The sequence below is a fragment of the Meriones unguiculatus genome (assembly GCF_030254825.1).
Source record: "Meriones unguiculatus strain TT.TT164.6M chromosome 13 unlocalized genomic scaffold, Bangor_MerUng_6.1 Chr13_unordered_Scaffold_28, whole genome shotgun sequence".
NCBI lineage: Eukaryota > Metazoa > Chordata > Mammalia > Rodentia > Muridae > Meriones > Meriones unguiculatus.
The window spans coordinates 3562593-3634681 of NW_026843644.1; the positions used below are offsets into that span (position 1 = coordinate 3562593).

Consider the following 72089-nt stretch of genomic DNA (forward strand, 5'->3'; position numbering starts at 1 on the left):
TAGCAATTTTAATATCTAACAAAACAAACTTCAAAAACAACTAATCAAAAGATGGCAAAGGACATGGCATATTAAAAAAAAAACATCCAGCAGTATAACATTTCAATACTTAACATCGATGTCCCAAACATAAGAGCACCCAAGTTATAAAAGAAACTCTTCTGTAGGTTGCATCACAGCCTAGTCCTCTTAAACTGACAGGTGAAGACTTCAATATATCACTCTCACCAATGAACAGATTCTCCTGACCAAACTGAACAGAGAAATGCTCCAGTTAACTAACATCAAAAAACTAAATATACCCAAATGATGTTTACAGAACATCCACCAAAGCACAAAAGATTGTTCCCTCTTCTCAGCAACTCATATATTGTTCTCAAAAATTGATGATATGCTTGAACAGTGGAAATCTCAAAAGATATAAGAAACTTGCAATAACCTCCTGCATCCTATCAGACCACTAAGGTTTAAAGCAGCACATCACCAATAACAAAAACAATAGAAAACTTACAAACTCATAGGAATTGAACAACTCTCTACTGAATAAAAAAAATGGATCAAAACTGAAATAAAGAAATAAATTAAAGACTTTCTAGAAGTCAATGAAATGAATATACAACATATTAAAACTCATAATACACAATGGAAGTGTTGACCAGAAGACAGTTCATAGCACTAAGTACATTCAGAAAAAATAATCAGAAAGATCTCTTAGTAGCAACTTAACATCATATCTAAATACTCTAGAACAAAAAGAAGTAAACAAAACTAAAAGGAGTAGACAGTGAGAAACTACTGAACTGTGTCTTCACTGGTAAAACAGAATGTTTCCACAGGAAAAGAAAGGTGGATCCTAACAAAATTGATAATGATTAGATTTTAATAGTGGAGATCTCCTGAATAAGTAGAGGTAACTTTTCATCAGACAGTGTGGTCATTCACTCCAAACTAACTTAATAAAGCCTAAAGTTTTTTTTTTTTTTTTTAAATAGAAAAGATACTTTTCCGCCTTCCACCTTCCCGATGGTGAGTGCTCTCTGTCATGAACAATTCCACATTTGGCTAAGGCTGAGGATCTGGCTTGCTTCCATGTATGTGGACCTATCTGCATTGCCCCCGTGGCACGCCTGGGTTGGCTACCCAGAGGCTATTTAAGCTGTGGGCTGGCTTTCCCCAGGGTCCGAGGATTGTTCAAGGTTCCTGAATAAACTGCATTGAAAAAAAAAAAAAAGAAAAGATACTTTTGTTGTTTCATATTAAAAACAGTTAAGAGGTTTAAAATGTTTGAAGTAAATTCAAAGGTATAAACTTGTTTGTGTTGGAATAACTTGGAGTGAATATAACATACTTGAGCAGTGTGGTGATAGACCATGCATTTAATCCCAGCAGAGACAGGCAGTTCTGTATTAATTAGTTGTTTTCTAAATTCAAGAGTTACAACGACAGGGTGTTGGTGGTTCATAGCCTTAATCCCAGCATTTAGGAGGCACATGCCTTTTACATACCACCTGGGAGGTAGAGGCAGGCACATAGGATTTACAGTGATTTTATTTAAAAGCTTCTTGTAAAAGGCAGGGAGAAAATCAAAGTGAATGCCCTTTATTATCTAAAAATAAATACACTTTAAGGTATATTTGTAAACTTTCAAAGATTTTTAACTTTAATTGAGATACTATATTTTTTCCATTTCCAAAAAAACATTTTGCCCTATAAAAGATATAACATGCCTAAAAAGGTACAACCCTCAACCTTATTTAGGGATGGGGCAAGGTTTTGATTTAATCTATTCAGGAGAATAAAATCATCCAGCTAAAGAATATGGAGACCACTGGACACATGAAACTTATGAAGAAAATGACAGATCACCAAAAGAAAATGTCAACAGAGAAGGAGTAAACTGGCCAACTGGTATCACTCACCTTCATGTTATCTCTTCTGCCTTCTACAGACATAAGTGCAAATTGTCTTTATGTGATTGCTAAAGAACAATCCAAAGTCTCTACTTCATTTCAGAAAAGCCACCTGCCAAGAAACAGAGGAAAGTAGAAAAATAAGGGATTATTCTATTGTCACGAATCTCATAATCTTCTGGCATGATGTGACTTCTGTACTTACCACAAACTTCAACAATCAAGAATGTGTACAGTGTTTGTGAAAGAATGAGGGGGTGGGAGAAAAAGCCAAAAACACAAGCCTAAAATATAGTCAAGTTTACATGAAAAGACATAAGGAAACTCTAGCATGAAAAATGTGCATTGGACCAGAGATTCGTTTGATTTCTAATTAATACAAATTAAATGAACACAGATTTCACAACTGCTACAAGGAAAACACAAAGTGATACCTAAACTGTTATATTTCTGACCCTCCAGCTACTACTAACCTCCTTTACAGAGAGTCCTCTTGCTCTGGAAGTCTTTTGGAAAATGGAGGTGATCATAAAGCTGGGCTATGGCTTGCAGTCCCTCATGTCCCCTTGTGGGTTCAGGCACAGGCCAGCCCTTGCGGACACTCACACACAAAAAATGTTGGAGAATAATTTAGTATCTGTTTCCTGCTGCATGAATTATGTCACAAGAAGTGAAATCTGCCCTATTCACTTATTTAAAACCAGGCACACTTGACAAAATTCTGCATCTCAGAAATTCCTTTTGTACCCTGGAATTGAATTTCCCTAAATCACGCCATTGTGACTGGTGGTAATTGAAAGGTTAAAAAAATGTAATCAAGTATTGCTTAAAGATGACCACCACCACCTCTTTTCTTCCAGTTTCAAAATGATATGTAAAATTTGTTACGCAAAGCTGTATGTGAAATACAACATTCATCATTTCTTGAAATGAGACCTTCAGTTTTCCAATCTGTCCACTGCAAAACCAATGCCTGTGTGTGCACACTAGACAGTGATATTATAAGCACCACAACTTTCTACTGCCCAGGCGACAAAATCCTGACTTCTCTGGACAATCAACACTCAGGAAGGGTTGGAGGCCAAGGGTCTCTGCTGAGATTACCACATGGAGAGCAACAGAAACACAGCCTGAACCACAGTCTGAACCACAGTCCATCTCGTTCAAAGCAGATCAGGTTGTGATAGTTCAGCAGCCTGCTCTTCCTGGCCTGGGGACAATGGTCCCACACTCAGTATGACATGGCCTCTGGTCTCACTCACAGCTCTTTAAAGCTACATCAGAGGAAAATCCCAGAACAAACCCATAAACTACCTCCCACTGTTGCTACTGACTGCCAGATAGGTCTTCCCAGAGTCCCTCATTAGCTTGAAAAATAGAGCTGAGTCTCAGGACAGTAGTAGCTCCTCTACCAGTGGATCAATGATCAAATGATGCAGAGTGCAGAGGCATTCCAGCTTTTCCCTAACCCCTATGGGCACACAGAATCCTAGTGTTGTTATAAAAGAATGAAAATCCCAATTATACAATTTTAAAACCTTCTAGCTCAGAGAGGCAGAAAAAGCACCCATCTGACCCTGCTACTCACCTCATTTCCAAGAGAAAAAAGCCCCAAAATCTCACCAGCTCAGATGACAGCTCACGGGGGATAGGCCAAAGGAACCCAATGCCAAAGGCTTTCTAGCTCAAAGCTCAAAAAGCCTCAAATCTACCAAGCTAAAACTTCCACTTTTACACTCTGTCTTAAATACATTTCAGCTGAAAGTTCCACTTACTCTTTAATTCCTGTCAGCTGGTTTCTCACTTTGCCTCTTGACCTAGGGTTAACATTATTAAATCCTCTTCACAGAGGGCTTTTTAATTAAAGGTATGTTCTAGGGCTGACAGATCTATACCATTATTACCTGTTTACAATAAACAGAAAGTTCTCAGAATTAAGGTTTGTGTTAGGGCTCACCCACACCAAACAAAGGACAGGTTTTTACAGTTCACAATCTGAGGAATCACACTTGGATCAAATATCCTGCAACATTCTCATCTTGGAAATGTTTTAAAATACAATCTTCCACTGTACCAGGGCACCTGTTCATCTTCCCAGATACAAGCCATTTATGTTGCACATTCCATTACACGATCAGTGTCCAGTGCAGTCACCTCTACCTCATAGTTGGGAAGTCCTTCAGACAAACTTCAGTCAAAGCCAAATAATTACACCCATTAAAGAAACAAATGGCCATGAATTTGAAAGCAAGGAGTAGTTAATGGGAACTCAATGAAAATGAGAAATAAAACAAGAAGGATTTGGCTGTACCTAGGAATGTTGGAGTAGAAAGTTTATTATCGACAGATGAGAGAACATAGTCAGACACAGGGACATCTGGGACAGTCTAAAGTTGACATGACCCTGAGCTATGTGAGATAAGAGGAGAGAGGGAAGTGAGAGAACAAAGGAAGAGCCAGAACAAAGGGCCAGGAGGATAAATGATAAATGAAAAAATACCAGGTAAACAAAATGTTTGGAATACATAAGGAAGGACAGCTGGGAGGAAGGCAGCTCAACTCCTGGGCTAGAGAATTGTGATTGACACCCATACCTTGTAACAGGTAAGGACTGAGGGATGCCGGGAGAACCTGACAGCCAAATCTGCTTTGATTGTTAAGTAGCCACCTTAACAATTTATCCCATCATTTGAGACGTAAGAGTAGAGAAGAATGAGAAGATTGAAATTATTTCATTATAATCTTAAAAATTATTTTTAAAAGTTGAAAATGGCTTTATGGTCCAATATTCTTCAGGGAATTCAAGTATATATTAGAGCACACAAAGTTTTACTCACACCTTTTCTCTCTCAGGTTGTGCATTTTCAAATGGGGGGAGGGGAAAGCATTCCTGTTAGGCACTACCACCCCACTTTGTCCAGATCTTCTGTGTGTTTGAACTAGTGTAACTGTAAAAACTTGCTTTCCAGAAACAAGTTCAGCAACTAATCCATATTCTTGATTCTCTTTGTGTATAACTCCCATCCCTAAGCATACACTTTTCACATTTACTGACCATCTAAAATTGATTACCATTATCATTGCCATCTTCCCTCTTCCCCCTCCCTTTCTGTGTTGTGACAACACCAGCTTCAAAGTAGGTCAGTGAACTCAATTCTTACACAGGTCTCTCTTTATTTGTAATCACCCACCCCCAAACAAACAAACAAACAAACAAACAAAACCCAGGGAGGTCAGTAGACACTCATTTGCTGATCTCTTTTACCTCACACTGACCAGTCAGGGCCCACCTGAAAAGAGTTGCAGGACTATGTTCTAGGCCCTGAGCAGTAGAGGTAGCATTCAGTGTTTAAATAAAGTGTAAGCTACATAACATGATCTGCAGGAGACATTGCTTTAAACAAAAACAAAAATCAAAGCACTAGAGAAAAAGGAATGGAATTCTTAATGACTGGGGATTATCAGAGAATATTAACGAATAAGAGAGTAGAGCAGTGATGCATCAACAAAATAAATTTAATAATACCAACAACTGAGTGACTTATTTATTTATTTAATTATTTATTTATTTATTATGTATACAGTGTTCTGCATGCATGTACACTTGCACACCAGAAGAGAACACCAGATCTCATTATAGATGTTGTGAGCCACCATGTGGTTGGTGGGAATTGAACTTCTGACCTCTGGAAGAGCACCCAGTGCTCTTAACCTCAGAGTTGAAAAAGAAAATACATAGGCATAAAGACTTTGAAAAACACAGGCTATTCTCTTGTAGAGGGAAATCCATTAATAAGATACTGTTCGATGTTGTCCCTGTGTACAATATAAGCTGCTGAGACCTGTAACCTGACAAAGCATTAGTCAATAGCCTGTTTCTCAAATTTGAACTGGCAGAACTGTGTCAATAAGGATTGTACATATGGGCATAATACAGTCCCGTAATTCAAAATTCAATATTCACTGGATCAAGTTACCTGACATAAACTGTACACCCATCAATCTGGTCTGTTTTCATTTGCATTCATAAATTAATAAATATATGTTGGGAAGTTACAAATTAAAAATCTCACCCTGCCACATTTCTAGATAATCCTGGTGAGCAAACATGAGTTTCCCGGAATCCTAATCTCTAACAGGCCTGGTTAGCATATTACTTATCTGTGGAGTATTTTACAGACATTCTTCCCTCAGCTAAATTCTATCTGGGACCACTAGTTTCTAAGCAATAGTAAATCCTTTATATCATTGGTTCTACTCTTCTATATCACAGCTTAATATTGGAGTACTCCCTGACATAGGACATACCATTTACAACCCCCACAAAATTCAAATGTATCTTTTAGAACTGAGAGAACCTATCTGTCACCCCCAAGGTCACTAGGAACTAGGCCTAAAAAAGGTCACCTCAAGGTCACCAGACTAGTGAGTCTGCCCCATGGTCACCAGGAATTGGGCCATGGGTCACCAATTCCAAAAACAATGTCGTAAGATTCCCTATCCAAGGAACAGCCTGAGGATAACTACAAGAATGGGAAATATCTTATAGCAAAATGGGGCATTTGTGCTGAGCAGCCTACCAACCTTGTAGTAGAACATTAATGACACAGAAAATACCTAACATTCCTGAGGCCTAGAGATAGCTCACTCAATGTTAATTATCTTAGCTAGCCAATCACTTTGTAAAAAGCTTGCCCTTGCTGAATGTCACCCAATCTTGTAACTGTTAAACTGGAACTTCCTGGTCCTTCCTGAAACCCCAATCAAAACCCTGCCATGCAGCTGCTCAGGGCTCTCCTCTCTGATCCACTGTGTTGGTAATGATGGAGAGACCCAGCTTAAGCCCAAATAAAACTCTTTGCTCTTGCATATATGGTCCAGCTCCTGATGGTCTTTGGTGACCCTAAGTGCTGGCCATAAGATATGGGTTCTCATATTGGATCCCCAAGTCTCCCACACACCCTGGGCACATGGAGCTGAACAACAGCCAGTAAGTGAGCACTCTGTCAGTATCTGTCTGTTTCTGTCTCTTTGTTTCTGTAGTTTCATTTTTCAGGGCTCGAGGCAAAATGTGTAATCTGTGTGGTCAGAAAGGTTAGAGCTGATGCTTTGGACAGCTGTGGGCCAGAAGGGGCCTGCAAGACTTTCCAGACCCCCCTCAATTGGGTACATTTGTAAAGGTAATTGAGCACCGAGTTTTCTGTGATCTCTGGACCTCAGAGAGGATGACTGTGCTCCTATTTGTAAAGGGTGGTAGAGTACCCAATTTTCTGTGATATCTGGATTGTTGGAAAAGGACAATGCAGGTATCTCCTGCAGCAGAGATTCTCTGATATCCTACTTTCATTTTCTCCACTGCAGGAGTGGTGGAATCTTCTGTCTGGCTCTGTGTATTTTTCTGCTGCACAAACAACGGGATCTAGCTGTTTGTGTCTTGTTTAACTGTTTTGTCCCTTGTTGCCATTTTTTTTTGTCTTTGGGACTGACTGAGGACATGGGACAGAATCTTTCTATCCCTCTAGACTTGATTCTTTCCCATTTCAGAGAAGCTTGAGCCATGCTCCACAAGTTCCAGTGAGAGTGGCGAGGAGGTGCCAAGGGATGGATACAGTATGTGCAGCTCCAGGCTTGGCACCTCTGCCAATGTTCTCTGGTTTCTGGTTTGGCAGAGCTTAGCCATTACTCTGGCCTGGGGTCTGGCAGAGCTTGGCCACTGCTCTGGACTCTGATCTGGCCAAGATTTGCTGCTGCTGTGGTCTCTGGTCTGGCAGAGTTTGGCTGGTGTTTAGACTCTGGTCTGGTAGAGATCAACAGATATTTTACTGCTTCATTCACTGGTCTGGCTGAATTCAGGACACCATTCCAAACTCTGGTGTAGTTGGGTGGAGCCTGACTTTGGGGTAAGTCACCACTTATGGAACAGGATAGAGGGCCCATAGAGAGACAGGCCACTGTTTTGAGTTTTGTTATTTTCTTCTTCATTTTCTTTGCACGCACTGTACCCAGTACATTTTTTCTTGTGCTGTTCTTTTGTGGTTTTGTTTGCATGTGTTGGTCTCAGTGGGCCGGTGACCAAACAGCTGTGCTCTATGGTGACTTTGCCTGCCCCATCCTACCAGCACTACAAGCTGGGGCACCTCTGGTCTCCAGTGGGAGCACACATTTCCACATGGTTGGCTGGGAAAGCTCAGTTGGAGAGGGGTCTGTGTACAGAAAATCCTGTTGGGCTGGACCTTGTTGCCTCTTTGCTTCTTCTCTGAGGTGACCTGAGGTTAGCTCTGGCTTGGAACAATGATCTCCAAATATGCTCTTAACCAGAACGTATTGTGGTTATTACTATTATTTTTATTTGGTTAGGGTTCCCTGTAGTCCAGCATGGCCTGAAACTAAACAGCTATAAGATAACCTTGAATTTCTGATCCTTCTGCTCCACCACTTATCAACTGTGCTACATCTCTAATCCCTCAAACTTCTTTTTGAGCCATAGGTGACTTCAACTAGGAAGTGGACAGAACTCAAAAGAAGACTTGGCTCCACCGAGTTCCCTGGGTCTTTGCCAGTGTACTGGCACCGTGCCAAGAGTACCCATCTGAGCACCTTGGCACATGACTTATTAGCCTGGCTGCACTTATGAGATTGTTGCTTGAGAACCAAGCCAATTCTTTTGTAGGTTAAGTCTCAATCTGGCAACTGGAATAATTTTGTTAGAAAATCTTAGAAAGCACATGTATGATTGTGGTTTGCATGGGTGGGAAACCTTTGTCAGTGTGCTCCCCAAAGTGCTACAGGACATAAGCCAGGGTAGGAGGGAGGGATAGATGAGGAATTCACCATGTCTGTGTGTCTACTCCCCCCAAAAAAATCACTAGTGCAAGAAAAAAAATAGCTAGAATGCATTTTGTATTCAAGGTCTAGAAGTGAGGTAGCAGGGGGCCTTTGGGCAATGCTTTCACAGAACTGCATCCATTCAAGTGCAATGTTTGTAAATTCACACTGAGCAAGGAAGGAACTAGGAAATGAAGGGGAGGGGAGGGAAGGAACATATTCAAAATCTCCCTTGCAAGAAAACAGAAAGGAAAAAATCCTGCTTAATGATGTTCCACCTTTTGTGTGTGTGCCCAAGAATTCTTTAAGTTGTGTTTATGCATGCATCCTTTCATCTTTTTTACACACACACACACACACACACACACACACACACACATGTATATACTCTAAAAGCTTGCTGAATAATGGTGTTTCAATGTCTTCCTCACATTTCAACTGAATTATTTTTGGGCCATAAATCTAAACCTAATTCTTATCAATATTTAGAGGTTTTGCTTGTTTTGAATGTGTGGTTTTATTGTCTTAGTTAACAGTGTGTGCACAGTCCCTTACACCAGGGTCATCATGCTTGGATCTCTAGAAAAGTAATGAAAAACAACAAACAGTACTAATAATGTTAGTGAATAAATTAAAGTTACTGAGTGCATTGTACAATGAACTCAGATGCTCTTTTCAGACAGGACATTTTATGATGATTTTTTTTTCATGAGGCACAAAATGCCTCTTAAGCTCAAGCCATGTTTACAACATTTTGTTGAAAACAAGGTTCAAGATGAATCCTGAAATCATAACATCAAATGCTGTACAAAGAGGAGATAATCAGCTTTCCAGATATGGTCTCCTAGGGATAAGTATGATAGGATGCAAAGCCCAGGACATTTTCTGAGGATGTGATCTCTCATAAAACCTAATGAAAATATAGATTCTTCCCAGAAAATGAACATGTACAGAAAACCAACTACATATAAAGCACTTGCAGAGTGAATATTAGGAGAGTGACTGGGTTAAAAACTAGCACCAAATAAGTAGCATTGTTGCTGTATCTGAAATTTCTATAATGTTTTGATGTCAGAAACAGGAAGACTGCTAACCCCTGTATTTAAGGAAGGGCATCTGTATAAAGAAAATCAATGCTTTGCTTCTCCTGTTCCTTTTTTCTCCTCCCCTTCTTCCTCCTTCCTTATCTCCTATATGTGAAGCAAATGTTCTACCTCTGAGCTGTATTCCTAGCTTCTGTACAAAACAGGCAGATACAGATAGTCTTTGAGTATAATAAAGACAGATGCTAAAGCTCACTAAAGCTTAAAGGAAGTAACTTGTTATGGGATAAATGAAAGAGAACACAGAGAAGGCATCAGGCATAGAGGAGGCTGTCCTATTAACAGCAGTAACAGAACAAGATAAAAAGACTTCAAGAGAAGTTTATTACAGAAAGCACAATGGCTGACATTAAATAAAATGCTACATGCTCCCATCTTCTAGGTGAGAATTTTTTATTTTTTATTACTATCAGATTATGAAGACTTTGTTAAAGGTATTTACTGTTTAAAAGGTTATTTGTCCTTCCACAGATAGTTACTGTTTGTGAATTAGGTACCCAATACCGTGCTAAGTCCTGAACACACAAAAATGATTGATGCAAAAGAATGACACATCATTCTTTCTCTAGAAGCTTACACTCTTGTGGGGTTATCCACCATAAACAAACTTATAGACCACGCATAGAAATGTATACATCACTATAAAATCCACTATGAAACCTAAAGAAAACCAAGAGGGACCTAACACCCCAGAAGGGATAAAGAATATATGTATTCAAGGGCCCAGAGGTGAGAACATTTTAGTTCAGTAGGGGAAATGAAAGAAGGTGAATTTGTTTGGAATATAATAGGGAGGAAGAAATAAATAATAATAATAATAATAATAATAATGATGATGATTAAAAAGGAAGTCAGAGGGGCTGAAGATATGACTTAGTGATGAAAAATAATTTCTGTGGGGCTGGAGAGATGGCTTAGAGGTTAAGAGCACTAGCTGCTCTTCCAGAGGTTATGAGTGCAATTCCCAGGAACCACATGGTGGCTCACAACCTTCTATATATAATGAAATCTGATGCCCTCTTCTGTCATGCAGGTGTACTTGCAAACACAACATTATATACGTAATAAATCTTAAAACAAAACATTCTGTTATTTTTATTTTTTTTGCCAAGTTCCTACCATATAAGGTACACATGTGGTACACTTATATTCATACAAGTAAAATACTCTTATCACTCATCTACGTAAAAGATAAAAATACTCCCATCAAAAAAAAGAGGTCAGCTGGCTTAGTGGCACACACTGGATCTCTGTGAGTTCAAGTCCATCCTGGTCTGCAGACCTAGTCCAGTCCAAACAAAGCTGCAGGAAATGCTCTCTTGAAAAGCAAAGCAAAACAACAACAAAACAAAACAAACAAAAAAGTTCATAAATCAAGTGTTGTGACACATGCCTGTAAATGGAGCATCAGGAAGGTCAGGAATGAAGGTCAACCTGGACTATAAGAAACTCTGTCTCAGAAATAAAACAGCAGCAGCAACAACAAAACAGCACAAGAATCTGAGTGTCTAGGATGCTTTGGGACATTCAAGTTCTTTATCTTAATTCTTGGCTACATAGGAAGCTATTGAGGAGTGTATTTGTTTGAATGAAAATCACCCCTATAATCTCATATGTTTGAAAATATGGTTCCCCGTTGGTGGAACTGTTTTAGAAAAATTGGGAAGTGTGATCTTGTTGAAGAGGTGTGTCACTATGGGTGGGCTTTGAGATTTTAAAATCCCACAGCATTCTCAGTTAGCTCTCTGCCTCATACTTGTAGATCAGAGTGTAAGCTCTCAGCCACTGTTATCTCTGGTTCTCTGCCTACCATTCCTGTCTGCCACCATGGTCCCTGCCATGATGTTCATGGACTTACCCTCTGAAACTCTAGGTACCCAACCGTTTCTTCTATAAGCAGCGTTGGTCATGATATCTTAGCACAGTGATAGAAAAGTAGCTAAGACAAGAGTTTTGAGAACAGGAGAGAAATTCTTTGATGTACACTCATCTCAAAGATCCTTTTGTCCTGTAAAATTAATAACAAGATTTCAGAAATTTCAGGCCTCAGAGCGACCTGACCCAGAAGGCAGAACCTACTCAGGAGGGGCCGGGGAGGGGCTGGCGTGAGGCGTAGCTCAGGCGCAGTGCATGCCTCCATTGTAAAGCGTGATGGAAGCGCCGTTGCTATGGCTACAGACGCTGAAAGGAAAACGCTGAGCACATCCCGGGCCTGGTGGGCGGCGGCAGTGAGGGCAGCAATGAGAACCCTCTTCCCGGGGGCGGTGGCAGCGGTCGTGGCTTGGCTAGCTGACTACTTCCTCGTGGTAGGCTGAGACCTGAAGAAGCCAGGTAAGGGTGTGGGGCGGGCGCCGCCTGGGCTCCGCCTTCGCCTCAGGCTCCGCCCCCAGGGTCCACCTCCGCACCGGGGCTCTGCCTCCGACCCCCAGGCTCTGCCTCCATCCCCGAGCTCCTCCCCCGCTCCTGGGCTCCGCCTCCACACCCTGGCTCTTCCCCTGTCCACGCCCTGAGCTCCACCTCCTCCCCCGGGCTCCGCCTCCGCTCCCCAGGCTCCGCCCCCCGGCTGGGCTCCTCCCCTGCCTCTGCCTCTGCGCTCCTCCTCCTCCCCCAGCAGCCATCCGGTAGGCTAGGTGGCGCTGGGCCTGGCATCCCGGCTGGGAGGTCGGGAGGAGAGAGGGTTGGGTCCCGTGGTGGAGAAGCTGCGGGTTCACGGGTGTCGGCCATCATGGAGCAGCCGAGCCTAGCTGACTGTGGTGTGTGAGGGACCCGCAGGATGGCGGTCACGGGGCGAGGCTTCAGCATTGCATCCAGGGGCTGGCGGGCTGGGCGGGTCGGGAGAGCCTGTGGGTATTCTGCCAAGAGCTTCTGTGGAGGCTGCTGGTACCCGGGACCGCACCCTAGGGCCGCTGGGGTTGGGAGGGAAGGAGCACACTGAAGAGTGACGCTGGGGCCAGTTCTCCAGGAAAGGACATGCAGAGAGTCCAGTGCTGCGTGGGGTGGGGTGGGGGAGCTTGGTCATCCCAGTCTAACGAATGTACTGGGAAAGGCGACAGGAGCCTTGCACATTTCTCGCAACATTGTTTCAGAATGTATGTGCCGGCGTTCCAGAATGAAATGATGCTTCTTAAATAAAAGACAGCCAGCCAACCACTGCAGGTGCTCTCTATCACTTAACTTTCACATGATTTGATTGCTCCCTTTATTCATCAGAGATTCTTTATAAGGAACAGTTTGGCGGATACGTTGCTGTTTATACTTTGATGGACTTGCACAACCAAGAGTATACAGGGTTCACACAAGCTTATTTTCCTGTTTGTGTCTCTTTGTGTTGCTATGCATAGATAAGCACCATGTAATAACAAAATTACTGTAGAGCTGGGGAAACCTCTTTTATTTCAGGTTAATTCACTTTTACCCTTGCAAGGAATTTTAGGTACCAGCCCTGCAGCCCCTTGTCTCAGGAGGTGCTTAGGTTGTGTTTGGATGATTGTTAGTCGTTGGTAGCCCTAGAGTACCACTGTTCTACTCATATCTTTTTATTATTTATCCATCCCTAAAAATTTGTTTAAGAGAAGGGATCCTTCACATTTTTTTCCTCAATACTACTAATTGAGGTCACTGAAGAGAACCTCTCAAAGGTCAGTCAGATGGCTCAGTGGATAAAGGCTCTTGCTGGGCAAGTGTGGAGACCTGAATTTGATCCCTGAATTCATGAAAAAGTGGAAGACAAGAATGATTGCACAGAGTTGTCTTCTGACCTTCCCATGTGTTCCCTAGTATTCAACCTTCAACCACATCATGAACACCCCCCACACACAAAATAATAAAAAAAAATAATAAGACATTGGGCTGTATTTAGAGAAACTTCTTACTGCTCCAAAATGTCATGTCATTTTACTTTTCAGTCTCTTACAGACATAGTCTTACCCAGACTGCCAGTGTGAAGAATCAGCTTTGTTTTTAATCTTGTTCAGTTTTCAGTTACATTGTTCTTCTCCTTACAACATTTTTATTTAGTTTGTTTTTTGATACAAATTCTCTCTACAGAGCCCTGGCTGTCCTGAGATTCCCTATGTAGACCAGGCTGGCCTTGAGCCTACAGAGATCTGCCTTTCTCTGCCTCCCAAGTGCTGGGGTTAAAGACCATGCCCAGCTTCCCCAATAACAATTTTGAAACAATAACAAATTTGAAAAATGTTCCAAGTATGGTACACAGTTAATTGCTGCTTTACTTTGAACATTTTGAGAGGAAGCTGCTGACCTTATGCCCTGTCACTTGGAATGGTTTATTTACAATTTTATACAAGAATGTTATCCTACATAATGACAGTGCAGTTATCAAAATAGTAAATTCATGCTGACATAGAATTCCATTTAATTTTGGTTTGAATGACTATGTCATTACAAAAATGTCAGAAGAAGTTGGTACATTTAAGTGTTGCATTGTTTCATTATCTCTTTAGTCTCTTTCAATATGGAACAGTTCCCTCATGTTTTTAATGATCTTGTCACTACACATCACTTCATTAATTTATTTGTTTATTTTATATACCACTCAAAACCCCACTTCCTCTTCTCCTCCCAGTCCCACTCTTTCACCCACTTTCCCCATATACCCTTCCCCCCAAAAAACCTACTCTGGCACATCAAGTTACATCAGGATTAAGTACCACCTCTTTCACTGAGGCAAGACAAGGCACCCCTGCTAGGGAAATAGGATCCAGAGGGAGGCAACAGAGTCCCAATATGAGATAGCTCCTGCTCTAGTTGCTAGGGGACCCACTTGAGGAAAAGCAGCCCATCAGTTTCATATGTGTAGAGGGGCTAGGACTAGTCCAGGCATGTTCTTTTGTTAGAGGTTAAGTCTCTATGAGGCCCCATGGTCCCAGGTTACCTGGCTATGTAGGTCTTCTTGTGGTGTCCTATCCCTCCAGCTCCCTCAATCCTTCCTCCTCACTCTTCCACAAGACTCCCCAAATTCTGCCTAATGTTTGTTTGGCTGTGGGTCTCTGCAACTGTTTCCATTTTCTGCTGGATGAAGCCTCTCAGATGACAGTTATGCTAGTCTCCTTCTACCAGCATAGCAGAGTATTATTAATAATGTCAGAAGTTGGGTCTCTCCCATGAGTTGGGTCTCAAGTCATTCATTGGATGACCATTTTCTCAATCTCTTTTCCATCTTTTATCACTGCATATATTGTAGGCAGACAAACTTGGGTCGAGGTTTTGTGAGTTGGTTGGTGTCCTCCTCCCTCCACTGGCTACATGATGTGTCCACTTCAGTCCCAATAATCCTGCTGCTAGGAGTCTCAGCCAGCATCACCCCCATATCTTACCAGTCACCTCCAAAATTCCAGGTCTTCATCTTGTCTCACAGATGCCCCAACACATATTTTCCTTTTCTTCTAGTCCTCTCATCCCCACATTTTCTACACCTGAAACCCCCTCCAGTTTTTTTCTTTATCCCCTTCTCTTACCAATTCCTCTCTCCCTCCACTTCCCATGTCTGTGATGTCTATTTTATTTTCCCTTCTTAGTGGTAGTCAAATATCCTCTTTTGAACCCTTCTTGTTACTTAGTTTATTTGGGTCTGTGGGTTGTACCATGGTTATTCTTTACTATATGGCTAATACCCCAGGTTAGTTATTTTTGTAGAATGTCTTTAAGCTCTCTGTGCTCTCATGGATCATGGATAGATACATACACTTAGACAAGGGTATCACAACAGTGGCACACAGTGTCTTGTCAGGTGGTGCATACTTTCACCTTGATTACTTGTAATAAGTGTCTGCCAGGATTTCCTATTGAAGAGTTAATACCCTGCACCCCCATGAGAACCTTGATATTCTGTGTCTTGGTCCACATCAGAATGTTAATGCACTTGCCATATGCTTACATCAATATGGATTCATGATTTATGTGCCTTCTGTAGTGGACTGTACTGTTATTGTTTGTTTTAGTTTGCTGGGGCAATGTGAGAAATGATTTATAAATAAAGGCTTTACTTTTCACAGTTGCAAACTCTGGAAAATCTAAAGTTAAATTATGAGGTCTAGTTGGGGGCATGCTTATCTACAGTCCTTTTCTCACTTCAAACTCAGTGTTATAAAGGGCCACTTGATTTTATAGGATCTCTTCAGTAAGGTTATGAACCTGTTATAAGGACTTCATTCCCAAGACCTAAGTACCTCCCAAAGATCTCATGCAGTTCTATTACTTTGGGTCTTTGGACTTCAATGTAGGAATTTTGGGAGGACATAGATATGCAGATCATTTTGATGTTTGAATTGTTTTGTCATTTGACCAATGAGAGCTTATATATCTGGCTTCCATGTCTTTTTTAAAAGAATTTTTATTACTTATACAGTGCTCTGCCTGCATATATGCCTGCAGGCCAGAAAGAGGGTAACAGATCTCATTATAGATGGGCTTGTTGTGAGCCACCATGTGGTTGCTGTAAATTGAATTCAGGACCTTTGGAAGAACAGCCAGTCCTCTTAACCTCTGAGTCATTTCTCCAACTCCTTCTTTGTCTTTTTGACATGTTCTATTTCCATCATTCTTTGAGCATCACTACTTTTGAGCCAAGATATTTCTGGCATACATACACACCCATTTGTTCTCCTTTGTGGTATTAAGTCTCTGACATAGGGCCATTTACACACTAAGCAAGTGGGGCCCTGTAATCAGCTATTCCTCTAGGGATCCCTGCTTTCCCTCAGTGGAGGCTAATTTATACTTTCCCTTGCAGCTCAGGCAAACCTCAAATTTATGATATAGTCAAGGATGACCTTGACTTTGAAATTATCATCTTCATGCCTATATCTCCAGTGCTATGATTATAGTCGTGTACACACAAGGCCAGTTTCTGTGATCCTAGAAATGGAATTACTACATGCTAAGCAAGCATTCTTATCAATAGAGCTGCATCTCCAGCCTTAGCAATAACATTCTTAGTTTATATTGAGATGTAAAATACAGTTTGTTCATTCATTCATCAGTTGGTGGATATTTATGTTTCCAGATTTTGGTTATTCGGAATAAAATAAATATTTGACAGGATCTTTGAATATTGGCATGTTTTTATTTTTCTTGGGTTAAAACAGAAAAACTCTTAGATCATGGGCAAGTATCTGCTTAAGTTTATATGAAACTGTCAATGGGTTTGTCCCCTCTTACCCAGGAAGCCTCAGAGTTGATGTTCTGGCTTCAGCTGCCCCTCTGCTCAACAATTTTGTCATTTCAGATCCTGTGCCCCTCAGATCTGGTGTGTGTTGGACGCCAACATCTTGGATTACCCTCCTCTGCACTTTCTTATACTGAATCTTAAAGTCCATGGAGCATTCACTCTGAAATTTCCCAGGGAACAAAAATAGGCCAAAAACCAATCTTCTCATATATAAAGGCAAGCCAATAATCAAGCACTTTATTTGAACAATTTCCCACAATTTTCCTTCTATATCTTGTTCTTTTTATTTTTGTCCTTAATTGAAATAATAAGCAATAACCATTACTTGTGTAAATTTGATGTCTTCATTTCCTGTGCAATAGTAATTGGTCTGTTACTTTTTAATTCATTCTTACACAATTTTTGAAGACAAGAACAGCATGCAGTAGTTCTATAGCAACGTGATATGTATGACAGCTAGATAATCAATGTTCTTTCTGTGCAAACATGACAACATAAATTTGATTCTCATAACTTAAAGAAATGTGAAATATATGTGTTAAACAAGATGGCCTCTGCCTTCTACGTGTGGCTGTCATTACCTTGTGCAAAGACACCATGAGGTTAATTGCTTAAACAAACTTAAGCATGTGTAAATGTACTGTATTATTTATTGTGCTTTCACACAGGAATGCGTCTAGAAGTGCACTAAACTAACAAGTTTAGTGATGTATGAAAACACCTTAAGCAAACTTTGCTAACTGCCTTCAGTTCATGTTATAAAGGAGTTTATTACCTTGTGCAGACACTCCATGTGATAAATTACTTTAAAAAGCTGTGTGATGGTAAACTGAAATCTTAGGAATGGATTTTAAACATGTGGGATAGTGGTGAATGAATCCAGTACCTCTTGAATGAAGGGACTACAAGGTTTCCCTGAAGAAGGAGCCTGACAAATCCCCTAAAAGTTTTACTTTTAGCCTTTCTGCAATCCTTGCCCAGAAGGACCCTACTACCTTTTACAAGAGTAATTTCATCCAAGGGTAAAGGAAAAATCAAACTTTCTTGTATCTATTATATGCTGGGTCTGAATTAATATGGATTCCTGGAGATACCAAGAAATATTGCATCACTTCACATAAAGTAGGGGCCTTTGGAGGTCAGGTGTTTAATAGAGTTTTGGTCAACACCCAAATTACAATTGGTCCAGTGATCCAATGATATTACCCAGTCTGAGAAGGTATAATGGGGGTAGTTTACATAAAAGCTAGCAGAATTTTCACATTGGCACCTGTACCTGTGGAGGTGTTATAGGTTCAGGAATAGCCACACACTAACCGCTCAAACACCAAACTCAGACTGATGGAAGTTATTGAATGCTAAACAAAAATTGACCATTCAGGACCATAATCTGGAATCAGGAGCCAGAATATGATCCTGGTTTGTTTCTAAGTTAGGCTTTTTATTCATAAAAACATAACCAGGTAACCAGGTGTACGAAAAAAGTTTGAGCCACGGACATGGGAAATCTTTCCAGTTCTTCTTCTTTTTTTTTTTTTTTTCATAGACTTAAAGTTCTTGTCATACATGTCTTTCACTTGCTTGGTTAGAGTTACAGCAAGAAATTTTATTTTATTTGGGACTATTGTGAAGGGTGTTGTTTATATAATTTCATTCTCAGCATATTCTTTTGTATACAGGGGGACTACTGATTTTTTTAATTTAATTTTGTGTCAATCACTTTGCTGAACATGTTCATCAGCTGTAGGAAATCTCTAGTAGAATTTTCAGGGGTCACTTTTTTATACTATCATATCATTTGTGATTAGTGATTGTTTGACTTCCTACTTACCAATTTGTATCTCAATAATCTCCTTTAGTTATTTTATTGCTTTGGCTAATTTTGTCTATAGAGCTGTCTTTGTACACATAAACTCTTTTAATAAGTTTTCTACCATAAAAGAAAACTCCTTCATTTTGGTACATACCTTTGCTGACTAAAACATCTTGACTAACAATTACGATGTTTTGGGAGTTAGAGTATATCTTTTGATTTCCTTCTTATGTTAAAGTTAATGTCAAACAGTTTGGTATTATTCTAATAGGCTTGCAGCATGAGTAAGTTACTTGATCTTTGTCAATGCACCTTTTAATAACAGTTTTTAAGATTTTGTGTTTCTAATGTTTTAACTATAATACATTGTTAAGGTTTGCAAGGCAATCCAGGAAACTGACCAGGAAGAATTATTCAAAGGAAAAGAAATAGGGGAGGGAGCCCAGTATTTCTTCTCTAGAATTAGAGACTGGCTACACAGCTGCTAAGGAGGAAAACTAAAACTGACCACTTCTTTTTCCCTTACTAAAAAACAAAACAAAACAAACAAACAAACAAAACAGCATCTAGCCAAAATTTCAAAGGGTTATAAAACAGGGGCCCTTTGTTCTGAGATTAGCTCCTGACATAATTAAAGGAGACCCAAGGACCCCTTCTCCAGCTACCAGGGACTGGGCATTTTAATGTAGTAACAGGAGCAATAAAAACAGCAGCCAAGCGTGTTAACTTATGGGATGGGGGCGAGGAGTAGACGTCACAAAGCTCCTGCCCAATTGTGATGCCAGGGACAGTATGGTGTGAGAGAGAGATTTACAGACACCAGAACCAGGGGAAAGGCTGTGTAAGGTCTGAGGACAAAGATGTGCCACAGCGGCCTTCAGCACCTAGAAGATGCTTCCAGAGCCTTTTTCCAGGGTCCTAGCCAAGGCACCAGGTGAGAAGCTTAGGAACAAAGGCTTATGATGGTGGGAACAGCACGCAGGGGATTCTGGGATTTGTAGGCAACACCTGGGCCACAGTCCAGACAGCCGACAGGGAGAGACGCAGGCTCGCGACTACGAGCAATCCCAGGATGCATCGCGCCGCCTGGACGCCATTTTTGTAGTTCTCAGATACAATTTCAGAAGTCTTAGCTCCGAAGCCTTGTTTGTAGTTCTCAGGCAGGGGGTGGGGGGTTTCTAGCGTGAAGCATCTTGGGATCGTTGGGACTTACGTGACCAGCAAGAGCTCCGAAGTGAGAAACAAAGGGGTAAAGGTCTGTCTGTGACTAGAGGGTTTGCGTTTTCATCCCCGTGGCAGAGGCCAGGGAGATGGTAGGGCGGCCTCCGTGTCTCTGAGCCTGGAAGTCTGCGGGGCGGATACGGAAGCGAAGCCATAAGGGGCGGGACTTCCGCCAGAAATGCCCTGCTACCCGGAATGGTTTTCCCAGGTCAGCAATCATCTTATCCCAAGCAGTTATGAATACATAGTCCTGCTCACACGTGGGGTGCGGGCGGGGAGGAAGGGGAGTAGGAGGGATTTGGGGTTCCCCGCCTTCCTCTCTTGTCCACCCCTCGCCTTCCATCCATCCGCCTGGAGTTCCTGAGCGGCCACGCAGGCAGGGGCATGGCGGGAAGAGAAAAGGCACAGTCCTCTGCTCCCACCAGGCCTGCGTGCTTCCTGGGGGAGATGGTGCACCCAGCCCGGGGTGAGGCTGTGCACGACCTTGTATATGTTGTTCTGGCGTCCTCTGATGAGGAGGAAGAAGAGGAAGGAAGAAAAGAAAGAAAAAGAGAACATAAAGGAAGAAAGAAAAAGACTCCCAACTAATTGAAACTTGGGTACTATTTGCTGAGTTCCCAAGTTTCTGGTGCCCTCTGCTGGGCCCCGCGGGTGCACGAGCGAGGTGGGGGGGGGCTGGGGGTTGAGTAGGTAAGGTGCACTGGGCTTAGTTGATAGGGTGCTGGGGACTCAGTACAGAAGGATCTGGCCACCTCTGCTGGTCTAATGGGCAAAGAGAAAAAGTAAGAGATGGAGGAGGAAGAAGAGGGAAGGAAGGAAGGAGAAGAGAGAGACAGAGAGAGGGAGGGAGGGAGGAAGAAAGAAAGAAAGAAAGAAAGAAAAGAAAGAGAAAGGAAGAAAGAAAGAAAGATCTTTGTGGCTTTGCAGAAAAACAGCCAGCTAATTGAAACTTGGGTACTATTTGGTGTTGATTTGCTGAATTTGAACCAACATACACAGGTAAAAGTGCAGGTATTCTGTACTCACATAAGTAACTGAAGTTTTTCCACATGGTAAATAAATTATTTTCAACCAGAAGGAAGATGTAGAACATGGCAAACCAACACATTTTATTTTGAGTCCCTATCAAATAGTAATGACTTGATGAACTTTTTGAGGAAGCTTCTCGTATTTGAAAACAAGAGTTATCCCTGACTTAATGAGCTATTTCTAGTCTTCTACAGCCTCCCAGTACCCAGGAGATTTTTACTTCCATAAATTCTGGATTGACAGGTTTGATTGCATCTCCTGCTTTACTATGTGAAAATCATGACCCATGCCCAATTTCTATAGAGATTAACAGAAGAAAATGATATGGTGACCCTTTCTGAGCCCAGCTATTCCATATGGAATGCAGTGTCCTGTGCCCTCCATAAAACACTGTTGAACAAATTTGAAATGGGATCTAAAGCATACAGAAACATGGACCGGCTTTTTTCATGCCAAGTAAGCCTCACTGGTAAGCAAGGGTAGTATCATATCTTATATTATTGGTAAGTAATTCACTGTCATCAAGCCAATAAAACATTTTCACCTTATAGTTGAAAGTACAAATTAAAATGGAAAAAGGTTCTGTCAACGTGTATGTGTATATATATGTATCTTAAATGATTTGGAGACTGAAAGCACTCATTTGAAGACATTTAATTTGAATGTCTTTCAACAAATGCTTTCCTAGTGTGAGATGAAATCCTGTAAGATATATGTGTAAATATGTAAAAATATGGCAAGTTCAATAACCAAAATTTTTATGATTTCATGGAATATGTCCAGTGCCATAAGATATATATACAAGAGGACTGTATCCAAAGCAACCATTTCAAATAAAATAGAATCTATATTTATGGCAAAAAAACATAAAAAAAGATTCTTTTGTGGACAATAAATAGCCTGTCTTAGAGTAAAAAAAAAAAATCTGCTCAGTTCCCTCTCTTCATCCACTTCTGCTGTCTATTCCGTTTTCTATTCTGGGTGACATTCTGGCACCCTCCTGTGGACCCTCCTTGTTATTTAGCTTCTTTGGATCTGTGGATTGTAGTACAGTTATCTTGTATTATAGGTCTAATATCCGCTCATAAGTGAGTATATACTATGTGTTTCTGTCTGTGTCTGTGCTACCTCACTCAGGATGATTTTTTCTAGTTCAATCCATTTGCCTGCAGTTTCCATGATTTCTTATTTTTAATAACTGATTAGTATTCCATTGTGTAAATATACCAGAAGTAATTTATCCATTCTTCTAGATTTGAGGGACACCTAGGTTGTTTCCAGTTTCTAGCTATTATGAATAAAAAGCTATAAACATAGTAGAACAAATGTTCTTGTTCTATAATGGAACATCTTTCAGATACATTCCCTGGAGTGGTATAGCTGGGTCTGGAGGTAGAACTATTTCCAATTTTCTGCGAATGCACCAGATTGATTTCCAGAGAAGTTGTACAAATTTGCACTCCCATCAGCAGTGGAGGAATGTTCCCTTTTTACCACATCCTCACCAGCATATGTTGTCACTTGAGTTTTTTATCTTAGCCATTCAAGTGGTGCAAGATGGAATCCTGGAGTCATTTTGATTTCTGTTTGATGACTAAGGACTTTGATGATTTCCTTTAGTGTTTCTCAACCATTCGAGATTCCTCTGTGATGAATTCTCAGTTTAGCTCTGAACCCCATTTTTAAATTGGATTAGTTGATTTGTTGGTGTTTAATTTCTTAAGTTCTTTGTGTATTTTGGATTTTTAATACTCTGTCTGATGTAGGGTTGGTGTTGCTATTTTCCCAATCTATTGGCTGCTGTTTTGTTCTTTTGATAATGTCCTTTGACTTTCAGAAGCTTTTCAGTTTCTTGAGATCCCATTCATTAATCGTTAATCTCAGAGCCTGCACTGATTTGTTCTATTGTCTCCCATGTTACTGAGTTCCAAACATTTTTCTACCTTGTCTTCTAAATGATTTAGAGTCTCTGGTTTTCTGTCAAGGTCTTTGATCCACTTGGACTTGAGTTTCTGCATGGTGATATACAAAAGGATCTATTTGCATTTTCCTACAGGCAGACATCTAGTTAGACCACAACTATTTTTTGAAAATGCTGTCATTTTTCCATTGTATGGTTTTGTCTTTGTTGAAAGTAAAGTTTTAGTAGAAGTGTGGGTTTATTTATGTGTCCTTATTCCAATTGTACAGGATTTGTCTTCTCTCAAGGGTGTTTTTTGGTTCTCTGACCATTATTTCTTACCTTTTTCAGACCCATGAGACTGGGTATTTGTGGGCACTTCTTGCACAAACAGCCAATGTGAAGGTATTTGGGGGAAATCCTAATTAAAAAACCTATTGTTTTCCTGAGCATATCTTAAATGATAATATAGGAACCATATGCTGAGATTTGGTTGACCTCACTGTTTGTCCTTGTGAAATATTGAAGACTCTGGAAATCAAGGCAGGGCCAGCATGGCTCCTGTTATTATGCTTTGCCATACTTGATTCACTTTAAGACACCATCCTAGGGAATTTACTCTTTTCCATCTTCTCTGGAGAGGTGCACCAGCTTCGGTGACCCCATCCAAAAGAAATTCACCAATTCCATTTTGATAACTACGTTTGCTCAGGAGGAAACAAATAGCTGCTGGGTTATAACATTCATTTTGGTTTGAGAAGATATTAGGATTGTAAGAAAGGAACTTTGGGACCTAGAAAATCATAGCTACACTGAGAATTTGCTGTGATGAATGAGAGAGGAAAAAAAGCAACAATACCAAGTTACATTGATGCTTCCTGTTGTGTGTTTTGGAAGATGTCACATTATTTAAACATTTTGTATGATCGTGGTGAAAGCCATGCAGTTACTACTTCCAGGATAATAACAGACATTTTCCTGGCTGGTTCAGTGATGTCAAGCACACATCAGGAAGTGTTCATGTTCTTGGATCTGTTGGAGATGCTTCACTGTCATTTGGAGCTAGCTGGAAGGTAGGGGTGCTGATGGTATTCTGGGTTTAGGCTGAGCACAGTTTGGGAGAATGTGAAGATTGGCAGGAAGAGCTGAGCTTCATGTCTATTTCTGTGGCTGCTGGGAGTGATGCTACCCTCATAAGCACAAGTCACCCTCACTGACTCACCTGGACCGTCTACCATGCAGAGTGATTATTGGGTTAAAGACTATAATTTTATTTGAATTCCACTATAACACTGGTCAGTGGGCATCCTCTCTGTGATGGTCTGTTTCATACTGGCCATTTTGGTAGATGATGATGGTCATTGTATCAAAGGTTCTTATACTTCGTGATAGGTGCATGTGTTCTGGGTGCTAGCTAGTGAGTTTTTGGCAGCATAGGCTCTTCAGAAATTATGATTTTGTCAGACATGGGAAAAGAATAATGCTGTATTTTTTTTGAGTGTGTGAAAGTGGTGCATGTAGGGGAGGGAGAGTTGTTTTAGAAAACCTTCCACATGTTCCTCAGAATATGAATTTTCACCAGAGATGAAATTGAGTAATAGGAATAACATCATCATTTGCTATTTAAACTACACTAAATAATATGATAGTCTTTTAAGAGGCCATGACTGAAGGCATATGCATCCTCAGTTATTCCTCAAGAAATGGAGAACAGTGGGAATTTGGTCTCATGTGATACCAATCAGGAGCCAGAACCAAATCCCTGACCAAATTTTTATCTGTATGTGGGCCATTAAAATGAAAACGAAACAAAACTTGTTCAAAACTACATCTGGACCTGGAACCCTTATTATTTGAGAAGGAATGAAGGGGTCCTCAAATGTGTGTGTGTGTGTGTGTGTGTGTGTGTGTGTGTTTGTCCATTTACACATCCAGGAATGGCTTTTTTTGTCTTTATCCTTTGTATCAAAGTTGCTGCACCTTGCTCCTATATGTACCTGGGTGGCTACACCTGATCACCGTATGTGTCATCATCTGTGGGATCATAACTGCTACAGCACTGCAGAAAACTCAGAAACACAAAACGAGCCCAAAGCACAGCCATCTTTTCCTCCAAGAGTGAAGTAGCGTCATATACAGTATATGCTTTTTGTGTGTGTGAGCAGAGGAGAAGAACTGAAATTGTTGTGCATGTATAATACAGGTCAGTTATTGTTTGTATTAAAATTTGGAATAAATTCTCTCAGGCTTTTTTTTTTTCTAAATTAAGGGAAAACCTGTGTCCTCCATAGCCTGCAGCAACAACTTTTAGAGGTTGGATACAGGTGCAGGGGCCCAGGTAATCGCCTTAGCATCCCCCTCTCCTCCACTCTGTTTAGCTTAATTCTGGCACAGGGTCCCTCTATGCTTAGGGCAGAATAAGGCCTTTATCTTTCAGTGGTTCATCCAACGATGCCACAGGACTAGAGGATGTGGGCTCTCGAGACAGTTCTGCCTTTACTAAATTAAAATATATAGTATTAAAATTATCACATATATAAATCTAGCTATTAGGTGCAGGAGCGCTCTGTCTTCATGGACTCGTGCGCATCACCGGAGGGAACCAGACATTTGTGCACCACCCTGTTGTCCCTGGGGATCCAACCTGGCAACTGGGAAAGAAATAGCGATTCTGTGTCCCTCTCTGTCCTGGACTCGCTTTCTGGAGCACGCTGGTCTGGGACACACTGATACCCGCCTGCCCCTGCCTCCCCAGTGCTGGGATCCCAGGTGTATGCCACTGCGCCGCCTTTTGTTGTTGTTGTTTAATCTTTAAAAATATTTATCAGGGTGAGCACATTTCTGCCTTCCCGAGAGAGCTGCGCTGCTTTGACTGGGAGGGCCGCGATTACAAAAAAAAGGGGGGGCAAGACCCCAGGATTCCTTTCCCATAGACCAGCTGTGCGGCCTCTGAGCAGGAGAATGCAAACTGCACTTTCTGCCTCTACACAAGCGACTTCCAGTGGGCGGGGCGATGACGTCACGGAGATGCTCCTAGAAAGGTCTTGATTCCTAAGAAGGCGAGGGGCAAAGCGAGGGGACATTTCCAGAACCTTGGGACCCGGGGAAACGCTGTGTGCCCTGGTCGGTTGGTGACTTCCCAGACCAGGGCCTCTGCAGCGGTGGAAAAGAGCTTCAGGGCGACTTCTGGTCCAGGCTACCCTACCATTGAGGGAAAACGACCCAGGCAAGCTTGTGAAGGCATAAACAGTGCCCGTAGCATTCTGGGAATTGTATTTCTGCGCCTGCACCACATTACAGCTTGGCTATAAGCTGAGATGACTGCAAACAATCCCAGAAGTCTTTGCTCTGCAGCCCGCCATGTTTGTAGTTCTCATTGAGGAGCCATGCTTGTAGTTCTCACAGAAGCTTGCTGTGGCCACAATGCACTCTGGGATTGTTTGTAGTTCCCTGACTTTGGTGCACTCTGTATTGATCAATGAAAGGGGTAAATGGCTCCTGTTTTTTCCAGGTTTGTGTTTACAGTTCAGAAATGTGGTGCGTATCCGCTGTTGGGCCCGGGAGATAGTGGGGAGGCCGCTGAGCCAATGTCCTAACTGCTGAGTCATCTTCCCAACTTTTTGTTTATGTCTCAGGAATGCTTCGCAGTGAATATTCTCATAGTTTAAAAACCATTAACAATGGAAAATGCATCACCTACCCAATTTCTCATCTGCACTCATTCAATTTAAAGCCGAACAGTACACACCATGAGCATTTAAAAATTCGCATGTTATTTATGCGGTGTCCTGTGACAATCCATTGTGTCTGCAGTGCTCCTGTTGCGCAAAATGCGTTCTTCGGGAGACTGAGGACACCTGCACTCATTTGCATAGACCCTTCTGCCTGAGCTTCCCTCTTTGCTAGCTCTTCAGTCTTGCCATTTTCAGTTCAGGGTACATCCACTGACACTTGCGGGGAGACATGAATTAGAGAATGCATTAGCAGGGCTGTGGGTCCCTGTGAGTCAGGATGGCAATTTCACCATTCATACTGAGTTCCAGGGCAACAGAATTTCTTAATCTATAGACAGATTTGGGATTCACAGTGTGACTGTCTTAAGCTAGTGGTATACAAATAACACAGAACTCAGGTTCATTCTGGCCTTTTCAGATGTAGTTTGTTTGTATTGAAGGAACTGAGGATGGCAGGGGTGGCTCCATTTTGTTTCTCAGACTCTGTCTTAAGTTGACTGACCTTGGAATGATTTGATCACCACCTTTGGGTTCCGAAAAGGCCACATGGCCCTCCACCCTGCAGGTTTTGTGGATACCACAAAATGTGTAAATAAATAATTATAGCCAGGCCTCCACCCCACATGTTATCATAAATGCCACAGAATGTGTTAGTGGATCCTCCACTCCACCCAGTTGGCTATCATGTAGATTGCTATCTGTAGGTTTGGCCAGGTGGCTTGGAACAATTAACCAAAAGGTTGCTGAACCCCCTACCCAAAACTTATCCTTCTCTGTAGCTCTAAGGCTTGGAATCCCCCGCTTGCCGTTTTTTCCTTTAAAAAGTCTGCCTCCCTGAGATTCAGGGCCTCACTTTCTAACCTGCTATGTTGGGGAAGATTGGCAGCCTGAGATTTAGCTTGAATAAAGATCCTCGTGTGATTTTCAATGGACTGGACTCCTAGTAGTCTTTTGGTATCTCTCGAATCGGGCACAACATACCTACCTTGTCCTCATAGAAAACTGTTACAGAGAGGGGTGCATCTGTCCCCTCCAAGATCCAAAGATCACAGAAAACTGGGTATTCTGTCACCCTTTTCATATAGGGGCACATCTTTGGTCACTCAGATGGGTAACTGTCTAGGAAAGAAATAGTCTGAGATAATCATTCTGGAAAATTTTGGTAAAGTCTGCCTCTGTAGCAAGAGGTAGGTGAGGTCTGCCCCCACAGCTAGCAAAGAGGTCATTAACAAATTCCACTCCCACCTTTTGGATTGAATGCAGTTATTTTATCTAATGCACTGAGAAGAGGCCTTTGCATTTTTAACATTCCTGGTTTCCCTAGTGATCTGTGGGTACAAGGACCTTTGTGGTTCAACATCTTGTTCATTGAAGAGTGGAATTTTCCTGAAAGTAGGATAATTAGCATCAAACAAGGATGAGCTTCCTAATTGCTTTTCCAATACAATATGGTCAGTCCTGAAACCATATATACACAATCAACAGAAAGGGACTCAGCAAGTTTTATTCAAATATTTGAGCATGCTTATTCACCCATACTTAGCATGGAAGAAATCACCTGGGAAGAATAAGAAGGGATAGAGAAAGGACAAGAAATGGGTAAAGCAATGTAATATATTTTAATCAAAATATATAAAAATACATATTAAATTAGAACATGGCTATACAGATAGTTTAGCAGTTAAGAACAATGGATATTGGTACAGAACATAGAGGTTCCATCTCCAGAAATCACATGGTAGCTAGCCATTTGCTCTAATTCCAGTAAATGTCATCTCCTGCCATCTTCTGGCTTCTGTTGTTACTGAACATAGACACACACAGAAAAACACCCATGTATATAAAATAAAAATAAAGCTTAAAATTGTAGTAATCTCTACAGAGATATCACAGCAGTGAGACAGACAGCAGCCAGGGCTACTTAAAATGAACTCTTTCTACTCCTGTATGAAAGTAGCTGCATAATTCCTCTGAACCAGCCATCTCATAGGCAAAATCAGGCTCATTGTGAGGTTAGACTAGCTCAGCAAAGCTGTTTCTCTAATAATAGTGTCCATGGTGCTGATTGGTGACTTCCTTGATATTTTCTGAATCTGTATTCTCTGTCTTTGTATGTGTGAGAAAATGGCCTTGATACTTCTATCTGTGAAATCATACAACATGATTGACAGGTAGCACTGGCCGCATGCAAACGATATCCACTGTCCCTTATTTTCATCTTAGACCTTGTGGTACAAGATGAACATTCCAGAGGCATTTCTGTCCACTTTTATAATTTACATATGTTTCTGCATGACTTTGAGTTAAGGTGCACTTAAATATATCTCCTTACACACTACCACCATGTTAAGAAAAGGATTTAACTTAGCATGCTCTAACATAGGCAAACCTATAATTGAACTTTTCCAGATTCCCAAAGTAAAACATCAAAGCTTCCTTTGTTGAAGAAAATCATGCTGTGGAAAAGACTCCCATGATCTCCTTTACTGCCACAGGAAAAAAAAAAATCTTTCTCAGCTCTTCTGTTTTCACTGTTATGATGGTTATTCTAGGCAGCCAAATTGACTATATGTCTGGAATTAACTAAAACCGAAACTGTTGGGAAGCGGAAAAACTCTTCAATCTAGATCTAGATTTTTGTTGTGATAAAACCCACCTTTCATCTCATCCACAGTCTCTGATGGTAACATACATACATATATATACACACACACAATACATACATATAATATTGGAGATGGCAGCTCTTTTTCTTTGTCTGCTGGCCCTACCTCTGGATAGCAAGCTCATTAAAAAAAAAAACTGGCATTAAAGCTTATTTCTTAAGAATTATGGTATATACTGAAGACCATCTGAGACATCCAGCTACATTGGCTGAACCAATACTGTATTTTGTTTTTGTTTTTGTTTTTAAGCAAAATCCAAAACATTTGATGTCACCAATAAAGATGCTGGAGTCAGATGCCTAGGTGAAAACTTGCTATCTCAAGGAGGCAGCCTACCTTCCTACTCAGCCAAAGGCTCAGAAAACAAAACAAAACAAAAACTACTTCTCCTTCCATGCTTTTTTAAAATCCTCTCAAACTGAATGTCCCTACATTCCACTTCATGTGAATCTCTCCCAACTGGTTGCTTGCTTGGCCTCTTGACCTATGGTTGAGTTTATCCAAGCCTGTTTTAACAGAGAACTTGTGGTGTATGCTTACACTAAACCACTCCACAACTAGAGACAGATTTTTCCAGGATACCATCTCAGGGTTCACAGTATAACTAAATAATTCTGCAACATGGGTTCTTCAACTTTCCATCGGTAGTTAGGCATTGTTGGACCAGTTGGAACACAGCCTGTGAGCCATTCTAATAAACCCACTTTCTACATATGTACATTCATTCCATTTGTTCTGTTCAGCTAGAGAATCTTTACTAATACAGATGTTTTGTTTTGTTTCCCTTCCCATTTTGCTATGGCTGCTAAAAACACTGCTCCATAAAGTTTGTCATCTGTTAACTGTTTTTCTCTCAGGATGTTCACAGGTACCAGGTGAAACGTAGGTGCAGTTATCTTAGCCCAGTATGAAGCCACAAAACACAAATCTTGTTTCTTGAAATTTCTCTGATAGGGAAGGTCCTCCTCCCCTTTCATCTGACCCTAGCCTATCAGGTCTCATCAGGACTGGCTGTAATGTCTTCCTCTATGGCCTGCTCCCCATTCAGGAGGAGGTGATCAAAGAGCTAGCCACTGAGTCATGGTCAGAGACAGTCCCTGTTCCCGTTACTATGGATCCCACATGGATACTGAGCTACCATGGGCTCAGTTCTAGGTTATCTCCATGCATGGTCCTTGGTTGGAGAATCAGTCTCAGAAAAGAGAGATAGAGTGGGGCATGGATGGAAATGAGGGGAAAATAATGAGACTGGGAGGGATTGAGTGAGGGGGCTACAGCTGGGATACAAAGTGAATAAATTTTAATATAAAAAATATAAAATATTCATAACATTAAGAAATGAAATATATAAGGAACACACAGTCCCAACCAAAATTCTGTTATCAGCTTTTATACTTTTTGCCTAGCATGAATTTTGCATTTATTACAAAACACAATTCATATTGTTTTCTGAGAAGACTATATAACTCCTGTGAGAGTCATTTATAAAATCTAATAAATTCCTTTGTGGTACTTGTAAATCACTATAAACTAGACATTCCACCAAAGATGAATATGATTTAGCACAACTTAAGAATCCTGCAATCATTTTGTCAGAATTGTTTGATTGTACTGAATATGTTCTCTAGATATGTTAATCATCTAGGAATGGGTTTCTTGGAGTATGTGATTCAAACGTTTTATATTTACATTATATATGTGTATATTACTGCTAAAGCATTTAAACGCCATGGTAATTTAATAGAGAAGTCACCTAAATTTGTATTTTGTTTTTTAATTATAAAATGTATAAATAATTAAAAATTGTCTTGTTAATATTCTAGGATCCCTTTCATTTGTGGGACAGATGGGTAACTTCACTGCAGTTGAGTAATGGGCTATGGAAGCCTGATCCACCAGGAGGAAGAAGCAGAACTGCCTCCTGAGTGCTGCTGTGTGGGAGCTTAGGCATACCCTGAGATCTTGAGTTGGGGAGCCTAGGGTCCCCTCCCACAGAGGGGAGCAGCAAGTGGCTGAGTGGCCAGGGTGGGAGGGCTGGGCGATCTGGAGGCTGGGTGTGCAGGCAGACATAGGCTATCGGAGGACAGGCATTAGTGCTGCTGAAATGCGAATCTCCGCAGATCTGGAGAAGGCGCAGTCCTGGACTGGAAGTCAGTGTCAGGGACTAAAGAGCTGTGCCCCTTCCGCACACTCTAACCCTAAGGGAGACACCATAGCCCTAAGGGAGGGGCTCCTGTCACTCAAGACTCTCTGGCCAATCAGGGTCTCTGAGCGGACCTGCCAGTCAAGAGAGGGGGCGTGTCCTTCTGGATGCCTTTCTGCTTGTTCAGCTACCACTGCTGAGTAGGCTCGTGTGGTTCCCTTTGAAGTGCTCTGAGCGCCGCTGCTGCCGCTGCTTGGGTGCTGTGAGAGAAACTGAGGCAAGCTCCGAAGTCGCAACATGGTGAGTTCAGGGAGGAGAAGGTGGCTGAGTGGCTGGAGCTGCTGTGCGGGGTCTCTTCTGGAACTGGCTGGTCATCGGCGGCCACTGGGGAGGGAAATTGTGGTCCTGGGCGATCGCTGGACCCAGCGGTTGTATCTGAGTCACTTCACTGAGGGGGCCGCATCCATGCAGAGCGTTTGCATCAGGGGTTTGTGAGCAGAATCATCCTCATGGTGGGACGCCAAACTCGGAGTACTTAATTTGTCTTTGGTGTTCCAGTTTTTCTTGCATCCTCTACAAGTTCTGCTCTTAGCAATTAATCTTTAAGTGTGAGATCCATTCGGAGGTAGTTTTGTGGGGGTTGTAAACGCCATCTTATGTGTTGAGTAGCACTCCAATATTAAGCTGTGATGAGGAAGAGTAGAATTGATGATGTAAAGGATAGCCAATACTTGGGAAATAATAGGTGTCACTAAATAGAATTTAGCCAGGGGGAGGACTGCCTCCAAATCACCCCACAGGTAAATAGTATGCTAACCAGGCCTGTTAGAGATTAGCATCCTAGCATACACATGTTGACCAAGCTTGTCCAGAAATTTGGCCCCAACCCTAGCAAAGGAGAGAGAAAACTATGATTTACAACCACCTACCAGGCCGATCCTCACATCAAACAACAGGCCTCTACCAAGCTGCTCAAGGTGATCCTACAGGGTCACTACCAACATTACAGCCTGTGGTGACATAAAGGTGTTAAAGTAACTTTTATTCCCCTGAAATAATTGTCCTCCAGGCGCTTAGTGCCTTCATCTGCTAACCTAGGCCTAGTCCTGCAAGCCTCTAGCCTCCATACAATGTAATCGAGAATGTTTTCATCCTTTGAGACTTAGTGCTGAATAAGCTCATCCTTTCTAGTTTTTCCTGAATCTTGCTGGCCTGTTCAACTCAGCTGTTCTGGCTCAGACTCCCCTCCAAGGTGACTGAATCAATTTGGCTTTTCTTAGTTTATGACTGAATTGTTCTGCTTGGCCTCATACTAACTTTGGCAATATGTTATAATCTTCTGGATGGTTCTCATTCTCTGGATCTGTCTGTCTTCACCTGTGTCTAGTTTCTGTCTTCAACTTGTGTCTGTAAAAGTCTCCCAGTAAAACTTTTTCTGAATTCTGAAAACTCAACTTGACAGCATTGCCTCTCAACTCACTGACTCAGCTGAACAGCCTGAGCAGAAATGGCTAGAACTCAAACATCTGCATCTCTCTGTTTCCTTAGGGCTAGGATTAAAGGTTTGCACCACCACACCCAGACCTAAACTTTTCCATACCTGAAGCTTGCTCTATACCTGACTGGCCTTGACCACAAAGATCTGCTTATCTCTTTCTCCTGGTATTAAATGTGTGCCTGAATTCCAACTAGATCTTATAGCCTTTGGATGTGATCTCTTGCCAGAACAGCCATGTTCTGAATTAAAATTCATTTACCTAAAGATCCAGTTTTCTTTTTGAGAAAAGAATAATTTTTCCACAGGGGCAAGTCTATACTGGTTGATATCTCTTTGAAAAGGGGAAAAAAAAACAAAGAAACAAAACAAAACAAAACTTGTTTGTGTTCTTGGCTGACCTGGATCAATGAAGGCATTCCGTGAGGCCTTCATATGAGGGAAATGGCATAGTTGTTTCTCAAACCCATTATCATTCTTATCATAGCCAGTAACAGACTGGGGCCTAGGCCTTGAGAGCTTTCACTAAGTTCTCCATGCATTGAGAATAAAATGGAGTTCCCTCTCAAAAGCCAGGAACATGTTTGGGAGTGTAATACTGTCCATTGTAGTTACAGTGAAAGGATTTGCATGTGGAGCATGGTTTCTGCCTTCTGTTCACAACAGTAAGAACAATTCTTTATGTACAATTGCTAGGTGAAACGGGGTAGGCAATAGCTAGATCAAAAACTAAACTTTAAGGCAGTCAGCTGCAGGGATCAGGCTACGAAGAAGGATATGATCCCCACAGAGTTAGTGATTTTTCAATATCTAGCACACATTAACTCTTGCATGTGTGTGAAAACAGACCAGATTGGTGGGTATTCAATTTGGGCAGGTTAGGTTGAACCAGTGAATATTGAATTTGCAAGTAGGTCTATCCTATGCATTTATGTGCCGTCTTCATAGATAGGGCTAAGTCTGCTCAGAAATTTGAGACTCAGCTATTTGCGGTAGCTTTGTATGTCAGGTTACCAATCTCAGCAGCTAACACTGCAGGTAGAATAAAGGTAAATCAGTATCTGATTAATGCTATTAGCTCTACCAGAGAAGGGGCTGCTTTTGTTCAAACTCAGTAAATATACCTATGTAGTTTTTCAATTATATTTCTCTTTCTAAAAAAGTCAATTGTTGGTATTAATTAGTAAGTTTTATTTTCTTTATGCATCACTGCTCTAATCTCTTATTTCTTTCTCTTCTCCAACATTTATCAGTCATTAAGGATTTCATTCTTGGGACTGGAGAGATGGCTCAGTGGTTAAGAGCACTGCCTCCTCTTCTAAAGGACCCAGATTCAATTCCTAGCACCCATGTAACAGCTCACAACTGTCTGTAATGCCAATTCCAAACAATCTGACACCTACACACTAATGCACAGAAAATAAAATTAAATATCTTTTAAAAAGAATTTCATTCCTAATTAAAAATGGATTTTTCATTAGTTTCTGTTTAGAGCAATGTCTTCCAAAACTCAGCCTTCATGCTATATAGTTAAGACTTGCTTTGAACCACCTAATCCTGCCTTTGTGGCCCAGTGTCTTGCAACTCATTTCAGGCTGGACCTTAACCTGCTCAGTGAAATGGAAAAGGGACCAGTGAATGAGGTTCCTCAAACATCTCTGGCTTTCATAGGGTGGGTAATTACAAATAAAGAAGCACCAGTGTATGAATTGAGTTAAGTGACTAAATTTGAAGCTGGTGTCATCATAGCACAGAAAGGGATGGAGAAGAAGGATGGTGAGAGCTTTCCTGCTTGGACAGAAGTGTCAGTTATTCAATTTTAGATGATTAGGAAATGTCCAAACTGGCAATACTTGGAGTTCACAGACCAAGGCAATCAAGATTCTGGAAAAGCAACTAAACTTATTTCTAGAAACCAAATATCTGTAGTTACACTAGTTCAACAAACAAAGAAGAACTGGATAATCTGGTGTGGCCAAGCATAAATGGAATGTTATTATTCTAACAATGGTGCACCCCTAGAGAAAAGGAGTTTATAATTCTTGGTGTGCTCTGCTACGCATGTCTAGTACCAAAATACTATTGGAGCATGAAGCGTGTTTTAACTTTTTACAATTTTTGAGATTATAGTTAAATAATTTCAACCCCCTCATTCTTCCCTACTGTTAAGTCTCAAATGCTGGGACAAATATCTGAGGTACCTATTTAACAAATCAAAGGAGGCCCAGCTTCTGGTTCTCCTAGAATCCCTCTGTTTCTACCTGTGATAGGGTAATGGTTGGCATCCCCAGCCTTCTAGCCCAGGGTCTGAGTTCCCCTTCCCCTGGGTGGTCTTCCTTATGTAATCCAACCATTTTGGTTACCTGGGCTTTTTCATCTATCATTTACTATCCAGGCCTCTTGGTCTAGCTTTCCCCTCTCCCCTCCTACTTTTCCTCATAATGCTCAGTCATGTTTCCTCTGGACTCTCCCAGATGTCCCTGCATCTGGCTATTCTGTCCCTTTTCTCTATAATAAACTCTACCCCACCATACCTAGAATCATTTATGACCTTTCCTTTTTATTTCTTTTTTTTCATTCATTTCCCATTTACCACTCCTTTCATATTCTTCATCAATTTTTGTTTTAATTGTTACTGTTTGACTTTTACTTGTTTGGCTTCAGGATTTCTCAGCTATAATGTAGAGATAGTGACACTGAACAATTATTGTGTGTTGGAATGTGCACACAAAGGACCCTGTGAAGTAGAAGAGGAACTATCTCCTTGTGTCTTGGAGATGGGAAAGTCATACTAAAATACAAATTTCTTAGAGTAGGGCTCTGTGTGTGCCTAAGGTGTGGACCCAGTTGGGAAGGTCTCAGCTCTCTGAGCTATTTGATCTCATCCCCCAGTAGAGTAGCTGTTAGTGTCCTTAAGCCCAGCTGGGTGGTCAAAGGAAATGAGGGACTCTAGGCAGACCTATCAGTCAGCAGCACCAATGGGAGGTAGCTCATATTTTCTTTCCAGGATTCTTTTCTGATGCAGCTGAAGAGAACTGTGAGGGGGACTTCAAAGTATGCAATGGTGAGTGTGTGGGCCACTGTACCAAAACCAGGAGGAAAAGGTCTGCTAAGCTCTCAGAGTCTGATATTGTGATGCTGAGACTGTGGGTTAACTGTCCTTCTGTTGATCTATGTGGTGACTTGGGGATTGGTCCCTGGTCTCTGACTCTTCCTTGAGTGTAGATTCCTTGGGGGCAGTGGGTGGGGGCTGGGAGAATTCCTCTGCATCCCTGGCAGCTTAAAGCTGTGATAGTTAAAATATCACTGTCCAGTGTGCACACACACACACGTTGTTTTTGGTGTGTGGTAAGAAGAGAAATTGGAAAACTGATGGTCTGCTCTCTAGAAGTTCTTAACTTTGCATTCCACATTCAGGTTTGTGTGGCAAATTTTATAAATAGTTTTGAAGCTGGAAAAAGTGGGTGATGTGAATCCTCTATCAATTTTTGTTTGGAATCTTTTTATCTTTTTCTTTCTTTCAGCCATAGTGGTGTGATTCAGGAAAATTTAATTTCAGGACACAATAGGAATTTCTGAGATGCAGAGGTTTTTAAGATGTGCTAGTGATGGGGAGGTGGATAAGGCAGATTCCATATCTTATGGCACAATCCATGTGGGAGTAAGCAAACATGAAAACACTCACCACATTGGTTTGTGTATTGCTTTTAGTGGTGTTGGATTTGCCTGAAACCACAAGAAGGCATGAGGGGCTTTAGAATCGTAGCCCTCTTTTTTGATCACTTTTTTTCCACAGTGAGCTCCAGACCATTGAGCATGTGGTCTCTCCTTTTAGAAGAGTGATCTACAGTAGCTGGTTTGTCAGAAATATACTTTAGGGGTCAGCTTGAGTTGCTTTTGTAAGAGTTTTGCAGTCTGTGCTTATTTAATTTCTATACACATATAAACATAAGTAACCTTGGACAAGTCACATTTTTCCTGGCAGAGTTTCCTTGGGCCTTTTGAGGAAAACTTGAATATATTTTTAGGCTTATGATTTTGGCTTTTTCTCTTTGTCTCCTAATTTGGTCGCAACTGTTGTACACATTCTTGATAGTTGTAGCTCTGAGACATGTTCTGAGGTCACAGCTGCATATGTGTGTACTCTTACTTCATTATCCTATTTGGAATTCTGTGTCGTTTTTCATGGGACATAGCTTTGGAATCAGCTTTCCTCTTAGAAATTCATAGAAATTTTCTTTGGATTCTGGTGAATTCATATTGAAATAGAAAATAGCCAACATCTTTTTTAAAAATACATCATTCCATTGGTTTTGTTTACTCTAGTATAAAAGTGTAAATGATATCCTACATAATCATTTGTTTAGCAAACTATAGTTAGTATATAAAATTGAAAGTAATGAAATAATTTACACAGCCATAGAAAGAAGACTTCAGTATAGAGTTTACTGACACAAAATACACTGCTATGGTCACAAAAGCTATCCCCCCATGTATAATTTAAGAAGAAAAAAAGTGAAAATAAAACATGGTTCTCAATTGAATAATAAATTTGAATGTGGTATGGGATCATGTATTAGCATACAAAATAATCTCTTGATAGCGAATTTAGGAATTCCCACAGATTCGTACTAAAATTAAGGAACATCAGGTTGTGTTCTTATAGTTCATGTAAAACTGCAAGGATTTATTATTTGTAATCTGATGCATTTGTTGGTGTTACCTACACCCACACCTCCTCATTACCCAAACAAAAAACCTACAATAAACCATGTTTTTCACACATTCTCATTGTATCCATGTTTACGTGTGCCTACATTGCACGTAGCTCTCATAAAATGACAAAATGGCTATTGATCCCAGCAGTCTTCTCAGTAAAGTTTCATGTACTTTTGATTAGTTATAAAATGTATCTGAATTCTCATGTTTATTGTGTTTATGTTTGTGGTGGATAACTTTTAAAGTAACCTAATTCCTTATTTGTTGAGGTCATGGTTTGTGACTCAGAAGGACAGTATGATAAATGATGACAACAATAGCAATGGTAAAGGGATTACACACTTATAAAAGACTTTCACAGTCATTGCTTTATTGGTCATGAAACAGTGTATAATTACAGCATAAGCAGTGTCAAATCAACAAACTTCTCTCTCTCTCTCTCTGATTCCAATCTTGCTACATTCCCATTTGTCCATTGGGTAGGAGAGCTTTAGTCAACTTGTCTACCTTATATTTCACAATAGAAAATGAAGGGCAGAAACAACACAACCTAGCAGAAGCAATCACTTTCAAAGAATTTTTTTAATATATTTTTATTTGGTATGTGGAGAAGGAAAATCAAATGTCAGGCTTTTTAGAGCAAATGTTGTTATAGAAATAAAAAGCAAATGTACTTTTACAATATAATATACTATAAAAATGCAGAATGTTGGTTTATTTTGATGGCGTAAGAGTTTTCTGCCAATGAGTCATGCTGCATGAAGTGAAAATGAGTTAAGAAACAGACTGACTTGTTTTGTTTGTATTGAAATAATGACAAATTACAGTTGAATAAAAATGTAATAGTCTTAGACAAGTAACACTTAGTTTTGTTTTGATCAGCTAACCCACCTTAGATGATGACATGTTTATTTTTACTGGGAAAACATGTTTAAACACTTAGCATTTTAAAATATCAGTTTGTATATACTTAATATATTATATAGTTAATGCATAAATAGTGTATAACATTACATGCTTATTTCCATTATTGTGAATATTATTCAAATTATTTTTTTGTTTTTTAAAGACTATATATTTAATTAATGTTCTATTAGCATTTGTACCTGCATGCCAGAAGAGGGCAACATATCTCAGTATAGATGATTGTGAGCCACCATGTGGTTTCTGAGAATTGAACTCAGGACATCTGAAGGAACAGAGGGTGTTCTTATCTGCTGAGCCACCTCTCTAGCTCCAAACTTTAGTTTTTATTATAGAGAAGAAAGAGTACTGTTTTGGAATTAAGTGAGCAGGGACCCCTGTAATTCCACACAACAGCAGAAAATTACCTCATTTTACCTGTGTGATATATATTTCATATTGGTGAGAGCAAAACATCTGATTTCATAGATCTAGATAAGACTAAAGAATAAGCTTGTTAAACTCCTGAATGATGTTTCCCCTCTTTGCACACCGAATAATAACTGTACATCATGATTTTTTTTCCTTGTCTTCACTATTTCACTTCTCTTTGATTGCTTCTCTTCTTTGCATTTTTAGGTAGGAAAATTAAATTAATGCTTTTTAATTGAAAAGGATTCTTCCCTCATACAATATATTCTGACCACTGTTTTCCCTCCCTCCACTTCTCTCACATCCAGCATACCTCCCTTCTTTCCCCATATCTACTTCCTTCCTCTGTATCCATTTCAGAAAAGAACAGGCCTCTAAGATAGGACTGCCAAACAAAATACAAAAAAGATAAGGCCAACAGACCTCACAGTGAGGATGGACAAGGAACCCTAAATAGGGGAAAAAGAGTCTCAAGAGCAGGTGAGAGAGTCAAAGTTATACCTGTTCTTAATGTTAGGAGTCTCACAAAAATATAGAACTAACAGCCAAGACATCTCTGCAGTGGACCTGGAGTGGACACATACAAACACAGTCCTTGCTGTTTATGTCTTGGAGACATTCTTGGCCATCAAGGGAGTGGGTTCCATTTAATGGATTGTGCTGCAAGTTAAACCAAACATTAGCTCACCACTCAAGCAAGTTTGGTATAATCATGCCCCCTTTACATCTTGTAAGCAGTACAGATTTTAGGTGGAGTGGTTTTTATTCTGGGTTTATGTCCAGGTTTCTCTTTTGATAGCCTGTACAGTACTGTCTTACCCCAAAGAGACTAGAACATAGGGGTGAAATCTTTTAACCTGCACTTCGTCCACCTCTCCACTTTCAGTGCACTGTGTATAAGCTTTCCTCCAGAGTGTGGCCCTGCTGTTGTTTTTCAGAGAGCAATGCTCTCTCGTAACATCAGCCCGGGCTTTTGGGCATCCTCATACAACCTCCTGGGACAACAACTCAGTTGTGTGAGAAAATACAATGTTGGCTGTATTTGTTTGACCTCCAACCAGCAATGGAGGAGTGTCCCCCTTCCCCAACACCTTTGTCAGTGTGAGTGAGCTTTCACTTGTCCTGTTAAACTTCACCATCTAACATGTGTAAAATTAAAGCTCAAAGTAGTTTCCATTTGCATTACCTTAAAGGCTAAGGATGCTGAACCTGAACAGTGTTTCTCAGCCATCTGAGATTCTCCTGTTGAGAATTCTACATTGAGATCTGTTCTCTGTTTTTTATTTTATTTATTTTATTTTTTTAATATTAGTTACAGTTTATTAACTTTTTATTCCCTCTGTAGCCCACTCCCTCACTCCCTTCCAATCCCACCCTCTCTCTCTCATTTCCTCCATGCCCCTTTCCAAGGCCACTGATAAGAGAGGTCCACCTCACCTTAGCTTATCAGGTATCTTCAGGACTGACTACAATATCCACCTTTGTGTTCTAGGAAGGCTGCTCCTCCCTGGAGGTGGGGGGTAGATCAAAGAGCCAGCCATTGAATTCATGTCATAAACAGTCCCTGTTCCCATTACTATAGAACACACTTGGCTACTAAGCTACCATGGGTTCCATCCGAGCAGGGGTTCTAGGTTATATCCATGCATGGTCCTTGACTGGAGATACAGTCTCATAAAAGACCCCTGTGCCCAGATATATTTGGTCCTTGTAGAGCTCCTGTCCTCTCCAGATGATACTAAGTCTCTCTTCTTTCATATGATTCCTTGCCCTCAGAGGATCAGACCCACAGTGCAAGTGATGCTCAGCACAGAACTCACTGCCTGGGGAGATGTTTTTCTAATAAAATAAAATAAAATAAAATAAAATAAAATAAAATAAAATAAAATAAAAATTTCTTAGGCATAAGAGTAAAAGCTCTGATCTAAGAAGGTCTGTGAGCATGGCAACAATGTCTGATTTAATGCACACACAGACACATACAGATAATAATAGTCAGAGGTCTCCTCATCCACCTACTCAAAAATCTTAAAAAAATTAGTTAGATAAGAAACCCTCCTTTAAACATATCCTTAAAAGTCTAAGGTCTTGCCAGCCATGCTTGCACAAGCCTTTAATCCAGGCACCTGAAAGGCAGACACAGGCTGTGCTCTGTGAGTTCAGTGTTGGCCTCGTTGACAAAGAGTCCAGCACAAACGGGCCTACATGATGAAACCCGGTCTTTAAAAAAAAATAAAATAAAACAGAAAATCTAAGATGGATTTAGTGGCACAGGGCTTGAATCCCAGCCTTCTGGCAGGAAGAAGCAGGCCAGTCTCAGCGAGTCCAAGGTCAGCCTGGTCTACAGATCTAGTACAAGACAACCAGGGCTAAAAGAAGAGGCCCTGTCTCAAAATACCAAATCGTGTGTGTGTGTGTGTGTGTGTATACATAAATATATATGTATTAGCTGTATACATACACAGAAAAATTTATTCTGTCAGGTCATTTCATGCAGAGAGCCTTCACTAGTGCAGGTTTCTGTGTTCTTCATCTTCCTATTGAGGAAGAAGTTTTACGTGATGATAGTACTCCAAAGTGTCATGTTTTCCCTGCTTTTTTTTCTCCTGGGTCTCTTCCAGGAGCAAAGTGGCTCCAGTTTACCTGAAGTCACAGAACAAAAATCTTTTAAGATTTAAAAATCTTTTAAGATTTTCTTAAATCTCTCTTTAATTCTTAAAATTCTTGGCCTTCTTCCACCTGTTGGACAGAGTGTTCACTCTGCTACAGGTTGAATAATGTTTGTGCAGCTATGCAAGCTGATTCGAGGAGGAAGAGGGTAATTGTATCCTGAGTGCTGAAAGACACAGGGTAGGCTATGGGAGAACAGGCACAAATGATGATGAAATGCAAACATGTCCAGATCTGAAGAAAGTTTGGTCCTAAAAGAGAAGCCTGGACCAGGAATCACTAAGTCTTGTCCCTTCAGTACACTGTAATCCTAAGGGAGGTGCTCATGTCACTTAAGACTCATTGGCCAATCAGATGCTTTCATTCCTGCAGTCAGAGGGAGAGGCGGGTTCTTCCTGGCGCCTTGCTGCAAGTTCGCTCTTTAGCTGAGCAGGGTTGAATGGTTGGTCTGCTCTAGTATAAGCGCTGCTGCTGTGTACTGTGAGGGGATTTCAGCCAAGTTCCGAAGTTGCAACATGGTGTGTGTCCACTGCCCCCAGCCTGGTGGAGCAGGAGGCTGAACAGCAGTAGAAGCTGTTTAGGGTCCTTCCTGAGGCTGGGTGGGAGCTGGCAACCAGAAACAGCAACCAGAGAGGCCCCCTTTCCTAGCCCTGAACATAGCCGGGCATCTGAATATCTTGAGTATATTGACTTTTGGTTCCGAACAGAGAGAACTCACTTCTGGAACAGGAGGTTAGAATGAATGCTTTATTTTCTGAGCTCAGGGAAGTGGCCAGTTCAGATCTGAATGGTGCCCCAGGGTATGCTTTATTGTATATTTAAAGGTTTAAATTCACAAGGTGAGGGCCCCTTGGAGAGAGTCGGGGTCATCCAATCAAATGTGGGTTAAGCAAGGGAGTTTATGTTGGAGGCTATGCTGATCCAGTACACCTGGGCTCAACACTTTTAAATGTTTTCTAAGACATTCGGCCTTGAACCTAAGGCCTCTAATTTTTATCACTTGACATTTGTTCCAGAGCTCAAGGTGATAAGGCAACAGAGAAGTGTGTCCTCTGACTGTTAGTAAGTGAGGGCTTACTTATACAATTTAAGGCACCTGGTTAAAGTAACAGCAAGTTTAACCAGTTAACTGATAATTAGGAAAATGTTTCAATGTGTTCAGTGGAAAACGGCGCTGCAACATTGGGACTTTAAAGTTAGATTTATCTTGCTAATAAAATGGAAGAGCTGTTTGAGGAAGGTTGGGCTCCGGAGGCCACCTCTTACACACTATGTGTATGCATGTTTAGTGGAAGTTGTAGGTAACATATGTATTGAGTAGCACTTCAGTGTAAAGCTGTGATGTAAATTCATAGAACAGTTGATGTACAGAAATTTTCAGTGCTTAGGTGACAGGACATCACACCAAGTAGAATAGCTAAGGGCTGTTTTAAAACAGATAAGTAGCATGCCAACCCAGCCTGTTAGACATTGGGATGCTAGGAAACCCATTTGCTCAAGAGGATAGTCAACAAATTTGTCTCCAGCCATAACCAAGGAGAAAGCCCCTGATTCATACCAACCATTGGCCCATCTCCATGTCAAAAAAGAGACATCTAACAAGCTGCTTAGTGGGCCATTACAGAATCAGAGCCAACATTAAAGCCTGATGTGCCATAAAGTTGCAATTTTCTTCTTAAGAAAAGCATAGTTCAGCCACACGGGCAAGACATCTGATGAAAACAGTTGAACAGAGAAAACACTGTTGTGTTGAGGGCTGCCCTGACCAAACAAAACCTTCCTTGAGGTCCTCATGATGGAGAATAATCTAACTTCTCACACTCCTCAAATATGCTTTGCAGAGCCAGTATATCCTGTGGCCTAGGCCTTGGGAGATTTCCCCAAGATTCTGAGTTATTTAAAATAAAGCACTGTTCCTTTTCTAAAACCAGAAATAGGGTGAGCAGCAGGGTAAGGACATTTGAGGAGTGCTTGCTTCTCATTTTGAGAACCCACCTCTTTCAAACACATGGAGATACCCTCATCAGTTCCAAAGTCACTGTGGTGTTGGTAAATAATGCTATTGAGATCTTGTGTTTCCCTCATGCAGTATTGTTTTTTTAGACTCCTCATGATTTTATCCCATTGTATGAGAATTTCTGATCAATTCATAGACGTTTCCTGTTTCCTTCCATTTCTTTCAAGGAAGTAGTGTACAAGATGCTATTCTTCTCAGGAAACTTAGTTAGGATAAGATGTAGCTTGTGCAAGACCTTCCCACCCTAGCTTTTTGTTGTTGTTGTATTTTTTTAATTTTATTTTTATTAATTTTTATTTTATTAGTTTATTCACTTTCTATCCCAGCTGCATCCCCTTCCCGTTTCCTCTCCTAATCCCACATTCCCTTTCTCCTTCTCTCCCATGCCCCTCCCCCATTCCAATAACAGGGTAGGTCCTTCCCACTTCCATCTAACCCTAGTCCATCAGGTTTCATCAGGACCAGCTTCTCTGTCTTCCTCTGTGGACTGACAAGGCTGTTCCCCCCTCAGGTGGAGGTGATCAAAGAGCCAGTCATTGAGTTCATGTCAGAGACAGTCCCTGTTCCCTCTACCAGGGAACCCCCTTGGACACTGAACTGCCATGGGGCACTTCTATGCAGGAGTTCCAAGTTATCTCCATGCATGATCCTTCCTTGGAGTATCAGTCTCAGAAATGACCCCTGTGCCCAGAGTTCTTGGTTCTGTTGCTCTTGTGGGGCTTTTTTTCCTTCCAGGTCCCTCTATCTCCCCCTTCCTCCCCCAAATTCCCTGCACTCTGCAAAAAGGTGGGCTATGAATCTCAGCATATTTTTTGATATCCTGCTGAGTAAAGTCTTTCAGAAGCCCTCTGTGATAGGCTCCTGTCCTGTTTTCTGTTTTCTCCCTCTTCCGATGTCTGTCTTGTTTGCCTTTCTCAATGAAGATTGAGTATCGTACCAGGGTCCTCCCTCTTGATCAGCTTCCTTAGGTGTACAGATTTTAGTATGATTATCCTATATTATATGTCTAATATCCACTTATAAGTGAGTATATACCATGTGCCTCTTTCTGCTTCTGGGATACCTCACTCAGGATGATCATTTCTAGATCCCACCTTTTGCTTGCTGATTTCATGCTTTCTTTGCTGAGTAGTATTCCATTGTGTAAATGTACCATAATTTCTGTATCCATTTCTCCGTTGAGGGACATCTGGGTTGTTTCCAGCTTCTGACTATTACAAATAAAGCTTCTATGAACATGGTTGAGCAAATGTCCTTGTTGTATACTTGAGTAACTTTTGGATATATGCCTAGGAGTGGTATAGCTGGATCTTGAGTTAGCACTATTCCTAAGTGTCTGAGAAAAGACCAGATTGATTTCCAAGGTGGTTGTACAAGTTTACTTTTCCACCAGCAATGGAGGAGGGTTCCGCTTCACATAATCTCCAGCATGTGTTGTCACTTGAGTTTTTGATGTTAGCCATTCTTATGGGTGTAAGGTGAAATCTCAGGGTTGTGTTGGTTTGCATTTCCATGAGACTAAAGATGTTGGGCCTTTCTTTACGTGTTTCTTTGTGATTTGATGTTCCTTTATTGAGAATTCTATTTAGCTCTGTATCCCATTTTTTAAATTGGATTACTTGATTTGTTGCTTCTTAATTTCTTTATATATTCTAGATATCAGCCCTCTGTCAGATATAGAGTTGGTGAAGATCCTTTCCCAACCTGTAGATCGTCTGTAAACTGTTTTGTTCTGATGACAGTGTCCTTTGTTTTACAGAAGCCTTTCAGTTTCATGAGGTCCCATTTATTGATTGTTGATTTTAGAGCCTGTGCTGTTGGTGTTCTGTTCAGGAAGTTGTCTCCTGTGCCAATGTGTTCTAGGCTCTTCCCCACTTTTTCTTCTAACAGGTTTAGTGTGTCCGTTTTTATATTGAGGTCTTTGATCCATATGTATTTTAGTTTTGTGCAGGGTGATAAGTATTTGTCTGTTTGCATTTTTGTACATGTACACATCCAGTTAGTCCAACACCATTTGTTAAGATGTCTTTTTTTTTCATTGTATGGTTTTGGCACTTTTTCTACCTTCTACTTTTCTTAACATTTGAAACCACTGAGTCCTCTCTCTTCTACCTTGACACTGAATAATGACCTGCTGTATTATGGAAGTGGAGTACTTAAATCATTCAAGGAATATCTTTGCTGTGTAAATCTCCCATTTGTTTCAGTGGCTAGACTTGAAATCTCTGGTCCATATTAAAATTGTTTAATGTATAAACTGAAGCCTAAAATTAAGAGACTTAAGAAAGACTGTGTGTATGGAATACAAAATCAGTTTTAGGCTGACTTCACTTATAGCATTAAGTAGAGCTAGATACGTGCTCCTATTAAAGAGATTATTTTTTAGTTAACCATTTAATTATGTATGGTGTACTTTCACTGTGGGGGTGGATATTAATTCTAGAACAGCTGCATCTTCAGCCTTTTGGAAAAATATTTCTAAGGCAAGCTTTATTGGTACAGGTCTCTTAGATCCCAGTCTATTGCTTCCCAGCAGCATGACTTTGCTTTCCTCTTGGTTAAAATTCCCAAAATTTTAAGGTAAAGCCTGTACCACAGCTGAGTTCTAAAAATTACTCATTTGAGTCATGTAATGAGCTGCCTATTTATGTGTGCGAAGTGGGAAGACAACTTGAAAAAAATGAAGGTCAAATTTCTGGGACTTAAGGAACTCAATTCCAGGGTTAAAAGGAGTTTCTGAGCTGCAGTGGTGTCACAGATGCACATTGTGTTATATAGTTAACTAGGGCAGATTTCACAGCTTGTGACATAATAGATGTGGCAGGAAACAGTTATAAAATTATTATTTAACACTGTTTTGTTTAGGGGCATCAGTGGGACTGGATTTGCCTGCAGTCACTAGGGGGCCATGCAGGGCTACAGTGCCATAGTCTGTCATTTTGGTAACCTCCATTTAGAGAGACAGGTCATGGGGACTCTGTTTGAAAATAAGGTCAGTAGTACCTAGAGCATAATTTGAACAGTGTAGGAGTTACTTTGAGTTATTTTTGTGGGAGTTGTGATGTTTGTGTTTATTTAATTTCTATATGTATATAATCATAGGAAACATTGGTCTACCTTTTTTACTTGGTTGAGTTTCCTTAGGTGTCTTGATGAAAACTTGAGTATATTGTTGGGCTTATGTTTTGGAATTTTTGCTATATTCCTTCACACATATTGTATACAATCTTCATCACTTTTGCTGAACAGTAAGTACAGAAGTCATATTTTTGTGTCCGTAATATATCTTCATAATCCTGCGTTTCATAATACTGTGGGTTTTTTACATGATAAATCAGTTCACAGCATGCCAGCCTAAAATTGTTGGTTGCCACCATTCAAAGAACATGCATGGAATGGACCTAGGCACTTACACATGTCTAGTTGATGGTCAGCTTTGTCTTCATGTTGGTCACCTAGAATCTGAAACAGGGGCTGTCTGTGACATGGACACAGTTGACTGCTTATGAATCATTTTGCCCTAGCTTGGAAGCCTTCTCTGGCCTCAGTGGAAGAAGATGCACTTAGTCTGTATGCAACTTGATGTGCTGAGATTTGTTATGGGGAGTCTCCCCTTTCCTGAGAAGAAGGGGAGGAGGAGTGAAGGATGATGGTGGGGATGATAACAGCAGGAGAGGAGGTACAGAGCTTTGAGCAGGCTATAAGGTGAAAAAGTAAACTAATGAGAAAATGGCTGGTTTCTATGTAAACGAGAGATTGCATTGACTGATGATTTCTATAGAAGGTTCTTCAATTGAGGATGGCAGTATCCCTAATTAAGTGGCCCTGGGCTGCATAAAAAAGCTAGCTGAGCCTGAGACAATGAAGAAACGAGAGCAAGACAGGAAACAATATTTGCCCTGATTTTTGCCTTAGTTTTCTTGAAATTTGAGTTTTTATCCTAGTTTTCAAAATGATGGGCCAAAAAAGTAAACCCATTCATGACCTGAGATGTTGGTGGTTAGGGGATTCAATCACAGCAGCACAGTAGCAGGTTAGAAGAAAAAAAAGTATGCTAAAAGTGACTTTGCTCCTGGACATTAACATTAAAATGTTTAATAAAATGTATGTATGTATATATGTATTGTTTGAAGTTACATACTTCTTTATGTCACATCGTGCTGAAGTTCTGCCTTGTAAGAGAATTTCCTACAGATTCTATATAATGACAGAATAATTAGATTAATTTCAAAAAAGCATGTTATAGATGTATAATATGACTGTGTTCTTAGACTATGACAGATATATGAAGATTTGATGACAGTTTTGGAGGTTTATTTGGACGAATTCTAATTTGATGGGCAAGGTCATGTTGCCAGTTTTCCCTCTGGATATTTCAGAGAATGTATTAATATTATTCTTTTTCATTTTTATTTATTATGCTTATTTCATGTCCCACCTACAGCCCCCTCCGTTATCACCTTTCAATTCCATTGTCTCTCTCTCTGAGTGTATTAAATTTTTTAGAGTGATTAGTTTGTTTTTTGACTTTACATCCAAAGTGTGATCCTTCCTTCCTCTGCTCTCAGTCCACCCTCACCCTTCTTCCTCCCCTCTCACAAAAATAGAGCCTTAGTCTTCCTGTATCACCCCATTGCAGCACATCAAGTCACATCAGGACTGAGCATATCCTCATCCACTAAGGCCATTCAAGGCACACTTGACAGGGGGAGATTTTCTAAAAGCGGGCAGTAGAGTTCCTTTTAGAAACAGTCCCCTCAACTTACCACTCAACCCACATGGACCCAACTACCCTTAGTACAGATAAGTTCAAGAAGCCTAGGTCTAGAACATGCATGCTCCTTAGTTGATGTCTCATTTTCTTAACCCCCCCCCCAGGTCTGGGTTACTTTTCTTTGTTGGTCTTCTTGTGGCTTTCTATCCCCTTCGGGTTCTTCCATGTTTCCCCCAGTACTTCCATAAGACCCCCAGAAATCCTCCCCATGCTTAGTTGCAAGTTCCAGTATCTGTCTCCATTGGCTATTGGGTAGAGCCTCTGAGGTAACAGGCATAATTAGGCTCTTTTCTACAAGCTCAGCAATGCAACATTTACAGTTTCATTGGCTGGCTCTCTAGTGTAGTGTGGGTCTCAGGTTGGCCCAATTATTGGTTGGACATTCCCTCAATCTTTGTTCCATCATTATCCCTAAACTTATTGCAGTCAGGGTAATTTTTGGATAGTGGGTTTTGTTGTCCAGTTGTTGTTCCCTCTCTCCACTAGTCCTGACTGGCTAAGAGGTGGTCACTTCATACTTAATTTTTCATGTCTCTCTTCTCCTGCCCCTCCATTAGGATTCTCAGCTAGAGTCACACCTAGTCACACCCAGGTCCTCTCATGAAACTTCCCTGTCAAATGACTCCAAGGAGAAGCCCCCTCAGTTACCCTTCTTGTTCTCAGGCCTCTCATGTCCTACTACAATTCTCCCCACATCTGCTACCCACATTTGTTTCCCTCCCCATTCTAACTTCTGCACAGTTCCCTCTATTCATCTACTTCTGCTGTCTGTTCTCTTTTTTTATTCTGAGTGATATTCTGCCAACCTCCCATGGACCCTTCTTACTTAGCTTCATTGGGTGTGGATTGTAGAATGCGTATGCTGTACTATAGGTCTAATATCTGCTTATAAGCAATGCGTTTCTTTCTGTGTCTGGGTTACCTCTCTCAGGATGATCTTTTCTAGTTTGATCCATTTGCCTGCAATTTCCATGATTTATTTTTAATAACTGAGGTGTATTCCATTGTGTAAATGTATTAGTAGTTCTTTATCCATTCTTCACTTTCTGGATGTTATGAATAAAACAGCTATGAACATAGTAGAACAAATGTCCTTGTTCTATAATGGAACATCTTTGGGATGTATTCCCTGGAGTGGTATAGATGGGTATTGAGGTAGAAATATGCCCAATTTTCTGAGAATGCACCAGTTTGATTACCAGAGAAGTAGTACAAGTTTGCACTCCCATCAGACCTGGAGGAAAGTTCCCTTTTCTCTACATCCTCACCAGAATGTGTTGTCACTTGAGTTTTTTTATCTTAGCAACTTCATTGGTGTACGATGGAATCTTAGAGTCATTTTGATTTCCATTTGTCTAATGGCTAAGAACTTTGATCTTTTCTTTAAGTGTTTCTCAGCTATTTGACTTTTCTCTCTTATGACTTCTCAGTTTAGCTCTGAACCCCATTTTTAAATTGGTTTATTTTATTTGTTGGTGTTTAATTTCTTAAGTTCTTTGGATATTACTTTTCTGTCTGATGTAGGGTTGGTGTAGATATTTTCCCAATCTGTTGACTGCTGTTTTGTTCTATTGATAGTGTCCTTTGATGTACAGAAGCTTTTCAGTTTGAGATGCCATTTATTGTTGATCTCAGAGCCTGTGCTGATGTTGTTTTCCTGTGTTAATTAGTTCCAGAATTTTCTCCACCTTGTCTTCTATATGATTTAGAGTCTCTGGGTTTATGTGACGGTCTTTGATTCCCTTGGACTTCAGTTTCTGCAGGGTCATACAAAGGGTCTATTTTCATTTTTCTATGTGCGGACATCTACCACAATTTGTTTAAGATGCTGTCTTTTTTCCATTGTATAATTTTGGCTTCTTTGTTGAAAGTAAAGTTCCAATAGGGGTGTGGGTTTATTTCTGTGTCATTCCAATTTTATAGGATTGTACTGTTATCAAGGGTATTTTATTTTTCCACTTAAATTTAATGTTTGCTCTTTCAAGGTCTGTAAAGAACTGTGTTGGAATGTTGTTGGGAAATGGATTGAATCTGTAGACTCCATTTTTAAGAATGCTGCTTTAGAGAAAGGGAATAAAGGGAGCATTTGGGAGGGGAGAAGGAGGACGGATGCAAAGTGAATAAACTGTAATTAATAAAATATTTAAAAAAAGAATGCTGTTTTTCTATGTTAATCCTATATATCCATGAGTTTGGGAGATCTTTCCATCTTTTGATATTTTCTTCAGTTTCTTTCTTTAAAGACTTCAAATTCTAGTCAGAGAGGTCTTTCACTTCATCTTGTTTGTGGCTACTGTTCAGGGTGTTGTTTCCCAAATTTTATTCTCAGCCCATTTTTTATTTGTATACAGAAGGAATAATGAAAATTTTAGTTGTGCTCCCAGCCACTTTGTGGAAAGTGTATTTCAACTGTAGGAATTCCCTGGTAGGATTTCTTGGGTCACCTAGGTATACTAAGAAATCATCTACGAATAGTGATAGTTTGAATTCTTCCTTTCAAATTTGTATCTCCTTTATAACCTTCAGTTGTCTTATTGTTTTGGCTAGGACTTAAGGAGTATATTGAAGAGATATGGAGATATGTACCTCATATGAGTGGAATTTCTTTAAGTTTCTCTCCAAATAATTTGATGTTGGCCCTCAGTTCGCTTTTTACTACCTTTATTATGTTAAGTGTGTGCCTGAATCCTTGTATGCTTGATTTCTCCAAGTCTTTTAACATGAAGGGTTGTTGAATTTTGTCAAAGCCTTTTTTTTCATCTAATGAGATGAACATGTGATCTTGGTCTTTCAGTCAGTTTATATGGTGAATTACAGATGGATTTTCATATACTGAACTCTCCCTGTATTCCCAAGATTAAGCCAATTTTTTCATCGTATATATCTTTGATGTATTCTTGCATATGTTTTACGAGTATTTTATTGAATATATTTGTGTTACAGACAGCTATTAGCTGTCATATGTGTGCTGGGAATTTAACCCATGTCCTCTGGAAGAACAGACAGTGTTCTTAACTACTGAGCCATACCTCCATACCCATGTTGCTTATTTATGATCAACATTTACATTGCTAATATTTTCATCTCTCCTTTTGTAATTGTTCAAACATACATTTCATTTTTAAAAAGATCATATTAATATTACAGTTTAAAATGAGGTACTTCAGGTTTCTAGACATGTATGCAGAACTGGAGTGAATGTGTAACTCTTTATAAAAAGTTGAGAAAGATCTTTAATGTTTTTTATCTTGTTTGTTTGATTAATTTTTGCATATTGTTCAGGATCTTATTATGTACCCCTGAGTGTCCTGGAATTTATTGCAAAGAGCTGTCTACCGTCCACCTCTGTGAAATACACCAGCCTCTGTTTCCTGAGTGATTTTGGAATTAAAGTCATCAGATAATACACCCAGCCTGCCCATTCTATAAGAGTCAGGAATCATTTATACTATTTTTCTCATGTGGGCTCTGTACTGTTTTTCTCTTTACTCTCTCTCTCTCTCTTTATCTGTTAATTGACATTTCTCTTGTAAGCCTATATCCTACTAAAAGGATGCAGAAATTAGAGGGGTGAACCTCACTCTTGAGTTTACTCCGAAAAAGAGTTGGTGATCACATTACAACTTGTGTGTCAGAAACTAAGTAGAAGAACCACCAGAATACATTGAAAATATTGTAAAAGAAGGATACATTTCCAGTATTCTAAGTATCATACTTTCTGTTGTACATGTGTGTGGATATTTTAGACTGCATTGACCTACAATGATGTGCATGTGAACTTCACTCAAGAAGAGTGGGCTTTGCTGGATCCTTCCCAAAGGAATCTCTACAAAGATGTGATGCTAGAGACCTACAGGAACCTCACTGCAATAGGCAGGGCAATGAATTTTCTTTACTTCTTAAAATATGGGGAAACACTATTCATTATTGATGTGCTTCTGTAATTTCTCTTGAGGATGAGGAAGAATTAGATGAATCGATCTTTGATTGACCATAGATCACGACTTAAACTTTGTATTATTTCCAATAATAAAGCATACATTTTCTGTTACTGTATTTTAGGCTACAATTGGGAAAGTCATAATATAGAAGAGCATTGTCAAAATTCTAGAAGACATACAAGGTAATTTTCATTGTAAGCTGATATGAATATGGTTCTGAAAAAAAATTTAATATGTTCTGGAAGTTTGAAAGAGAAGGGACAGTGTAAATGATCTGTTTTAAGTGTATTTATTGATGATGACTAACTTGTTACTAAACTATGTACGTCCACGTTAGGTATTTGATGTGTGTTTGCAAGGCACTCCTCTAAGAAAGAATGCAAGGAAATAATACTCACACAAGATCAATGTTTAAATTGTTTACTCATTAGCACTGAGGTAAAACTGCAATTTGTTTAGTATCCTACAACTCAGATATTGCTAAATGTATTCACAGTAAATAGGTGATGAAAGTATATCCAAAATATTATACTAATCAACTCATCCATAATAAAATGGGGTTACTCATATACTTGTAGTAATGTTGCTAAGTTTTGTGAGAAGGGCAGTTTTTTTAGAGTCAGGAATGTTGTTGTGGAAAAACCATAATCCCTATATCACATGTCTGTGATGAACAAAAATCAAATGTGTGAATGCATCATGGAACCATGTCATTTATTATTATTATTTTAATAATTATATCATATATCACAATGAGTACAAGTCATTTTAATATGTGTATATTGAAAGAAACAATGTACCACCCAGAACAACTAAAAGGTATAGTAGTCCCCATTTTGAGTAGATGTTTAAAAATTGATACCTATTATGCTTTATATGGGCTATTTAGAGCTTCCAGCAGTACAAATAATGATGCAGAGGCTTTTTAATATTTTAAAGCTTAGGCAATTTACTGGGCAGATTCTGAACCTTTTTTTCCCTAACACAAACCTAGCACAGTGTCCGGATGCATGGCCAGCTCTACTTCTTTGTTCATGGTCATGTCCATCTGTTAACCTCACTGTCATGCTGGTGAATGGTGTGTCATTTGCTTTCTTCTTCCCAGCAACCCTTTCTCACTCAGAAGTTCTGTCCTGCATTTTGCACCCTGCTATCACTTGTTAGCTCTTTATTATTTCCAATAGATAAGTAAGGAAGGGCAAAGGTTTACAAAATATACGACAGGTGATCAGCCATAGAACTAACAACATTATGATTTCATCAGTACTTAGCTGATTGCTGGCTCAGCAAAACAACCAGTAGAGGAGAACACTGTGAATGTAAAAATAATGATGAAAATTCAAAATGTAATTATTCTTTACTTTTAATTCAAACTGCAAAATTAAGTCATGTGGCAAAAACATCCATTAGTGTAATGAATGTGGAAAAGCTGTCATATGTGCCAATTATCTTTGCAGGTATGAAAACAATCAATGTGCAGATAAACTCCCTGAAGATACTCAATATGAAGTCTTTGCACATCACAGTAGTCCCAGACATGTAAAAGTATGCATACTGGTGCGGACCACTATGAATGTAGCCTATATAGTAATGCCTTTGCAAATAAAAGTCATATCCTAAGACATAAAAGGATACATATAGGAGAGAAACCTCATGAATGTAACCGATGTGGTAAAGCCTATGCATCTAACAGTGATCTCCTAAGACATAAAGGAACTCACACTGGAGAAAAACCTTATGAATGTAATTAATGTGGTAAAGCCTTTGTACGTAACAGTCAATTCCTAATACATCAAGAACTCACACTGGAGAGAAACCTTATGAATATATCCAGTGTGGTAAAGCCTTTGCATATAACAGTAAACTTTTAGTACATAAACGAACTCACACTGGAGAAAAACCTTATGAATGTAATCAATGTGGGAAAGCCTTTGCATGGAACAGTGATCTCCAAAAACATAAAAGAACTCACAGTGGAGAGAAACCTTATGAATGTGACCAATGTGCTATAGCCTTTGCAGATAACAGTAGTCTCCAAAGACATAAAAGAACTCACACTGGATAGAAACCTTATGAATGTAACCAATGTGGTAAAGCCTTTGCATCTAACAGTAATCTACGAGTACATAAAAGAATTCACACTGGAGAAAAACCTTATGAATGTAACCAATGTGGTAAAGCCTTTGCACAGAACAGGAATCTCCTAGTACATAAAAGAACTCACACTGGAGAAAAACTTCATGAATGTAACCGACGTGGTAAAGCCTCTGCATCTAACAGTGATATCCTAAGACATAAAGGAACTCACACTGGAGAAAAACCTTATGAATGTAATCAATGTGGGAAAGCCTTTGTACGTAACAGTCATCTCCTAATACATAAATTAACTCACACTGGAGAGAAACTTTATGAATATATCCAATGTGGTAAAGCCTTTGCATATAACAGTAAACTTTTAGTACATAAACGAACTCACACTGGAGAAAAACCTTATGAATGTAATCAATGTGGGAAAGCCTTTGCAGATAACAGTAGTCTCCAAAGACATAAAAGAACTCACACAGGAGAGAAACCTTATGAATGTAACCAATGTGGTAAAGCCTTTGCATCTAACAGTAATCTACGAGTACATAAAAGAATTCACACCGGAGAGAAACCTTATGAATGTAACCAATGTGGTAAAGCCTTTGCACAGAACAGTAATCTCCTAGTACATAAAAGAATTCACACCGGAGAGAAACCTTATGAATGTAACCAGTGTTGTAAAGCCTTTGCACAGAACAGTAATCTCCTAGTACATAAAAGAACTCACACTGGAGAAAAACCTCAAGAATGTAACCAATGTGGTAAAACCTTTTCACAGAACAGTCAATTCCTAATACATAAAAGAACAAACACTGGAGAGAAACCTTATGAATGTAACCAATGTGGTAAAACCTTCGTAGATAAGTGTTCTCTGAAGACATAAAAATCCATGTTGCAGAAATCCTTATTAATATAACTAATGTCATGAAGTCTTTTCATGTAAGACTTATCTTGAACAAGAACACTTATTGAAGTGAAACGCTATGAATATGACCAATGTGTGAAAAAGTTTGCATGCCATAATAATCTCCATGTACATATAAGAAGCACACTGGATAGAAACTTTTTGAATGAAACCAATGTGATAAAGCATTTTGATGTAATAGTAATCTCCTATGACATAAAGAACGCATACTAGAGAGAAACCTTATGAATGTAACTAAGGTGGTGAAGCCATTGCATGTAACAGTAGTCTCCTAATACAAAAAAGAACTAACACTGGAGAGAACTCTTATGGATGTAATCAATGTGTGAAAGCCTTTGCATGTAACAGTCATCTCCTAATACATAAAAGACCTCACACTTGAGAGAAACCTTATTAATGTAACTTATGTGGTAAAGCCTGTCATCTAATGAAAACGTGCTGTTCACAATCATCTTCAACATCATGAAAGAATTCATACTGGAACGAAAGACTTTGAGTGTATTTACATGGTGAAGCTACTCCACATTTGTATAATCTTTGTCATCATGAAAGAATTCATACAGAGAGAAAATTTATGAATGTGTTAAAATGGGAGACCGTTACACATATCTTTATTCTACATCCTCATAAAAGTTTCAAAATGGAGAGAAAAATCTGAGAATATAATTAATATGGTAAGGCTTTTGTGTTCTTCTGTTCACTGAATCCAATACAACTCAAACAGGTCAATACAGATGAAAAGAAAATATTGTCATCCAGTTTGATGAAGGACACATAATGTTGAACTGTGATGCCTAACCATCCAATAAGCCAGAAAGTTACAGAGGTTCTGAGTTTGAAAATCATAAACATCTTTAGCGTTTTACAACTGAATTATTTCCATCAGTCATGGTTTAGGCATATGGGATTTGTTTATGTCTTTGAGGAAGTCACCTGACACAAAATGTAGCTTTAACAGTCAAAACATTCATATCCATTTGTTCTTTTGTGGTTAGGAAAAGGTATTATATTTTAGTAAAGAGAATCTGTGGTTTGGGTCAGTCATTATGTTAGGGGTCCAGAAATCATGGTATGGAACAGTCATGTTTTGGGCAACAAAAGCTAAGTAATTAAAGTCGGTCATCTATTGAGAAGTCTACAGCTTTCCTAGGGACTATGAACTTAAATCCTATAAATCAATGAATGCTGGTAACTAAAAGGAAATACTTAGGACAAATTGCTTTCTCATCTTCCCACATACAATTTGCATTTACATGTTTTGCATATAAAATCATCTTCAAGTATACAAATGAGCAGATAGTAGAGAGAAACCTTACACATGTCTTCAATGTGATAATGCCTTTTCTTAATACAGTTATCTCCAAATACATAAAAGAACATACACTGCAGTGAAACCCTCTGAATAAGCAATGTGGTAAATCCTTTTCATAGGGTTTTCTTTGAAATCATGAGAAAATGTCATGCTGCAGAGAAACCCCATGAATGTAGTCAGTATGGTAAGGTTTTCTGCTTCATGCTACCATTATATAAGAGTAAAAGCCTTACTGTGTGGGCTACATCTTAAAGCCTTTGCATATCAGGGTAGTCTTTGAGAACCTAAAAGAACTCATTCTGTAGAACATCTATTAGAATAAAAGATTTGTTAAGTTCTTTGACCCACCAACTTGCATTCAATTACACTAGATTATTTTGCAGGAAAATTCTAACAAGTGTCAACAATGTATGCATGTATTTGTGACATCCATCCTTATTTTGTTTCCAATTGAAGATTCATGGACCGAAGGCATATGAATTGAAACAATAAGATAATCCATTTTTATTTCACAATTCACTTCAATTACATGAAATAAATCAGCCAGTTGTAAAATTTATGTTGCGTATTAGTGCATTTTCTGTGACCAAACACAAGGTCTAAGGCAACTTCCAAATATGTTTACTTTGCCTTATGATATGAGAGAGGATATGGGATCACTTTAAATTGGGCAAAACAAGTGTCATACATGGCAGCTAAAGTAGGAAACTTGGAGCTCACAACCTCCACCTTTAGCATGAAGCAGAGAGTGGGAACTACAGAAAGTATAAAGCTGAAAACTATCAAGCACCCCCAAATAACATACTTTCTCCAACAGAGATACATTTCTTAAAATTTCAAAAATGATACCACCAACTGAGAACGATTCATTTCTATGACTTCAAACCTATGTGTTTGATTTCTGTTACATGAAAGAATTCATAATGAAGAAAATATTTGTAGGTAAGCCTGTAGTTGCCTCAACACCTGAGTTCAGTAATGAATGCTTATATAAGTAAAACATTCGTGAGTAAACATATATTTGTTTAAGAATTTGTTTTAAATTCCATTATGTGATAACTCTTTGTCTTTGTGTGTTTATGTGTCCCTCCATTCTAGTTTCCATGAAGACCAGACCTTTTCATCTGCTCTTCTTGAGACGAGACTGTCTTATACCAGGAATTATAGAAAGTTCTCAAAACCTAACCTAGGTCCTGGGAATGAAATTTGTCTTAACTGCAAAGCCATGTCTCTAGTACTGTAAATATGTTAAATCTTTATGGATCATTGTGACGTCAGGAAGTACAAAAGAATTCATAAAAGGAAGGAACCCTATTTATACAAAAGAATTGATTATTTGGGACATAATAAATATATTTACTTTCAAGAAAATAAACTTTTTCGAAGGTTTTTATCATAACCTTGCAGGAAGTAAATTATTTACCATGTTCCCTTAAATGTAATGGAGGAGATCACCAACTGATTGTGGTCTGAATTTTGAAACATTGGAGTAGGGATTGAATTTTCTGTATGTGTAGCAAATCCATTCACAGAAGTTTATTAGGTTGTTCTGATATTCCTTCTGTGGTGGTTATTCATGTTTTAATGCATTTCAACCTGGTAATAGGTATTTTTCTGTGCAATGTATAGAATGGGATCTCCATCATCTATGTGGTCCATTGCTTATTTATATCAGGCAGTGTGTGATCATAGTTTTAAAAGAAGGGTCTCTGAGAATGTGTGGTATTTTTTTTTTATGTTTTCACAAATTCATTTAAGATGTTTGTTTTTAGTCCTTGCTTGGATATCAATATTTAATTAATGGTTAATAGTATGTGTGTGTATATATATGTATATATTGTTTAAAGTTCCATGCTTCTACATGTTCCCATATTTACTATATATAAACATATATTTGTTTAAGAATTTGTTTTAATTTCCATTATGTGATTACACTTTGTCTTTGTGTGTTTATGTGCCCATCATCTTCCTAGAGATTTATCTAGCTTTCTTAGAGATTTATCTAGCCTTCTTAGAGATTTATCTAAGAGGTGCTAATTAATGTAACAGCAATGAGATTTATTTCAAAACATGTTGTGTGTTTAGTGGACTATTCATTCTTAGGCTATGACAGATATATGAAGACTGTGTGACACTTTGTGGGGTTTATTTTAGTCATACTTATATGATCTTCAAGTTTATGTTGTCAGTTTTGCACAACACAAAGTCTTCCCACTAAGGTCATTGAGATTCATAAAACTTAGTTGAAACATTACATCAGTACAATATTGTATTTTATTCAAATTATGAATATATTGTCATCTGAGGATGGAAAAATATAAAATGATTTGAATAATAAATGCTACTTGCAAATGAAAATTATACACTCCTGTCTCATTTTGGTTCGTTTTGGTTCTTTCTTAGGAGTAAAGACTTGTTCATAAGACTTTCTCAAAACTGCAAGTGAATGTCAGAGAATTGTCTCAGTGGGTAAATTATTAGTTATTGCTAAGCCTGATGATTTGAGCTCAATCTCTGAGTAGTCCATGTCACTGCTACAGATTTTTCTAATGTTTCTATATTTGGGCTGCTGTATATGCAGATTCACACACTAGCAGATACATAAATATATTTTCAGGCTAAATAAGGGCCAGTGTGGTCATTGGCCAAAAGACTCTATGTGTTCCATGTCAGGAACTTATATATGGGATGTAGATAATAAATAGCAATAATTTGTACTCTCACTAGCACGTATACACAATAACATGTATGTATACACAAACACACTCCAGCATTTTTAAATTTATTTTTATTTTTATTGATTACAGTTCATTCACTTTGTATCTCTGCTATAGACCCCTCCTCATCCCCTCCCAATCCTACCCTCTCTCCCTCTTCTCCTATGCCCCTCCCCCAATCCACTGATAGGGGAGGTACTTCTCTCCTTCCATCTGAACCTAGTCTATCAGGTCTCATCCGGACTGTCTTCATTGTCTTCCTCTGTGGACTGGTAAGGCTGTTCCCCCACAGGCAGAGGTGATCAAAGAGCCAGGCCCTCAGTTCAGGTCAGAGACAGTCTTTTTTCCCATTACTAGGGTACCCTGTTGGACACTGAAGTGCAATGTGTTAAATCTGTCAGTGGTACTATATTATCTCCATTTGTGGTCCTTGTTTGGAGTATGAGTCTCCAAAGATCCCTGTGCCCAGATTTTTTCCTTCTATTTCTCTCCTTGTGGAGCTCCTGTCCCCTCCAGTTCTTTCTATCTTCCCCTTCTTTCATAAGATTACCTGTACTCTGCCCAAAGGTTGGTTATAAGTCTTAGCATATGTTTTGATACCCTACTCGATACAGTCTTTCAGTGGCCCTCTGTGGTAGGTTCCTGTCCAGATCCTTGTTTTCTCTGTCTTCTGATGTCCATCCCGTTTGCCTTTCTGAATGAAGATTGAACATCTTACCCAGGGTCTGCCTTCTTAATTAGCTTCTTTAGCTGTACAGATTTTAGTATGATTATCCTATATTATATGTCTAATATCCAGTTATAAATTATGAAATTAATAAAGCAATGCAGCCACTTATAGATGACAGAATTTTTTTTTGGTAGAATTTGAAGACTTATTGCTGTTCATTAAAAGGAAAATGGTTCTTTTGTACATCTTATTTTATCCTTTAATTCATTCATTCAAGAATAGACCACTTAAAAATCACAGCTTGGCTCAGACGTGCATCCCTCTCATCCTAAACCTAGGATTCAGTGGCAGGCTGATCTCTCTGAGACTGAGGCCAGATTGTTCCACAGAGTGTGTTCTCTGTTTTTGTTTGTTTGTTTTTGAGACACAACTTTGTTGTGTAGCTTTGCCTGTTCTGAACTCACTTTGTAGTCCCAGGCATCCTCAAAATCACATAAATCTGTCTGCCTCTTCTTCCTTGAGTGCTGGGATTACAGGTGTGTCCCACCATTCCCAGCTCCATGGACAGTTCTAAAACAGCCATGGCTATGTAGAAATATCATGTATCAAAATGATTTCAAAATGAAAACTATATTTAAAGTTATAGATTTTTTTCCTGAGGGATAGTATACACAGGGATGCTAGAACTTTTCTGAATTTGTGCTCTCTGTCCTTTGTGTAAGTGAGAAAAGTAGCATTGAAACATCCCCCTCATAGATCAGACGTCATGATTACCAGATGGCATTGCCTCCTGTGCAGTCTAGTTTCATGGCCTCATTTACTTCATTTTCAGTTAAGAACTTGTGATCACAATTAAACATCTCAGTGTCATTTCTGTCCATTTTAAAAATTTTACACATATTTCCACATGACTTCGAGCCAAAAGTGCCTTTTTATTTCTGATTTTACAATATGATCACTTTCAGAATATGACTTAATTTAGCATGGCTCTGAGTAGGGAACCCACATTTGAACATATCCACATTCCCTAAGTTAAATCCTGGTGCTTGCTTTGTTGAAGAAAATCATTCCTTTGGAAAGGCCTCTTGTGCTCCTCTTGACTGTGCCAGGAAAATATCTTTCTCAGGTCTTGTGTCTTGGCTGGTGTAACAAAACACCAACAACACAGGCTCTAAGCAACAATCAATAAATGGGACCTCATGAAGCTGAAAAGCTTCTGTAAAGCAAAGGACACTGTCTACAGATTGGGAAAGAATATAGGGTTCACTAACCCTATATCTGACAAAAGGGCTAATATCTAGAATATATAGAAAACTCAAGAAGTTAAACAGCAACAATTCAAGTAATCCAATAAAAAATGGGACACAGAGCTAAACAGAGAATTCTCAATAGACGAATGACAGAGAAACACTTAAAGAAATGCTCAATGCCCTTAGTCATCAGGGAAATGCAAATCAAGACAGTCATGAGATTTCACCTTACAGCCATCAGAATAGCTAAGATCTAATGCTCAAATAACAATACATGCTGAAGAGAATGTTGAGAAAAAGGAACCCTGCTCCACTCCTGGTAGGAATGTAAATTTGTACAATCACTGTGGAAATCAATCTGTCACTTTCTCAGACAATTAGGAATAGTGCTTTCTCAAGATTCAGCTATACCACTCCTAGGCATATATCCAAAAGTTGCTCAAGAATACAACAAAGACATTTGTCCAACCATGTTTGTAACAGCTTTATTTGTAATAGTCAGAAGTTGGAAACAACCCAAATGCCCCTCAACTGAGGAATGGATACAAAAATTTTGGTACATCTACATAATGGAATATTATTCAGCAATAAAAAAATAAGAAAATCATGAAAATTGCAGGCAAATGATGGGGACTGAAAAAGATCATCCTGAGTGAGGTATCCCAGAAGCAGAAAGACACACATGGGATATACTCTCTCATAAGTGGATATTAGATATATAATATAGGATAAACATACTAAAATCTGTACAACTAAAGAAACTTATGAAGGAGGAGGACTCTAGCTAAGATGCTGAATCCTCATTCAGAAAGGCAAAGAGGATGGACATCAGAAGAGGGAGTAAACAGGGAATGTGATAGGAGCCTACGACAGAGGAAATCTGAAAGGCTCTACCCTGCAGGGTATCAGAGAAGATGCTGAGACTTGTAGCCAAATTTTAGGCAGAGTGCAGAGCACTTCATGAAAGAAGTAGGAAATAAGACATGGAGCGGACAGGTGCTCCACAAGGAGAGCAAGAGAACCAAAATATCTGGGCACAGGGGTCTTTTCTGAGACTGATATTCTAACCAAGGACCATTGATGGAGATAAACTAGAACCCTGCACAGATGTTGCCAATGGCAGTTCATTGTCCAACTGGGTTCCATTGTAATGGGAAGAGGGACTGTCTCTGACATGAACTGATTAGCCTGCTCTTTGATCACTTCCCCCTGGGGGGAAAGCAACCTTACCAGGCCACAGAGGAATCCAGTGAATCTATTCCTGATCAGCCCTGATAGACAATGATCAGAAGGAGGGAGAGGAGGACCTTCCCTATCAGTGGACTTGGGGAGGCACATGTGTGGAGAAGGAGGAGGGAGAATGGGATTGTGAGAGGAGGAGGGAGGGGACATGGAGGGAAAAATGGAAAGAAAAAAAGACACAGAAGCCAGATATATAAGCTCTCATTGGTCAAATGACAAAACAATTTAAACATCAAAATGATCTGCATATCTATATCCTCCCAAAATTCCTGTATTGAAGTCCTGAGACCAAAAGTAACATAACTGCATGAGATCTTTGGGAGGTACTCAGGTCTGGGAGGTGAAGCCCTTATAAATAGGTTCATAACTTTATTGAAGAGATCCTATAAAATCATGTGGCCATTTAAAACACTGAGTTTAAAGTGAGAACATGACTGTAGACAAGCATGGACCCAACTAGACCTCATAATTTAACTTTAGACTTTCCAGAGTTCACTACTATGAAAAGTAAAGCCTTTGTTTATAAATCATTTGTCACTTAGCTCCAGCAGACTAAAACAAACAGTAACAGTCAAGTCCACTACAGAAGACACATAAATCATGAATCCATATTGATGTAAGTGTATGGCAAATGCATTAACATTCTGATGAGCACCAAAGACACAGAATGTCAAGGTACTCATGGGGGTGCAGGGTGTTAACTGTATAGCAGAAAAGCCTGGAAAACACTGATTACAAGTAAGCAAAGTGAAAATATGTCCCACCTGATAGGACACAATGTGTTACACTTTTGTGATACCCTTGTCCCAGTTTATGTATTGATGCATGAGAACACAGAGAGCTTATAGAGAGACTATAAAAATAACTAACCTGGGATATTAGCCATATAGTACAAGATAACCATGTTACAACCCACAGACCTAAATAAACTAAATAACATGGAGGGTAGAAGAGAGGATACTTGAATCCCACTAAGGAGGGGACAGACATGGGAAGTGGAGGGAGAGAGGAAGTGGGTGGGAGAGGGAATGAAGAGAGAAACAGGATGGATCAGGTGGGGGAAAAGTGCAGATGGGGATGAGAGGGCTAGGAGAGAAGGGAAATTAGTGTTGCAGCATCTCTGAGATAAGATGAAGACCTGAAATTCTGGAGGTACCTGGGAAAATATGTGGTTCTCTTGTGTATCTGAGATGCCCAGCAGCAGGGATATTGAGACTGAAGTGGACCCATCTTGTAGCCAGTGGAGGGAGGGGGACACCAATCAACTCACAAAACCCTCCACCCAAATTTGTCACCTACAAGACATGCAGGAATAAAAGATGGAATAGAGATTGAGGAAATGGCCAACCAATAACTGGCACAACTTGAGACCTAACCCATGGGAAAAACTCAACTTCTGACACTGTTAATAATACTCTGTTATGTTTGTAGATAGGGGACTAGCTTAACTATCATCTGAGGCTTCATCCAACAGATAATGAAAACAGTTACAGAGACCCTCAGCCAAACAAACATTAGGCAGAATTTGGAGAGTCTTTTGAAAGAGTTAGAGGAAAGATTTAGGGACCTGGGAGGGGGGGTAGTACACCAGAAGACTTACATATCCAGCTCACCTGGGACCATGGGGCCTCATAGAGACTGAACCACCAATAAAAGAACATGCCTGGACTAGTCCTAGGACCCCTCCACATATGAAATTGATGGGCTGTTTGTCCTCAAGTGGGTCCCCTAACAACTAGATCAGGAGCTGTCTCTGACTTGGGCTCCTATCTCTGTTCCTCCCTCTGGATCCCATTTTCCTAGCAGGGCTGCCTTGTCTTGCCTCAGTCAAAGAGGAGGCACTTAATACTGATGTAACTTGATGTGACAGGGTGGGTTGGTTGGTGGCTATTTGGGGAAAATGGGTGAATGGGATGAGGGCGGGACTCAGAGGAGAGGAGGGAATGAGGTTGTGAGTGGGATGTAAAATCAACAAATTAATAAATTAATGAAAACAAAATACAATTGACCCACAGTCATCAAAAGTGACAGGATCGTGAAAAAGATGATGGAACTATTCCATATTGAAAGAGACTAAAGAGATAAGAAAACAATACAACACTTAAATGTACCAACTTCCTCGACAATTATGTGAATAATAACATAGTCAACATAGCCCAAATTAAATGCAATAATGTGTCATTGTGAATTACCCGTTTTGATAACTGCACTGTCATTATGTAAGACAAAGTTCTTGTTTGTATAAAATCAACACTAAACCATTCTGAGTGACAGGGCAAAAGGTCAGCAGCTTCCTCTCAAAATGTCCAAAGTGAAAGAGCAATTAACTGTACATAGTTGGAACAATCTTCAAGTTTGTTATTGTTTCAAAATTGTTGTGGGAAAGCTGCACGTGGTCTTTAACTCTAGCACTTGGGAGGCAGAGGAAGGCAGATCTCTAGGTTCAACACCAGCCTAGTCTACATAGGGAAGCCCAGGACAACCAGGTCTCTGTAGAGAGAATTTGTTTCAAAAAAACAAACTAAATAAAATTGTTGTAAGGAGAACAATGTAACTGAAACTGAACAAGATTAAAAACAAAGCTGATTCTCCACACTGGCAGTCTGGATAAGACTATGTAAGAGATTGAAAAATGAAATGTCATGACATTTTGGAGCAGCAAGAAGATTCTCTAAATACAGCCCACAGTCTTATTTTTTTATTGTGTATGTGTGAGTGGGAGGAGTGTTCATGATGTAGGTAAAGGATGAATACTAGTGAGCACATGGGAAGGTCAGATGACAACTCTGTCCCTTCCACCTTTTCAGGAATTCAGGGATCAAACTCAGGTCTCCAGGCTTGCCCAGGAAGAGCCTTTATCTGCTAAGCCATCCTACCGACCTGCAAGCGATTCTCTTAAATGACCTCAATTAGGTAATAATGAGAAAAAAAATGTGAAGGGTTCCTTCTCCTAAACAATTTCTTAGGGATGAATAAACAATGAAAAGAGAGAAGAGTAGAACATTAGTACACTAGTGCTACCAACGACTAACAATCATCCAAAAACAACCTAAGCACCTCCTGAGACAAGAGGATGCTGGGCTGGTAGCTAAAATTCCTTGCAAGTGTAAAACTGGATTAAACCTGAAATAAAAGAGCTTTCCCAGCTCTACAGTAACCTTGTTATTACATCCTGATTATCTACACATAGCAACACAAAGAAATACAAATAGGAAAATAAGCCGGCATGAACCCTTCATACTCCTGGTTGTGCAAGTCCATCAAAGTATAAACAACAATGTATCTGCCAAACTGTTCCTTATGAAGAATTCTCTGAGGAATAAAGAGAACAATCAAATCACGTGGAAGCTAAGTGAGAGAAAGAGAGCACCTGCAGTGGCTGTCTTTACTTAAGAAGAGTCACTTCATTCTGGAATGCCTGCACATAGGTCCTCAAACAATGTTCCTAGAAATGTGCATGGATTCTGTGGACTTTCCAAGTACCCTGCTTTCTTTCGACCCGAATGTCCCAGCTCCCCCACCCCACGAGCCCCAGGGCAGGCAGGAGGCAGAACTGGACTCTCTGTACTTCCTTTCCAGGAGGCCTGGGCCTGAATCACTCTTCCTCAGGATGCAGGGCGCAAAGTGTATCCCTAGGAACTCCACACAATATGCTCCCGCCCTCCCATCACTGGTGGCCAAAGGGGGCGGTCCCGGGTACCAGTAGCCAGCACAGAAGCTCTTGTCTGAACACGGGCAGGCACTCCCGACCCGCCTAGCCCGCCAGCCCCTGGCTGCAATGCTGAGGCTTAACCCTGCGACCGCCTGCCGGGTGGTCCCTCACACGTGCCCACAGCCAGCTAGGCTCTGACACCTGACCCGCTGTTCCTCCACCGTGGGAATCAACCTTCTAGCCTCCCCGCCACCCAGCCTCAAAGCCCCACCCCGCCCAGCCTACTGGAAGGCTGCAGGGCTGGAGGCGGAGCCGGGGGCGGGGAGAGGCGGAGGGGGAGCCCGTGGGGAGGCAGAGCGGAGGAGGGAGGCGGAGGCAGAGCCAGGGGAGGCGGAGCCCAGGCAGCTCCCACCCCACAGCCTTACCTGGCTTCTCCTGGTCTCAGCCTATCAAGATGAAGTAGTCCACTAGCGGAGTGCCTGGAAGAGGGTTCCCGTCGCTGCCCTAGCCGCCGCCGCCGCCCATGAGGTCCGGGAGGAGCTCAGAGTTTTCCCTTCAGCGTCTGTAGCTATAGCAATGGCACTTACATCACACTTGACAATGGAGGCCCGCACTGCGCCTGCGCCGAGCCTCGTGACAGCCCCTCCCCCACCCTACCCGAGAGGGTTCCGCCTTCGGGTTCCTCCGAGGCCTCTCGGACCCTCGGCTTGGACAGTGGGCGGCTGGGCGCATTCTTACCACCTAGGCCGAGCTCTTAGATGCCCGGCCTCTGCCTCAATGCCCCCCTCCCCTATTCTTTATTTTCCTGTATCAGGGGTCTTTCCTTCTGCCTTCTCTCTTTTGCAGTGTGGGGAGAAGGGCATGGAGGGTCGCGGGGTCACTGGAAAGTTTGCACTTCCCTGCTGCCTGCTTGCCACTGGTTGCACAGCAGAGATTCTCCCGCCCTCTGCTGGAAGGTTGGAATTTGCACCTCCAAGGCTTTTTGCTGCACGTTTCCTGCTTATGTTGTGCAGAGGGGGATTTTAGAAACAAGACACCGAGCTGGCAGGGGGAGGAAAAGACTTGTGCAATCCTCAGAAGCGCCTATGGTTTCTGGGATTCCTGGGCTGGGGGCGTTCACCATGTGCTTTCCTCTGAGTGCCCAAGAGAGTTGGGTTCCTCCTAGGGACAGGGCATCAAGGCATCCCAGGGATCCTCCTGAAATGGCCCTGTATCCTCCCCCCCGGCCCTGCCCACCTGACTTTCACTGCTTTTTTGTTTCAAGGCTCTGGTAGCTGAAGCAGGTGTTAACTTCCAAGTTGTTCTGCTGTGAAAACACAATCGAATAAATTCATCGGGCTCTTTGTGCAGGCAAGAGATTATCCTAGTCAATTGAGTTTATTTTTTATTTCTTTATTTTTATTTTTTTAATTTCCATTAGTTACAATTTATTCACTTTGTATCCCCCCCATAGCTCCCTGCCTCTTCCCCTCCCAAATGCCACCCACCCTCCACCCTTCTCCACCCATGTCCCTCCGCCAGTCCACTGATAGGGGTGGTTTTCCTCCCCTTCATTCTGATCCTAGTCTATCAGGTCTCATAAGGACTGGCTGCATTGTCTTCCTCTGTGGACTGGTAAAGCTGCTCCCCCCTCAGGGGAAGGTGATCAAAGAGCAGGCCAATCAGTTCATGTCAGAGAGAGTCACTGTTGTCAAAATATCCGCTATTGATGTTTTCAGATTTGGCTGGCACAACACTTGGATGAGTTTACTTTGTCACTTCTTAATGATCATGAAGTTTTAGTAGTTGAATATGTACCCAAATTAAGACTGAAGTTTTCAAAACCTGTGGTTTAAAAACTATCTTTGTAAGGACATCATTAGCTGAGGAGTTTGATCCTTACATGTTGTATATAGTAGATGCCAATGTGCTTAGTGCAACACATACACCCTCTGCCAATGACTAGCAGAATGCTAGTGACTAGAGCTGTGAACTCAGAGTCATGAGCTCAGACGCTCTGATTGACTAGTTCGCTTTTATGGGCCAGCGTTTCCCTTCCCGATTCCGTGCTGGTAATTGAACTTATGGTCTCATACATGCTAGGAAAGCCTTCTACCATTAAGCTATATTCCCAGTGACAGGGCAGACTTTTTCAGCAGGGGTCTGAGCAGCCCATTTGGGCCGGGCCATGATAGAAGAATTGAAACTGAGGGGGTCCTTTAAGTCAGGACCTCCTTTGTAAATGGTTCCTCGTCGGCCGGGGGAGTCAGCATAAGTGATGAAGAGTAGGTTGGTTTTCAAAATAATTAAAGCAAAAAAAAACTCCCACCACATTTCCTGTAGACATTTTCCCCGTCATGTCCCTGGGAGCTCTTCCTCTACCTTTTCAGAAAAGAGTAATCTCAATTCCTCGAGAGACAACCTGTTCCATGGCTTAACAGCAGAGTTATGAAGTCAGAGTTGGCCCCCTGTAATCTCCCACATGTTCTCTGAAGCTACCAGAAGGGGAGGGACACCACATGACTGTGTGTGATTTTTTTAAAAATTATTCATGTGGGGTCCCCTCCCCCACCAATTTTACCTTCTTTTTGAAATTTGAGATAAGGGACTGGAGAGATGACTACACAGTTGAGAGCACTGTGTTTCTCTTCCAGAAGACCAGATTTGACTCCCAGCATTTGCTTGACAGTCCACAACCATCCATCTGTAACACCAGGTACATGGGATCCTCCTCTGGTCTCCTCCAGAAACAGACATGCATGGGGAACATGAACATGCAAAATCCACACACATAATTTTTTAAATCTTTTTATACCTGTGATAAAGTTTATATATCATCAAATTATATGTACACTCCAGTGGCATTTAATATATCTCACTGTTGGACAATGAATACATCTATCTAGTTTCAAAATATTTTCCTCTTCTTCTTCTTCTTTAAAATCCATTAAACAGACACTACCATTTCCATCTCTAGTCCCTGCCAATAACACTTGCTTTCTGATTCTATGGGTTTGCCTATTTCATATTGTAATGCCAGGTTCATGGGACCCTCAGAGACCACCAGGAGATGGTGTAATAGACGTGATGCAATAGCAAGAGAGCTTTATTCTGAGAGTGATCAAACTCAGGACCCAAGTCCCACTGACACAGCAGTAGAGAAGTGTGACCATGAGCTTTGAGTGAATAGGATTGTTAAAGGGAAAGTCTGATCAGGGGGTGGGTTTCCATGGCAACAAGCAGGGGAGCACAAGTCTTGGCTTACAGAATTGAGTGAAGTTTAGCAGTGAGCGGTGACCTTTTCTGAGACACACAATCACAATGGCTACATATAATCACAATGGCTAATTTTTTCAAGCATATCTGAAACATCTGAATTTTCCCACCCGATTTCCAACTGATTCCCATTGATTATTACAAGGGAGTTTGTCTCTATTTTCTATGAAGCATTTATTCTGTTACATTTCCTGGAGGCTGTTGCTAGGAGAGTTAACTTTGTTTTCTGCCAGGTGTACATTCTTTGATATTTCCTGGTACCTGAATTCAGTTTCCAGTCATGATCTTTATTTCAAAATGGAGTTATATTCAGGCTAACTTAAACTCTTCAATATAACTTGAATTAATCATGATTGGTATATTGTTTCCTAGGTTTTTGGGTTTTGCTTGTTACTTGGGTTTTTGAGACAGGGTTTCCCTATGTTGCTTTGGCTGTCCTGGAATTCTGTTTGTAGACAAGGGTGGCCTAGAACTCACAGACATCTGCCTGCCTCAGGCTCCTGAGTGCTGGTATTAAAGGTGTGAGCCACCACACCATCCCCTGGCTTGTTTCCTAGTTTTATCCCTGCTGTATCATTAGTACTCCCTTCTTCTAAATCAGATCATCAGTAATGCATTCTTCCTTACTGTTGAATAACCCTCCACTGTATGTACAAACCAGGCTTTTCTTATCCACTGGTGGTTTGGGGCATTATTTCTGTCTAGCACCATGACCATGTATAGAAAGTATATGAGTGGGGCTAAAGAGATGGCTCAGTGGTCTTAACTCTAAAGCACTGGTTGCTCTTCCAGAGGTCCTGAGTTCAATTCTCAGCACCCACATGGTGGCTCATGACCATCTGTACTGGGATCTGATGCCCTCTTCTGGCATGCAAGTATACATGCAAATAGAGCACTCACATAAAATAAATAAATCTTTTTTTTATTTATTTTATTTTTTTTATCAGTTACATTTTATTAACTCTGTATCCCAGCTGTGTCCCAATCCCTCATTCCCTCCCAGTCCCTCCCTCCCTCCCTCCCTCATCTCCACCGTGCCCCTTTCCAAGTCCACTGATAGGGGGGACCTCCTCCCCATTCATCTGATCCTGTTTTATCAGATATCTTCAGGACTGGCTGCAAAGCCCTCCTCTGTGGCCTAACAGGACTGCTCCTCCCTTCGGGGGTGGGGAGACCAAAGAGCCAGTCATTGAGTTCCTGTTAGAAATAGTCCCTGTTCCCCTCACTTTGGGAAACCAATTGGTTACTGAGCTACCACAGGCTACATCTGAGTGGAGGTTCTAGGTTATATCCATACATGGTCCTTGGTTGAATGTCAGTCTCAGAAAAGACCCTGGGCCCAGATATATTTGGTCCTTGTGGAGCTCCTATCCTTTCCCCATCAGACTAACTCCCCTTCTTTCTGTACCCATTCCACCGTTGATGGACATCTGGGTTGTTTCCAGGTTCTGGCTATTACAAATAGAGCTGCTATAAACATGGTTGAGCAAGTGTCCTTTTTGTGTACTTGAACAAACTTTGGGTATATACCTAGCAGTGGTATAGCTGGGTCTGGAGGAAGCACTATTCCTATTTGTCTTAGAAAGCGCCAGATAGCTTTCCAGAGTGGTTGTACCAGTTTACATTCCCACCAGCAGTGGAGGAGGGTTCCCCTTTCTCCACAACCTCTCCAGCATGTGTTATCGCTTGAGTTTTTCACCTTGGCCATTCTGATGGGTGTAAGGTGATATCTCAGGGTCGTTTTGATTTGCATTTCCCTGATGGCTAATGAGGATGAGCATTTCTTTAAGTGTTTTTCTGCCATTCGATATTCCTCTGTCGAGAATTCTCTGTTTAGCTCTGTTCCCCATTTTTTAATTGGATTACTTGGTTTGCTGCTTTTCAGCTTCTTTAGTTCTTTGTATATACTGGATATTAGTCCTCTGTCAGATAAAGGGTTAGTGAAGATTCTTTCCCAATCTGTAGGCAGTCGTTTTGTTTTGATGACAGTATCCTTTGCTTTACAGAAACTTTTCAGTTTCATGAGGTCCCATTTATTGATTGTTGCTCTTAGAGCCTGTGCTGTTGGTGTTCTGTTCAGGAAGTTGTCTCCTGTGCCAATGAGTTCTAGGCTGTTCCCCACTTTTTTTCCAATTGATTTAGGATATCTGGTTTTATGTTGAGGTCCTTGATCCACTTTGACTTTAGTTTTGTGCAGGGTGATAAATATGGATCTATTTTCATTTTTCTGCATGTAGACATCCAGTTGGTCCAGCACCATTTGTTGAAGATGCTGTCTTTTTTCCATTGAATGGAATTGGCTTCTTTGTCGAATATCAAGTATTCATGGGTGTGTGGATTTATTTCTGGGTCTTCTATGCAGTTCCATTGATCCTCCTTTCTGTTTCTATGCCAATACCATGCAGTTTTTATTACTGTTGCCCTGTAGTACAGCTTGAGATCAGGAATGGAGATACCTCCAGATGATCTGTTGTCATACAGGATCGTTTTGGAGATT

The 72089-nt window shown here is 40.4% G+C and overlaps 1 protein-coding gene across 1 annotated transcript; it reads left to right on the forward strand.

Annotated features, from left to right (window-relative positions):
• Positions 1 to 19700: 19700 nt before the first annotated feature.
• Positions 19701 to 55317, forward strand: LOC132650708 (zinc finger protein OZF-like; the record flags this gene model as incomplete). The annotated part of the gene is given in 8 exon segments (XM_060376049.1): positions 19701 to 19774; positions 19842 to 19989; positions 21394 to 21546; positions 23342 to 23395; positions 52302 to 52416; positions 52606 to 52666; positions 54282 to 54343; positions 54506 to 55317. Coding segments are annotated over 8 exon segments (1479 nt in total), but the record flags the coding sequence as incomplete, so codon positions are not given.
• Positions 55318 to 72089: the final 16772 nt, after the last annotated feature.